General features: G+C 36.0%; 1 non-coding gene and 2 pseudogenes across 1 annotated transcript; 1 reads left to right on the top strand and 2 right to left on the bottom strand.

Annotated features, from left to right (window-relative positions):
• The first annotated feature begins 17,992 nt into the window (after positions 1–17,992).
• On the top strand, positions 17,993–18,108 carry LOC120596954 (uncharacterized; annotated as a pseudogene).
• Positions 18,109–52,260: 34,152 nt separating this feature from the next.
• LOC120590155 (5S ribosomal RNA) lies at positions 52,261–52,379 on the bottom strand. Its single transcript, XR_005649650.1, has one exon. It is a non-coding gene; the product is annotated as a 5S ribosomal RNA (ribosomal RNA).
• Positions 52,380–63,811: 11,432 nt separating this feature from the next.
• On the bottom strand, positions 63,812–63,930 carry LOC120597160 (uncharacterized; annotated as a pseudogene).
• Between the last annotated feature and the right edge of the window lie 8,159 nt (positions 63,931–72,089).

Here is a 72,089-nt window from a genome sequence, read left to right as displayed (position 1 = left end):
AGAGAACTTCAAGACAAGGCAATTGACGGAGGTGGGGTAGTATGTCGACAGTGGCTGGGATGCTACTGAATAAATAAATTGGGGATGGGAAGTAGAGATGGAAACCAGCTGAGTGAGTTTAGAGAGATGAGCAAATCAGTCAGCTTAGATAGAGATGGGAGCAAAATAAATACATGAAGCAGATGTCTTAGAACCCCAGGGAGCTGCCAACAGAAGTGAGCAGAGGAAATAAGAAAAATGAACACCTACATACAGCCGGCGTTGATTAGCTTCCAACATCAGGAATACAAAGGAAAACCCACTTTTAAACCACTTTAGAAAAACAAAGAGAAAATAAGAAAACTCTTCCAGACTGCCTTCTTCATATATCTTTCTTACTTCTAACTCTGATCTCTCTCATGCTGCTTCTCCCTCTGGTCTTATTATCCCCTCTGTTATCACTCCGATCTTTCTTTTTGCCCTCCAGAGATCTCCAGAAATTCCAATTCCTGATAATCGCTTTCTCAGTTAAATGAAAAGAGGTCATAATGAATGAGTTCTTCTTCCAGCAGAATGTCAGCATGACCAGTGCTGTCACCATAAGCTCTTGGCTTACTGGAGAGAGAGAGAGAGAGACAGAGAGAGAGAGAGAGAGAGAGAGAGAGAGAGACAGAGAGAGAGAGAGAGAGACAGAGACAGAGAGACAGAGAGACAGAGAGACAGAGAGACAGAGAGAGACACAGAGAGAGACAGAGAGAGAGACAGAGAGAGAGACAGAGAGAGACAGAGAGAGACCTAACCCCTAATGAAACTGTATCTTGAGAGAGAGAGAGACAGACAGAGAGAGAGAGAGACAGAGAGACAGACCTAACCCCTGATGAAACTGTATCTGGAGAGAGGATCTTTAGGAGGTAATTAAGGTTAAATGAGATCATAAGGTAGAGCCTTAATCTGATAGGACTGTGGCCTTACAAGAAGAGGGAGATACTCTATCCTTTCCCAATGAACTCCCCACTTCCTGCTACCACATGAGGACACAGCACAAGGGTGGCTAGCTACAAGCCAGGAAAAGAGCTCTCCCTAGACACTGAGCCCTGCTGACACTTTGATCTTGGACTTTTCAATCTCTAGGTCTGTGGGAAAACAAATTCTGTTGTTTAAGCCACCCGGTCTGTGATATTTTGTTATGGTAGCCAGAGCAGTTCATGATGATGTGTGTGGGTGGGGGTGGCAGCAGTTGTGAAAAGTGTTGGTTAAATTTATGTCATCCCTGTTAGAATAAAACTCCCACAAGGCAAGGATTGCCCATTTAGCTGTATTTATAATAAAGAGCACACTGTTTATTTAAAGCAAGTGCTTTACATAATAAATACCAGTAAATTCTGCTGTTTCTTTTAATATTAATAAATGTCTTCTGCCTATTTGGCTTTATGCATCTAGTTGACTCCCTGCTTTACTTTCCTCTGCCTCCACTAAACTTCCATTTACCAGGCTCAGATATAGCAATTCTGCAAGTTCTGGATTACACAGGACAAAGTTGGAGTAAAGTTAGCTAACACCCTGGAAACTTGCAAGGCTATGCCAGTTGGGTGCAGCGATGTCACACTCTTTAGCATTTCAATTACACTAAAGCTGTAGCCAGCTGTGTGCTTTTTCAGGTGTAGAACTCAACTCAGATAAATGTTTCAAGTAAGGACACCTAGAGTTATCAAGAAGTAGGTATCATACGATAGTATAGACAAAAAAGCACTTTTCCAACGATCTTAATTATTGTGTTAAAAAACAGTCTAGCAGAAGCCTGGAAGTAATTAGATGCCATTAAGAAAGAGTAGAAGGGCAGTTCTTCATTCTCCTCCCTGGGCTAGCACACACACAGTGTAATTTACATCAAGGAATTCTTCCCTCCCACTCAGAAAGAGGGTGGTCCTTGTGGAGCTTCTCCTCCTGTGGAAAGTACCTGCCCCCACAGACTTACCCTCTTCAACCATTAGATACTACTTCAGTCTGGCAACATGGACCTCAGAAAAGAATATTTGCAAGATTGGCAAAAAGCGAGTGTTTGCCCTCTATCAGGCTTCAGAGCCAGCTTGGAAAATAAAATGGCAGTGGCCATTTAGCAGAAAGATTACTTCTGGGTCTGTCCATTATGAGGGCCGAAGCAGGAGGGTGGGGCCCATGTTGAAATCTTCAATTTTCTTACAACCTTTTTTATTTTTCTATATTATATATTAATACCCCAAACACTTTCTTATATTGTATTTTGTATTGCATGTATCAGTGAGCAAGGCTGATTGCTAATTTTTGTGGAGTACTAGACAGTTAAAGGGAGGGGAGGGGAACCCATGCTCAACATCTATCCCTCCCACCTCCATCCGTATCCTTACCCCTCAACCCCCATGAAAACCAAAAGGGGCCCTGAGGTCAGGAAGCAGGACCAGGAGCCGTTTCCTCCCCAAGGGGCACAGATCCTCCTAACCCACATCCCTATGCCTCTCCTACCCACAGCGTCGCAGCCTGGGTGGGATTAAGATCTTTTAGGTCCTAAACCCTAAAACCATCATGTAACCATATGTAAGTCAAAAATGCAACAAAGCCTAAACAGAATGGATATGTAATTTATCATCCAAACTTGGACGTTTGTGAGAGTAAAAGGAGGAGCAAGTGAGAAATGCTAGGACAACAGGCTTAAACCAGGAATGTCCTGAGCAAATGGGGATTACGATTGATTTCCCTAATCAAAAACCAGGTGTAAGAAAGTTCTTTTCCGTGATACTTAATTTGATTTAGAAATATTGGGTTCTTTAAAACGTCATCTAACATAATTATATGCATATTTTTTTCTTTTCTGAAGGGGTTGATACTCGGTCTGCCTACTGGTAAATTCACTGCTTCTCAAGTGTAATCTCTGAACTAACAGCATCAGAATCATCTGAGAACAGAGAAAAAATACAAATTCTCAGGTCTACCACACGACTGCTAGGAGTGAGTCCCAGCAGCTTTAACATGCCCTCTAGGTGATTCTGATACATGCTAAAGTTTGAGAATCATTGGGCTGATGAGTTCAGCCCTGAAGGCAGCTTGTTAGGAGAATCACCAGAAATTTGTTTAGAGTGGCTTCCTAGCCAGTGGAAAGGAAGATGCCTGGATGAACCTAACCAGCGTGTGCAGATAACTGAAACCCCGCTTCAATCACTTCCGCCTAAGCTTAGCTGTCTATCAAAGCCTTCACTTGTTGGTTAGTTGTCTGATTCTGAAGGTGGTAGCATCTGCACAAGGCACATGTAGGCTTTAATAAACTGCTTTAGTTTCTTGGGAGTAGATCTCAATTTAAAGCATGCAAATATATTGTTTGACTTTCAGACCATTGGGTTTGCAACACACTGTCAGAAATTCATTATATGTGATAGTACAGGAAGGTCTAGACTTCCTCTCTATGACATTCAGCAAATAATCTCTCCAATTTCCGCGTATCAGTCAGAGTATAGCTTAGGAGATGCAGTGCTCTCAAATAACCCCAAAATCTCAGTGCCTTAGGACAACAAGGCTTATTTCTTGCCCGTGCTTTATGTTTATCATAGTTTGGCGGGGTGGGAGGGTAGGTGGTTCCTGCTATTGGAGTAACTCAAGAACCAATGAATGTCGCCATCCACAAACACTGCTGATCTCCATACAAAATTCAAGAGTTGTAGATTGTCTCACATTAACACTTACGTGCTCTCACCCAGACGTGACACAGTTCATGTCTCACAACTTAAGAACTAGTTACATGACACAATTCATGAGACATCACACGTTGAACAAAAGTCATGAGAATGAATTACATAGTATGTAAGAAAGCGATGAGTGCAATGGGGAAAGAAAACAGAGCAGATACATAAGATTGAGTGTGCTGGGGGGACAAGAAAGGGGACAGGGTGGTCCGGATAGAGCTCAGGGAGAAGGCGACTTTTAAGCAAAGACTTAAAGAAAGTGAAGGAGTTAGCCATGAAATTAAGAAGGGCAAGAACATTCTAGGTAAATAAACAGAGGGAACAGCTAATGCAAGTTCACGTGTGACCTGAAAAGAGACGGCTGGATAACAGTGAAGTGAGTGATAGTGGAATCGTAGGAGGTGAGGCAGGAATAAGGGGCAAGACCTCAGTCTTTATAAGGACTGTGGCTTTTACTCTGACTATAGTGGTGGTGACCTATTACAGGCATTTGGGATGAGGACTGCCATGATCTGACTTGCATTTTAAATCGATTGCTCTGGCTGCCTTGTTGAGGATTGCCTTTAGGAGGGCAAGGATAGAAGGAGGGAAAACTTATAGGAAGCTACTGTCATAACCTGGGAACAAGATGGTAATTTGGGCCAGGGAGGTAGCAGTCAGGTAGGGATCAGAGATCAAATTCTAGGTATGTTTAGAAGGTAGAGACAAGTGGGATTCCTGACAAACTGTGTATAAGGTATGAGAGAGAGAATCAGGGACCCACTTCAGGGTATTTGGCCCAAGGAATTGGAAATATAAAGTGACCATCTACTGAGATAGGAAAGGCCTAGAGAAGAGCAGACTTATGAGGGGGAAGATCAAGAGTTTATATTTAGGGCGAGATGTGAGAGAACGCTTCTTATAAAAGGCAGCCCAAACTAAAGTTTGATAATCTTCAAACATCAAAAGAGAAGTGAAACCCATACTTTAGCACAGGCTAGCTTCCCTAATTTCACTAATCCAGTTAGATATAAAAGAGACGTGGGACAGTTCTTTAGGCAAAATGCTGTGATTTTACTCGTTATTACATGTTTCATAGAAATTTCTCAAAATATAGTAGGCTGGCTGAGTTAAAATTAGAAAGCTAACTGTCATTATACAGTAGTCTCCTTATCCGCAGTTTCACTTTTTGAGATTACAGTTACCTGCAGTCAACCACAATCCAAAAATATTACATGGAAAATTCCAGAAGCAAACCGTTCTTAAATTTTAAATTGTGCACTGTTATGAGTAGGGTGATGAAATCTCTAGAGTTCCTGCCCTGTCCCACCCCAGACATCCATGAACCATCCTTTTGTCCAGTGTCTTCATGCTTTATATGCTCCCCACCAGTCAGGCACTTAGTAGCCATCTTGCTTATCAGATCGACTATGGCGGTATCACAGTGCTTGTGTTCTAGTGACCTTTATTTTACTCAATAATGTCTCATTCACCTGAGTTTATCTCATCACATTGGCATTTTATCATCTTACCACAGAAGAAAGATGAATACAGTATAATAAGATATTTTAAGAGACAGACCACATTCACAGAACTTTTATTACAGTATATTGTTATAATTGTTCTATTTTATTATCAATTATTGTTAATCTCTTCCTGTACCTAATTTGTAAATTAAACTTTATTATAGGTATGTATGTATGTATAGGAACATCACGGTATATATAGGCTTTGGTACCCCCTTGGAAAAAGGAGAACTACTGTATTCATCTTTATATTCATCGTGAGTAGATATTTGATAAATTAACAAATGAAATTACACACACAGACACACACACATCTCCCGAAGACTGTAGGTATTAGTGAACAATGAAATGGCATGTGGAGAGACATAACAGGAGATAAAGAGAACCATTGGAAGACGTGGGCTTGAAATGACAAATCATTTGGCCCAAAGGGAACTTTGTATACTGACCTACCAGTGCACAATCTAGCCTTTGAAGTCATTGTATTAGTAGTTGGAAGTTCTTTTCTGATTGAGAAAAGATGATTCATCTCTAGGTATTTGCCAGGAGGATAACACTAAATCCTCTGATTTTTTTTCCTTCTCTTAGGGAGGGAAAATCTCATTTTATCTTGTATTTCTCTGGCATTTGTGGAAAAGGTATGAATGTGGCATTTTGGAACAATTGTATTAATTTCTCTGGGATATGGGTGGCATCCAAACCTCAATGTTTTGTGTTGAAGACTCTGGCAGGGCCCCTGGTGAGCCTGTAACCATGTGACAAACTTCTTCATATACAACAGAACCATCTGCCACCAAAGTATATGTGTTTCCATTTCATGTCATTTATGTTTTATGAAGTTGTTTAAATTATGCTGATGGCAAATTAACACTAAGCTAAATGATTTACCCCATGATGGGTACTATAGTATTTCCTTACTGAGGCAGTGTTTCGGGAATTTATGTTGTAAACAAGGCACCGGAAATAACTTGAATGTTGATGCCTCTGAAGCACTAAAAGCATCTCTGTTGTAGATGCACTAAATTAATAGGATTGTTTCTAGAAAAAGAGAAAGAACACAAGTTTTAGAAAGAGAGAAATCTATAAAAGGGTTTTCTGAGCAATGTCATCTTACTGGAAAGGAGTAAAATACACTATACTGAAAAATAGTGGAGTAGGCATGGGCTGAACTGCATTTGCTTTGGTCACTAACATTAATATCTAAGCAGACAGTAGCCCCGAAAAGCCCCCAAGACATTTTTCATTTCACATATGCCCATTAGTCAAAGCTGTACTATAGATAAAAGTTGCTGACACATATACCTTTTCCTCCAATACACAGGTAGAACTTGTTTTAGATTATTTGTATTTACATATATTTCTTAAGTGTTTTTTGCCTTTTGTATTTAAAGTAATGCTGCGCCTTTTTCTTCTTCCTAAAAAAATGCCTGGATTTTAAAAAGAATCACATTACGGTAATTCACAAATGAGAGAATTACAACTCACAGGGATTATCAGAGACTTGCCCACTGTCCATCAGTGGCAGTGGCTAGAGTCCTTCATTATCAGGCAAGGAATTGTTATTAATAACTGTTATTTATAAAACTTGATACATCTATAGTGGCACATTATCTCTTTTAATCTTTGCAATAATCCAGTGAGGTAGAGACTATCATTTTGCACATTTTTTACAGAAGAGGAAATTGAAGCATAGTGAAGTTACCCAAAGCTACATAGCTACTTAAGGTGAGGAACTAGGAATTAAATGCAGGCAGTCTGGTTCTCCGATCCCATGCCTTTAACCACTGCACAGACTGCCTTTTTGAAGACATAAAGGTTTTTAAAGAAATGAGCTTCTTTAGAAGATGTTCTCACATTATAGAATACATAAGAATCTCTAGGAACCTTCTCATTCAGTAGGTCTGGGCTGAGACCCAGAAATCATTCACATTTAGATGCCTGTAGATAAGCCACACTTTGATAACATCTCTTCTGTCTAGATAAGTGGTATCTGAGATGGGATAGGGTGCTTTTGAATCTCTTGACTTCGGAGTGTACATTCTGCCTAGCGGCCTGGCATTATGAGATCTTTCACCTGCCTGTGAATGCTGGTGAATCTAGTTAGGAAATCACTAGCTGTATGACCACATGGGCAGGAGAAGTTGCACTTCCCTATTTTGTTTCCTTTCACAATGGACAATCCTTTCACGATCTGAGATTTTGCCTCATGGAATGATGCTTAATTCACCTGGCTCCTTCATGCTGAGTTGTTCTTCACCAGGAATGTGAGCATATCTGTGTTCTCTGTTCTCTAATTGTCCAGGGCATCTCACCATCGATAGTCTTTTCTACACTGGAGGAGACTAATTCTCACTAAATAATTATACTGAAAGTGTGTGCTGGGTACAGTGAAATGAGATTCCTCCTGGATTCTGTCTCAGGCTGGGAATGGAGATCAAGCTTAGGGGAGATGAATGAAAGAAAGGGGAAAGTAAAAATATATATTTTAGGCACTATGCTCGATTACTTGGGTAAATTATCTTCAAGGAACCTGTTATCTATTTTTACAGATAAGGATCCTGGGCTCAGAGAAGTTTGGTAAAATACTCAGGGTTGTACAGCTAAGAGACGACAGACTTGGAATTCAGCTCTGGCCTCTCTGATTCTAAAGAGTATGTTCCTTCCCTGATATCATGCTGGCAGCTGAGAGGAATGCTGGCCAAGACAGGGCAGGTGGTTAGCTGGAATAAGCTCCTAGGTGAACCTAACCCTACAGAATGCAACATCTTCGACCTCTGACTATTCTGCCTTTTAGTAAGTACTGAGCTAATAGAGGTCTCTCTGAGAGATTCCCCAGGCTTTAGAGCTTAACATGATGTTTATCCACTGCTCTAATTAGTGAAACTTCTTTAGAAATCAATGTTAGATAAATGTACATATAAACACCTATTTTTTACTGATATGAATAAAATACAGTTTGGCTTAAGGCCCTGGATAGTATTATGTAAGCATTCCAAGAGGCGCATGAAGATGATCATAACATTGTAGATGCTCAGGTTTTTCCACTAGGTATTTCCTGGGTGTGGCTGCGATGCATTTTCCTTTAAAGAATCCTAAATTCAACTCACTTTTTACTCTTAAAGACACATTTTTTGTTTGTTTTGTTTTGTTTTGTTTTTATGGTGACATTGGTTAATGAAATCCAATAAATTTCATCTGTACACTTTAACAATAAGGCATAAATATATTCACACTGTGTGTTCACCTCCCATAGTTAGATTTCTTCCTGTCATCACATATTTGACCCCTTTTACCCCATCTACCTCCCCCCTCCCCCATCCTCTGGTAACCACTAGTCTATAGTCCATGTCTATGAGTCTCTGTTTATTTGTCCTGTTCATTTGTTGCTTTTAGGTTTATATCTCACATATAAGTGATACCATGTGATTTTAAACTTTTTCTGTCTGCCTTATTTCATCTTGAAGACACATTTTTGAAATAAGATAAGAGGATACTGTAAAATGGCTTCACTCAGAACTCCTTTGCTGAAATTATCTTTAGCTTCCTAAAGAAACTGTTGGTCTTTCATTCTTATGGAACTGCAATCAATTTTTAATTTTTGTCTTTATGTACATTTCTTAACCTTTCTTGAATTTCACATTTCTTCTCTGTTAAAAAAATAAACAAACAAATCTTTTTCATTTATATCTAGAGACTGTTTGTCAGTCAAGAAAGTAATGCATGTGAAAATGCTTTGGTAGAGTTATCATGCCGTACAAAGAGAAAGAATTTGCTTTCAAACCATGATGACTAAATTACTTTTCAGGATTAACCTGCTGGCTTCTTTGGTTAGTAGACATTTAGTAGCATTTGTAAGTATCATTTTTTGTTATTTATGTAGTGCATATGTATACTTCACTTACTATGTGTCAGGCATTTTGCAAATAGTAACTCATTTAATGTATTGAGAATATTGTCCTTTTAGGCATCAAACCGCTTTATACAATTCTCTGTTAGTGAGGAATTTTATGTCTTTGAAACTGATCAGTTTTATGCCGTACAATTTATAGAACTTTATTTTAAAAATTGTATTCGGGGACATCTCTGTTACAATTAGTAGTCCTTTACCAATGATTCGTGTCTGAATTGTTTTCTTTCTTTCCAATGGGAGATCTCATCTAGTGGTGTGCGGTAAATGTTTAATAACCAGAGGGATGGCATTTAATAACCAGGTCACGGGAAGGGATAAAGACCCTATTTTGTATTATTCACCAATTCCAATGGTATAAATACTTTCACCATGGCTGAGTTAACGCTAACAATGTGATATCACAATGTGAAATTGGGAAGAGGTGTTAATAATCAGCTCCCGTGAATGTAGTCTTTATTTTTTATCTTAAAGATGCTATAAATTTGAATTTAATGAGAATGGCCTAAATACCTATATAAGCTCAGAAAATTAAGTGTCTCATGAAGTGGAGGATATTAGTTGCCTGACAGTTTCCACTTTGCCATGTGGGTATATTTGATAAGGTTCGAAATCTCATATAAACACAAACCAATAGGAGGACTTCATAAGAATAAGTACACTTCCATGAGTCACCTTTACTAGAAATTAAATGCATTCACAAGTGAATGAGACCTCCTTGTATTTGGAGTAACTCAGCTAAAGTAAGCCGCATAAGCAGGGCCTCGTCGGTATAAGAGAACTAAGAAAAAGAGGTCTCTGCTAATATTAACCACCCACAACCAGCACCGATGTGATAAATCCAGTCCTTTAAGTTAAGAAATGATTGTACCTAGTAAGATGTATAGATGATTAGGCTGTTATTCAGCAGACTCAAATTCTGGGGTTGCTTTTTATGTCAAAGTAATAAAATTATTGAAAGCATAAATGCCAAGGTGCTTTAAAACCCAAAGGTATTTTACAATTATCATATATGAATAATGAAGAAGTGGGAGTATGGTTATATCTTATGTAGGGGATTAGATTCCAAAGTCAGGACATGAGAAACAGAAATCATGTGTAACCTCAGTTCATGCTTCTAATACTTCAGGTATCGTGGCTTCCACAGAAAATATTGTTTTGTCACACCGGGCACTAATTAGAGAACCTTCTAATTCTAAGCTGAGCAATGCTTACTGGAAGAATCCTTACAAGTAAACCAGATACCATCTAGGGGCTCTGCCCCTTGAGATGTAGAAAAAAAACATGCACTGACACAAAGTCAAAGCCCTCTTCAAGAACCTAGAAAAAATTCCTAGAGCACCGATGTCTCTCTCTGTTTTAAAAATAACAGCTTTGTTGAGATATAATTTACATACCATAAAGTTCACCTTTTAAAAGTATACAATTTAGTGGATTTTTGTAAATTCGCAGAGTTGTGCATTTATTACTACTAATTTCAGAACATTTTCATTATCTTAAAAAGAAGCCCTGTACCAGTTAGCAGCCCGTCCCCATTTGCTGGCAAACCATAGTGTTATTTTCTTTCTGTATACGTTTACATATTTCATATAAATGGAATCATACTTTATGTGGCCTTTTATGTCTGGGTTCTTTCACTTTATCATAATGTTTTCTAGATTTATCCACGTTGTAGCATGTTTTACAACTTATTCCTTTTTATGGCTAAAATTCCATTGTATGGTACACCAGATCTATTGATGGGCATTTAGATTAAGTTTTTATATGATCATACATTTTCAATTCTTCTGGGCATATACTTAAGAAAGGAATTGTTAGGCCATATAGTAACTCTGTTTAACATTTTTGAGGAACTGCCTCCAAAGCAGCTGCACTATTTTACATTCTTGCCAACAACATATGAGGATTCCAGTTTCTCCTCATCTTTGCCATCAATTATATTGTCTGCCTTTTCATTATAACCATTCTACTGTGTGTGAAGTGGTATCTCATTGTGGTTTTGATTTGTATTTCTCTAATGACTAATGATATTAAGCATATTTTCATGTGTTTATTGGCCCCTTATATATCTCCTTTGGAGAATTGTCTATTCTAATATTTTTCTCATTTTTTAAATGGGTAACCTTTTATTATTGAGTTGTAAGACTTCTTTACATATTATAAATACAAGTTCTTTATCAGATATCTGATTTATAAATATTTTCTCTCATTCTGTGGGTGTCTTTTCATTGTCTCAATCAAGTTCTTTGGTGCACAAAAGTTTTTAACTTTGATGAACTCTAGTTTATCTAGTTTTTCTTTTGTCAACTTTGCTTCAGTTATGATATCTGAGAAACCATTGCTTAATTCAAGGTCACAAAGATTGACCTTTGTATTTCCTTCTTAGAGTTTTATAGTGTTAGCTCTTATGTTTAGATCTTTGATCCATTTTGAGTTTATTTTTATATATGCTGTGGCATTCATGCTTTTATGATACCTCTGCCTTTAGGCTTCTCTCATATAGCGTCTTGTTCTCACATGGACACACAAGAAAACCAGGCCCTTCCTTGATTTCTACACATGCACAGATATACACACATACACCCAAACTCCTCTTCCATAAAACATTCACGAGATAGTAGACTTCACAAAAATTTTACATCACGTATCACACGAACAACTTTTTAGACCTTCAAAGATCTTTTGGCCAAGAGCTATTTCACTGTTCATGGCCACCCCATACACACACAATCCACTTCCTAAATGGTTTCTTTCCTCTACTCACTCTTTGTCTCTCTCCCCTGCTCTTCTCTCCAGAGAACTAAAATGCAAATTTCTCTCATTTTCTCATGTAACGCAGCTTAATTTCCTCATTTCCTTACTTCAGTTATTCATAGTTTCTTACTTTCTTCCCCACAAGAATGTAGTTTCCCCTAAAGAGACCATTCCCTCCCTAAAGGAATTCTGCTACCACTTTTTCATACCATTATTCTAAGAAAGTTTTAATAAGGTAATGGAGAGTGGTCCTAGAAGTGAGTAGAGAGCCCAGATGCCTGAATAGCAAAAACTAAGAACTACCAAATGAATTAAAGGCACAAAAAGGGGAGACAAAAAACACCTGTGATGACGATCTCTAACAATTTCAATGTGCTGCCAATGGTTAAGGTAGCAGGAAGGGCCTTATAGGTTAGCTTAATATGATAGAGGATGGAGTTAGTGGAGAGATTAGTGGAAAGGAGAAAGACACTTACCCTAAATAAATAAAGCTATGGTGTTTTCAATGTAAAGATCCACAGTTCTTTGGAGCTAGGTGCATTTTGTAATTCAGCATTTTTTAGATTTTAGAGAAGTAATACTTTAGATAATCTATATATGTATTATATAATACTCTGGTAGGATCTGAGGTAGCATCCAATAATCAAACACAACATCAAATGTATATAACAGTAAGGGGCATGAAAACGCTAAATAGCTTTATATCAGTTTAGGTCTGATTTTGTTGCCAAATGAGTTAGGAAAAAAACTTACTAATTTCATTTTTTTTAATTCTGTATTTAATATATCTTTGACATTGTGAACCTATTTCTTTGAAGTATCAGATCTATAGGTGATAAGTCATCTTTCAAATGTTCCCTTTTGCTGAGATATTTCAGCAAGGCTAGAGATGATGAGGATGAAGATGAGGATGTTTCCCAAATGCCAATCTTCTTTCTAGCTCTCATCTCATTTGCCAATGATTTGCCTTGCAGATCAACTTTGCTGCTTAGAAGCATGCACTTTAGCCTTATATCCTCCCAGCTTTCTTTTTAGCTCTTTTATAGTTTACTGTAGTAGATATAGTCAGACGCTATCGAAGATGATGGGCATATGATGTTTAGGACAATAATGGGAACTCGAAATCACTTCAGGGAGGAGAGTAGGAGGGAAGAAGAGAGTAGACCCAAACAGTGTTAGGAAATCACTACCTAGCACCAAAAAAGGCCCATCACTTGTATCAACTCTCTGTCTGGAACATCTTGATGATAGCAAATGAGCACAGGGATCTATAAGGATGACTGGCAGCAGTTAAAGACTTAACTGAGACTTAAAGGCAAATAATCTTAATTTGCCTTTTATTTAAAGGAATTCTGATGCAGCTTTGACACAGTGGAAAATGAGTAAGATTTTGATTCAGGATCCTGGGTCTTATCTAGCCTTCTTCTGGATATGACCCTAGCAAGTATTTTTTATTTCATTACCATTTTGTAAGAGTCACTGTGATAGGAACATTTTGGATACATTAGCTCTAATATTCATAACAGCCTTATAATACAGGTCCTAATATCTCCATAAAATCGATGAGGAAACTGAGGTTTGGAGAGGTTAGCTAGCTTACCTAAGATGTATAGTATTGGTGTGTTCCACTGGGATTAGACACAGCTCTGATGCTAAAGTTCATGTTTTTTCTATTGCTCAGGATACAACTTTGATACCCTGGTTTGATCATTGTCCACATAGATATTGATTTTACTGTCCAGTATAGAGATTGATAGACCTGGTTTCAAATCTAAGCTTTACCGTCTGCTAGGTATATTACCTTGGAATAGTAATAATAGTAGTAGTGGTAATAGTTACCTTTAACTATGTATCAAGCACTATTCTATGAAATTATATATGTAATATATAATATATAATATATAATATATAATATATAATATATAATATATAATATATAATATATAATATATAATATATAATATATAATATATAATATATAATAATATATAATATATATAGATCTGGGATAAATAGGGATAATGGTATCAGCTTGGTTTCCATGGAGTTCACATGACATAATGTAAATCAGTATTTTTCACAGTGTATTGTAGAAACTATTAGACCCTTGGTTTATCCCAAGAAAGAAGTTTTATGCTAAAATTTAAAAACCACTAAATATATTTCCCCTTTAGAGATTCTCAATGCACATTTGCATCATAATGATGCTGAGAAGTATTTGAGGCTAAAAAGAAATGATTGAACCTGTTTAACTCTGGAGTTTCCCAAATACTTTGACCACAGAACTTCTTTGTTCAGAATTTTTCTGTTGACATCTGAAAGTCCTTTGTATACTTGCAGAAAGTGGTATGATCACTCACATTATTTTGTATGACTATGGTTTAAGTTGTAAGTTGACAAAGTAAACATAGAATTTCTTTGGTTCAAAAATGTGTCTAACTTTAACTTCTTATTCTACCTAAGGGCTTTGCCTATTTGGATTTTTTTTTTTTAAATAAAAAGCATTTTTAGAGTTATGTCTCAACATCCAAATTCAGTTCACTCAAAGCCTGGTCAAAGTTTCTCTTTCACAAAATCTTCTTCATCCTCTGTCCCCTCTTGCCCACAGGGATCCTTCTGTTCTCTGACCTGTCTCTGCACTGACTGTCCCCAAAGAACTGGGACTTTAGAGTCGTTTCTAAGAAACAGGAATTATGCAGAATTAAAATGTCCTAGATTTGATGGAGTTGAATAGGATTAGATTAAAATTTGTGAGAAAACTACAGTTTTAAAAGAAAAGGCAGCATTTCTTCATTAAAGTTCCAGAAGAAACTGCTTCATTTTCCCCCCATTATTTTACTTCTTTTGTCTTTTTTTTTGCCTTTGTGATCCAATCCTAAGTTCACAATGACAAAAATTGTATTTACCCAAAATATATTAAGTTTGAGTCTGTAAACTTGAACATGGACTTATATTTAAATTATATATATATATATATTTAAGTTATATATATATAATTTATATATAAATATTTGTATATTTATATATATATCTTTTAAAAAATACAACTGCAAAAAAAAAAATAATAATAATCTCTTTCCTCCCTGTATGAGTCCTTGATAGTTTTTAGCTTTTAACACTTTACAGTATATGGAAATCTGTGAGTTTCTATTGAAAATCACTTTCTCAAAAAAAAGTTTTGAAATTCAACATTTGTAAATGAAATTTAGCACATTATTTGTTAGTGGGGACCCCTTATCGAAGTTGTAAAATCAAAGTACAATGTTTACTCAACTTAAAATGTAATAAATATGCTCAGGGCTTCTCTTGCAAGTGAGACACCCGTTGGCCTTCTGGCTAATGCACCAATGGGAAAGTTATATGTTCTAGAAGAAAATGCCCATGAGCCACTTATACTGTGAATTTCAAAAATAAAGGATAGCTTGAGGGTGTGACTGAAGCTATCCTTGGAGAAGCTGGAGTTACACAGTAAAGGATAAGTGAGTTAGAGAACCAGACTAGCAAGATCAGCAACAATGGGGTATGGGTACAAAGTGATTGTGTCAGCTACTAGTTTTTAACTTAAAAACAACCACAAGCTAAATGTGATGCTCATTATACTATAGACAAAGAATTAAAATTAGACAGAAATATATAGGTTGATGCAAATTTCTATTGCTCCGAATAATAGGAAAGTATCAGCATTGGTTTGATTTTGAAAATTCTCATGATTCTCCTAAATAGAACTAGACACTTAAGCAGAATCTTTGAAACATGAAAGATTACCCTGTAGTTAATTACACTATCAATACTCAAATCCAAATTGTGATTTATGAAAAGTAGTCAAGGATAGGAATTATACCTGTGGCTCTGACTCAACTAATGGTTATTTTTATTCAGTTCAGAATATAGTGGGAAATTTGTCCATGAGCTCTTCAACCAGATTATTCCACCCCATACACAGAGCTGGGAATTTAGTAACTGCCCAGTAAATGCTTTTTATCCACACTAGTCATGTGGGTAAATAGAACAGAATGAGAAACCACAAGGAAAAAATGTAAATGATAGTGAAATTGTCGCCTTCACTTTAGTAATGCGCTTCTGTCATTTACTAAAATCGCTCATAGTTTTTAAACTTGTGTTATTGTTTACTCTCTGTTAACTCATTCATTAATTTAAGCATTCATTCACTCAGACCTCTTCTTTAAGCCTATTTTCTTTTCTGGGCACTAGATGTATACTCTGCCCTCTTTGGATTTATGGTCTAGTCGAAGAGACAGACAAAAAGAAAGAAATATATATATATATATATATATATATATATATATATATATATATACACACACACACACACACACACACACACACACACACACACACTCATAATTGGGATAAATAATAAGAATAAAAATAATGATGGCAAATACTCAAGAAGGACATACTACTTCAGAATGATAACTCTAGATAAACAGAAATTTTACTTTTTTATGAACACAGAACTCACTGCATTAAATTGATTTGTTTTCACTGATTTGCCAATAAAACACTATGACATTTAAAACAGGTTAGAAACCTCTCTAATCCCAAAAAGACACTACCAGAAAAAAACACATTCTGCAAAGGCAATAGGATTGTTAATGTCATAATTGTCCTTCATTAGCTGAAATGCAATAAAAAAAAGAATCTTGCTTTAAAAACATTTATTTCTGACCCCAGAAAAGAAGTTTTCTAAACCAACACATGGTCTACTATCAATGTAGAAGATATTTTTTATTCACCCCTTTTAAATACAGCAGAACCTGAGAAAGACTATAGATTTGGGGGACCAATCTGAGAAACAAGGGTGTGAATTGCTACTCTTCCACACATTTCCACGCGAACTTGGATAGCTTATTTAACCCTTGAGAGCCTCATTTTTGTAAGCATTTTAGTTGACTTGTAAAAACTACTCGAGATGCCAATAGATAGCCCAATGAATTATCACCAAAAGAAATCTGTGTAGCCACCACCCAAATCAAGACACAGACCATTGCCAGCCCACCAGAATCTCGTCCTGGGCCCACTCCGATCACTTCCCCTCTGTTCTCTCCAGAGTAACTACTCTTGACTTTAACACTATGATTTAGTGTTATGCCCTCTTTTAAACAGCTTTATGGAAACAAATTCTATGTATTCTTTGGTGTCTGGCTTCTTTCATTGAGGCACATTTTCATGTCTGTAAAGTGGGGGAAATGATGCTGTACTGTGGTTATGGTAATGATGTTGGAGCTGTGTAACATGTAAGGTGCATGGGTTCCAACCAATTGCCAGAAAAGGTGAGTGTTTTATTCCACCTAGTTCTGTGTTCATAAGCAGTGCGTACATATCTAGAAATGCTAGTAACAGGATGGGATGGATTTGGAAACATTTGAAAGACCTGACCTTGCCTTGAGGCCTAAGGTTAAAAAATGCACACCAATCCTGGCATTTAATTCTTCTCTGTGCTATTTTCTCCTACGGAGCAGCAAGCAGTTCCTCCTTTATTCATTTCCAAGCAGGCCCAATTGGTGCGTGTCTCAAAAGATTATAGAAGTGACCCAAGCAGGTTTTTAGAGATAACAATAATTACGTATGATCTTTCATGCAGATTCATTATGGCAGGCAATCTACTTATCACTTCACATACATTACCTCACTTAATCCTCACCACAGCTGAATGAGGACATCATATTATCCCCATTGTAGAGATGAGGGACTGAGGCCAGAAAGACTTAAAAGTTTACTCAACCTCTAAGAGATGGAGTTAGGATTTTAACCTAGGCCATTCATCTCCAGAATGTGGGTTCTTAACTGCTGGTGTGCAGGCCCCTGATACAAGCAGATTCTGTCATTTTTTACTATAATTCTTTAGTGAAGGTTATTACCTATAAATTTCAAGTTATCATTGGAGAGGTTCTTGGTTTAGACAATAATGGGAAAGTCTACAACATTCTTCCTTCTAACTCTATTGGGAAATGTCTTCGATCTGGCGTTCAGTCGATCTTGGAGGACACTGGCCACATAAATGTCTCATTCAAAACCCTGAAATTTAGGATGTGGTTCCATTGCGTAGCAGTTAGCACTTCTGCTTTACATGCAGAAGGTCCTAGGTTCGTGCACTAGTGGAGCCACTGTCCATGGTCTACAGCCATACCACCCTGATCAAGCCCAATGTCTGATCCCGGAAGCTAAGCAGGGTTGGGACTGGTTAGTACTTGGATGGGAGACCACTTAGGAAAACCAGGTGCTGTAGGCATAAATAATAATAATATAAAATAACTTTTAAAAAGCCCTGAAATTTAAAGCCTAAATCTATTTTTATTGTGTTACACCTGCATTAGAACACGTTATGTTATCTGGGAAAGTGCTTTGGGGGACTTTGGTGCCCTCTCTAGTTCTACTATCATCTCTTACTTTTTTATCTTTATATTATTTTGACCTATTTCTTTATCGTCTATTGCTGACTTATAATCACAGCCCTGTTGAGTCATTCTATGATGCTGCTTTGGAAATCTAGAGAGCCTCTGTGAAAACCCACTGCTAGGCTTAATCCTATGAAGTTTCTGGTAAGAAGGGCTATTTGGATTATTACAGATAAATCCTCTTACAGCATTATTTAATATGTTTCAGTTTACAAAAAAACAAACTACCAAATATCTATTTAGTGCTTTCTTTATGTATGATATCATGTTAAAGACTATGAGAAAAAACAGAAATATGACATAAGCCCCATCGTCAGAGTACTTAGAATTGGTTGGGGAGGAAGACAAAAATCTAACCATAGAAAGTTACATATTAGTTCAAAGTAGTAGTAGAAATGCCATAATATTGCCTTATGAGTCAGAGGACATTTAAAGTCGTCTCAGAATAATTACTAGAGAGGTTCAAAGAAAGTAGGAATCACTTGGTTGGAAAAAAGATGGGATTGAAGATACTCCTGGAGGGTGAATAGGGTTTGCAGACTCAAACTGTAAAACATCTTGGCTGAAAATCACAGCTTTAACCAAGAATTCAGGAAGATGAGGAGAGATAGGTTAGAGGTGAATGTTTTCTATTTATTACTGCTATAAAAACAACCACAAACTTAGTGGCTTAAGACAATACAAGTTTATTATCTAATAGTTCTGTAAGGCAGAAGTCCAGAATGGACTGCATTTCTTTCAGAGGCTCTAGGGGAGAATCTTTCCCAGGCGTTTCCAGCTTTTAGAGGCAACCTGCATTTCTTGGTCCATGGCCCTACCTTCATCTTCAGGGCACATTACTCCAATCTTTGCATATGTCATCGCGTCTCCTTCTCTGACTCTGAACCTCCTGTCTTCCTCTTATCAGGGTCCTGTGATTACATTAGACCCACTAGAATAATCCAAGGTTATCTTCTCATCTCTAACTCAATATCTGCAAGGTCTTTTTTGCCAGGTGAGGTAACATATTTACAGGTTCTGGGGAATAGGACCTAGACATCTGTAGGGTGGCCCTACTACAGTCAGCACCATATTGAGAACTTTTTTATGTATAGTCTTTGAAGTTTATCCTGCACAACATGAACCATTGAACACTGCAGTCTGAGGAGTGATATAAGCAAAGCACAAAGTAAAAGGCAGAGCAGTGGTCAGAAAAACATAGAGACAAGGAGACTCATGCAGAGAGTGTTGAATCTATCACTGGGCAGGATGTGGGGCGTGTGTTTTGTTTCCTTGTCTCTGTGTGTGCTATGTGTACATGTGAGAGACCAACCACATGACCACATACATTTGTACTTGTGAGCACAGCCTCAGCTTGTTGCAAGTGGTTGTTTGCCTAGCTATGGGAAAGCAGCCACCTGAAAAGACCTGCAACTCTTCTCCCCTCAATATTCTTGCTGGAGCAGAGGTTACGTGCAGGTGTTGGTTTCCTAGGAATCAACATCATACTTTAAAATATGGGATATTCAGAGATCTGGGAACTATGTATCCAGACAATCTTCCAGGTGTCCCAAAGGGATTTCCAATCTTAACGAAATATAAAGAAAGTTGTTTGTGATGGGCTATTAATTATATAAGCTGCCGTGACTCCTGGATAGATTGTTTCTGTGGATTGTAGGGACTATCACGTGGTGGCAGCCGAGAGAAGTTATTTGGTTAACAAGAAGCCTGAATGTTGTTCAGAGCAGAGCTGGGATGCTAATCATTAACTCTCCTCTCTGTTCTTTGCCCTTTCTATATTGTTCAGAATTTGAAATAAGTTGTCTCACACGGTGAGTTTCTGATTCAGACATTACTTTTTTTAGAGTTAGCTGTAGCTGTGGCTCCACATGGGTATGAAATTAGAAAGATGAAACACACACACATACACACACACAAACAAGAATCAAGTGAATTAGCAGACTTGAAATGTACTAAGAGATTTTTAGGGGAATTCTAATATACAAGCAAGGGCTGGAGTTGCCTCTCTGGCAAAACAAATTCAGATAGTTGAGGAGCGAGCAAGTCCAAACGATTTATTAACTCATTTAAGGGTTCCATCGTCCATAGAGTTGCTTATGTAGGATAAAGCAATTAAGATGGATCACATAGCTATACCCAACTGCCTAGTAAGGCTTGCTAACATGGAATTTTCAGAACAAAAGTGTGTGTCAGCGATGGGAGTGAAAATTATAGTGTTGGTATTCAGACTTTGAGAGATTACGACAATCTGAAAGGGATGGACTTTATGAAATGAAAATATTCCTCTCTTTCCAAGGCAGAATGGTGCAGCAGCTATTTTGGTGATGTTTAACTATTATGATGTTCAGCAGCAAAGAAAGATCTTCAGAAATAAGCCCAGAAGTCTCTGAGGGAAAACATAAATATTCAGCTGCACTTTTTAAAGACTTGCTATTTTCTTTCTTAATTGTGTTTACCTTTTAAACAACAACAAACAGAAGCCAAAACTTGGCAGAGGGCTGCTTTTTAAGGAGAATGTATTCCTTGGCTGCCAAGTGAACATGCCTCTCTTTTTTACTTGGTTCTTTTTCCTTTTTTTCCCTTTAAAAAGTGATACTTCTCATTCCCTTCATTCAAGAACATCTTGCCCTTCAGCCATCAAGAGTACTCAGACTTCAGAATGTAGGGGTCCCAAAGAGGACAAATCAAGGGCTGTGCTTAGTATTATCATCATCAATATTGTTATATTATTGCATTAAATTATAATAAGCATCCATGAGACTCAGGTTGTGGGGCATGAGAGATACACTATATTGAGAGAAACATATGCATAAACAAATAATGACTACACAATATAATAAGGCATTTGTATTTAAAAATTACTATGAGAGTATTATTATCAAGAGAGACAACCTCTAGTGAATTCATGATCGTATTTTCAACCTTTAAAGGGTCCCTCGCCCAAACAGAAAACCAGACTACAAAGCAGTAGCAGCCAACACTTTTGAACTGTTTCCTACGCTTGGGGTGTAGGACAGAAGGGACTCTGCCCTGGGGTCACTGATTTTAGGTAGTGACCACAGTGGTAATCAGGGAGAGATCCCAAGAGAAAGGTGACCTCAAGTCAGTTATCTCTGCCACTGATGTCTCCTTCTGTACTTTATGTAGAAGTTGTAAGTTACCATGTCTAGTTAGGTATCTCACGCATACTATTCCTAACTTTCTGATCATTAAACCCTCTTCCCTGTGCAACCAGAGACTACCTCTAGGGAAGTGGGTTCTGAAAGCAAAATACAGTCTTTTTTTACATAATGTTCCTTTACATAGGCTAAAGCTTGAGGGAAGAGCATTAAAGAACTAGAGGAGGACTTTTATATTACAATAAAGTCTGTTTCCAAAATGTAAAAAGTTCTTCTTCTTACTGATTATATTTATGTAAACACCACAGACAAGATGAAGTTTGGAGAAGTTGGAGGAAAGGGGAGCAGGGCAGCTGCTAGGTTTGAAGACACTGGGCAGAGTACTTGAATTATTGTGAAATTTAGGGAAAATGAGAGCAATGAGTATTTATTAACCAACTGTGAGTCACGCACTCACTCTGCTTAATAATTTAAATACCTATTCCATTTAGTGTACCTTTCAAAATCTAATGTGAGGTTCACAGCTGTGAAAACTAAGGATTTGCAAGATATTACCCCAAAACATTGTTGTTCCACAACCACCGAGTAGCAAAGCTGGAGTTTGAATTCAGTCCTTTCGACCCAGAGCACTTTCCACCTCAATAATAATAACACCCGGGCAATGGGTAACGCATACTAGATGCTTCATAAGTGTGTTTTGGGTCTAAACTTAATAGGTAATGTGCCCTGCCCTTAAGATGACTTTGTCATTCTATTTATATACAAGTCTAGTTAAAAAGCATTTGCATTAAAAATAAAACTTCAAAGTTTAGAAGACTTTTTAATGTAATAAGTAAACCATTGAAGTGTTCATTTATTTAGGTATGGCATCAACATGTACACATGCATCCATACCTTCCTTTTAGTCAACACTAAGTTCCTACAGATTTTCAACTTCTTTATCTTTGCTTTAAGAGCTTACCACAGCTATTCTATCTGCTTTGCAGTTTATATATCTTCCTTATTTTTCTATTTAAAATTTACTATATTTAGGTGGAAATGTTGAATTAACAGAATTAATTAATTCTATTGAATTGTTGAATTAACCTCAGTGCTTTCTGAGGTTAAAAATATGTATTTCTCTTAGTAGAGTCTTAGATATATTTATTTCCATGATTAAAAAAAGATTAATTCTAAGAGCTATCTAAATCCCCCATTTACTTATATATTAAGTATAGCCTGTGGTCTGTTACTCTCAACATTGCCCAGTTCCTTTATCTTTATTCTGAAAAGCTAATCTTTGAGAAAGCAAACATTTATGCTTCTCTGATTCTTAGTCGGGTGCCCTTCAAGCAACACTGCCAAATAGTTCAATTAGCATCTTGGGAGTTCCACCGATATGAAAACTCATTCAGTAGATATTATTATACTGCTGACTAATTGGTATTGGCCACAGATAGGTTGTCAGACATAATGATATATTGTCATTCTCATTATTATTTTCTAAATATATTAGATGCCAAATAACAATCATAGAGCTGCCTCCACATCATCTTACAGTTACCCTTCTCATATTAATTTGAAGAATGGGATTCAAAGCATTGACAGAGACTTGGATTCTATTCACAAAAAAATAAATGTGATAACTCAGAGTTCATGGGGCTTGTCCTATAGAAAATTTTCCCAGATCAGGACACTTCCCTACAGAGAATTGCCATCTTACTTGATGAGATGGTAGAATATGATCAGAGACCCTGGAATAGCAATGGTCAAAAATCTTGGATTCTAATCCTAGTACATTTCCTGATTTTCTATGTGACCTTGCATAAGTCACTTAACCTCTTAGGGTCTCAAATTTCCCACCTATAAAATATAATTCCATGACATTCAAATTATAAAATTACTGTGGTGGGAATGTAAATAGCCACTGTGGAAAATGGTATGGAGGTTCCTCAGAAAAATTCAGAATAGAATTACCGTATGACCCAGCAATTTCTCTTCTGTGAAGATCAAGTGAGATAATATAAAATATTAATTTAAAAGTATTAAGAACTAGAGATATGTTAACTGCTACTGTACTTATTGTTATGCAACCATGTGGGATAGTGAAAACATCTAAAGACAGGAGCGTGAAGTGTACATAAAAATAAAAATAATTGGATGAGACAAGGGAACTAAATAAGGCTAAAGAATAGTCCTCAGTCTTCCTGTAATCTCTTCCATAACACAGAAACAGCTTCCCAAAAGACTGATACTGTTTCTGTGTTAATTGGGTCAGTAGAGAAAACATTTTTCCAGCACTTGACATAGATGCAGAAAAAATGTTTTGAATGCTTTATCATTTCTCTGATGAGTTTAATTCCATATTGTCACTTCCCTGCTTTCCTTTATTTTCCCTTATTTTCCTTAAGTCCAAAATTTTTCACCTGGCTCCGCTAGGCCTTTGAGCTATGATCTATCACAGGCTTCTTCACTACAGCATCAGTGAACTATTATCATTTCCTCCAACACTCATGCTCACTTGCTTACCCTTCTGTCTAGCTTCATATCTTTCCTCTTTTTCTCACTCCCTTATTCAGTCTCTCAGATGAATTTCTACTAAATCTTAAACAGACTAGACTTTAAGCTGCTCCCAAAATTGGCCATGTCTATTCATCTCTAAATTCCTAAGTGCCTATCAGAAAGCTGATATGTCAGAGGAGCTCAAATATACCATTTGCCTGAAATGAGCTTTGTGATTGTACATTTTCAATATTATCTTTATCCTAGTGTTGAGTCTTCTGCTTATGCAATATGAACAATCATTAGAAATTGCTTATTTGATTTCTGTGACATCTCACTTGCAAGAGGCTTTTTGCCATTACCCAAATCTATATTAACTGCTGTATTATGAATTCTACATATAAAAACGTGTCATAACATACCATTTAAGAATTCACCATAATTGCAGTTGTAGGAAGATCACTCCCCGTCTAAATAAATTTTTTTCTGCCAAAAAATAATATGTTTTCATTATTGCTACAAGTTCACCAAATATTAGAGTTTTAGTTGAAAGAACAGTGAGCAAATCTTTTAAGGAAAACATTTATGCTCATCGATGATTAGGAGACTGCTGCTTTTCTATTCAGGGCATTGCATTTGTTTTCTGGAGGTATAATCAAGCCTTCTTGGATCATGGATTCCAAGGAATCTTGAGCATTTTTGTCTGCCCCAGAGCAGCAGTTTTTAGCACAGAGTCAGCCTTGGGGTTTAGGGTAAAGCTTTGTTCAACCGATCATAAATTCTAGAAGGCCGAAATGCAGTGAAACAAATTATGGCTTCTTTGACTATTTATCTGTTAGTTTGTTGGTTGATTGGTTCAGATAGAATTCCATCCTTATTACCTAAAGTCTTGTCATGTTGAATGGCAATAGGAAACAGGAAAGAACAAGAAGGACTTCCAGAAGACACTCCTTTAGCTCTTCAAAATCCATATTTCCCTGAAAGTTACTGCAGAGACGCAAGAACAGACTGTAACAGAAATATCAATGAGCCTCACTGCCCCTAAGTTATGTAGACATCAATACTTATGTTCTTTCCTGTTTCTGAAATTCTAATAAGATCATGGTACAATATGCCTGATTTGTAGTGTGTTTAGTGAGGAAGAGCTAGAAATGTAATAGAATAAAATTGAATTGAAAATGTTGTTATATTTTGAAAGATTTAGTTTCCTTCTTAATGTTATAACTGTATTATCTTTGATCTTTTATATGCATAGTATATATTTTGACATTTATAACAAAACTCCCTAATTCATAATTTGATTATAGTATAACAGAATTCTGTCACTGTATTCCTTTTTTTAATTATCTTGGTCATATGGTTTACAGATTTAGAGTTACTTATATTGAAATGATAATTACTCAAGAAGTTTATTATCACTATTCGTTGACATTCAATCTATCCACCATTCAAACATAATTATTAAACATCTACTAAGGCTGAATCCTGAAATGCAAAATCTATCAATTGTTTCCCACGAGTTAAATTGAATGAATGATAATATTTTTCTATATATTGAAGGAAACCTTGGAGACCTAATAATTGAAGAACAAATTAAATAAAACCGCAAGGTATATGTGCTATAAGAAAAGACTTAAATTCAGGCTTGAGAGGTTGGATAAGATTTAATAGGCTTTTTCAGATTCTTAACTTCAGTGAATTCATAGGTCATGATATCAGCTTTCTTCTCTTCAGTTTGGTTAATTCCATTTGCCTGATAACCTGTCTGTCCATTAAGCTCCAATTCTCAGTGCCTCAACTCCAAGAAAGGGAAGCTTTTTCCAAAGGATTCCTATGCGATCCATGCTAGATGGTCTTAGTTATAGTTGTTCTTAACAACCTTACTTTTTCTCCTTTCAAGAGCACGCAATTAATATGTCACCCAAATCCATGAAAATATTGTGAAGGTTTGCCCATCTATTTTTGATGGATCAAGTAAAAAATGTATTACAGCCACTTGAAAAATAACACCGTGAGCTTGTGACAGCTTTTATTAAGAGCAAATAAATTCTTTTGTGAAAGGTTTCTTGAGGCCACAAATCATGTTCTGCTGTGAGTTTAAATATATCTGTACTGTGGCATTACTTAAAAAGAAAGCTGATTTGCTATTTAAATATTTCCTAAATTGCTTAAATAAGGCAGCTTTAGAAGGTTTTGCTGGAAATTGCAATACTATATAGACTTTGCCATCTCAATTTAAGAGAAAGATCATGACTGCACAAGGAGCCTTTCAAATCTTTTTTCTTCAAATCTTAGTAAACAAAATATGAACATCTCATCAGTCATGCCAAAGTGGATTGCTTTAGCATTCTTCTAAATTGCATTGCCAGATTAGCATTTGGGGATCTTCTGAGTTTCACGTGTACTCTATAAAAGGAATCAGTTTGACCTATGGCTCAGGCACAGGAAGGAAAAGCAGACCCAGTTTGGCTCCCATGTCTCAGATGAGGGAGAAGATTCCTACCACTAGAAATGAAAGAATATTTGATTTCTTCCAGAAACCCATATCATTCTTTTTAATAATTCATGTGAACATACGTCTCATCATTATTACATATTTCCTTAAAATCTTTCATTGGCTCCTCATTTATTGTCTTTAGAATCAAATTCAGACCTGACATGCTGGAGAAGTCCTTCCAGGATCTCACCCTTTCCAACCGCTACCATCTCACTTCTTCCCTCTACCTGAAGCTGCAGCCATATGGAAGTCCTTGTGGTTCTCCACACTCACCATGCTGTCTCTGCACAGCAACATCTACTTAGAACACTATGCCACTGTACCTAAACCATTCCATTTGTCCCTACCTATTTTTCATGACTCACCTGATGAGTCACCTCTTCCTGAAGACTTTGAGACACTTTGGACCACTTTTGGCACCAATAGGACTTGATGCACCTATTACTTATTGTTTATCTCAACAAGATTGTAAGAGAAGAATGCCATCATATTTATCACTGTATCCCCAGTGCCCGGAATAGTGCTCAGCACACAAGAAAGCACTTTTTAATGTTAAAGGAAGAGTAGAGGGGACTAACCATAAAAAGAGATGACTTTATGCTATTGCCACTACATTCATAGATATCTATAACAATATACTTTGAGATAACTTTGCCAAAAGATTTTAGAAATAGAAATAGAAAAGTGTATTTTTATAAAAGGAAACTTGCTTTATTAGTTTATCTTATTATAACAGTAATGCAGATTAATCGTAGAAATGTAAAACAAGCAATACAGAAAAAAAATATTGAAATCATCATCCAGATAGAACCACCATTAATATCCTCTACTATATTCTGTCCTCATTATGTAAGAGTTATTTTTAAAAGACTATGTTAGACATACTATTTGTATAGTTGTGTAACCTACATTTTAGACTTAACAATGGCCAGCTTTCTCTGTCAACAAATATAGATGATAATGACAATAGTAGTTAATATGCAGACACTTTTTTATGTTCTTTACGTATATTAACTCATGTAAATCTCAAAACAACTCTCTCTTAAACTCATATTACCTTCATTTTATAGATAAGATAACTAAAGCATGGAGATGTTATATAATTTGTCCAAGGTCAAACAGCTACTAAGTGGCCAAACCTCAGTTTGAGCCTGGGCATTTTTTCTCCAGAATCTATGTTCAGAACCACTAGATAGAACTACTATACATCTTCAATCTTATTTTTAACAAAGTCGTAATTTTAAATTGTAAGCATGACCTTAATTTATTTAACAATTTCCTTATTGTTAGACATGTAGACTATTTTTCGTGGCTTTTCAGTATGATAAATAATGCTGTGATAGATAGCTCTGTGCAATCATCTTTGTACAATTGCCTAATTGTCATGTTATGATAAATCCCCATTTTCAACTCGTTCTCTTTTCTTTGGATGCTGTGCCTCTGCCATATGTGCTTCTCATTTCTATGGAGTCAGATGCCCTTTTCTGACCACTGTAACTAGATCCCCACCTTTCTTATTCATTATCGTTGTATGCAGTTGATTTCCTTTAAAGCACTAAAGTTCTAATAAATTATCATCTGATAGTCTACCTATTTATTGCTACCTCCTTTGCCTCTGGCCTATGGACTCCATGAATCCATAGATCATGTCTATTTTATAGAATATGATTTGCCTAGGCCTCATTCTGTAGTAGTTATTTAACTACTAATAAATTCAGTTGTTTCTATGTCTTGGCCATTGTGAATAATGCTGCTATAAACATCGGGGTTCATATATCTTTATGGACAAATGTTTACAAGTTTGGGGAGGTAAATACACAGAAGAGAAATTGCTGGGTCATATGGTAATTATACTCTGAATTTTTCTGAGGAAGCTCCATACCATTTTCCACAGTGGCTATTTACATTCGCACCAACAGTGTATGAGGGCTCCTTTTTCCCCACAACCTTTCCAACCCTTGTTATTACTTGTCTTGTTGATGATAGCCATTCTAACTGGTGTGAGTTGGTATCTCATTGTGGTTTTGTTTGCATTTCCCTAATAACTAGTGAAGTTGAGCATCTTTTCATATGTCTGTTGGCCGTTTGTATGTCTTCTTGGGACTAGTGTTTGTTAAGGTCCTCTGAGATTTTTTAATTGGATTTTTTTTATTGTTGAGTTGTATGAGTTCTTTGTATATTTTTGATATTAGCCCCTCATTGGAGGGATTGCTTGAAAATATCTTTTCCCATTCATATGGTTGCCTCTTTGTCTTGTTAATGGTTTCTTTTGCTGTGTAGATGCTTTTTAATTTGATATATTCTCATTCATTTAAAAAATAAATTATTTTAAGTAATTTATATTTGAGAAGGATTCTTGAGAAATAAGTTCCTTTCAAATCCAGGAGAAAAAAAACTATGTATTTTGAACATGAATAGAAAAGATATATTCATTACCTGGAATTCTTTTATGAGAAGGAAAAGCAGTTTAATGTTCTATCAGAAAGGCAGGAAAAGACGTGGCTTTTGAGGGTGAGAATAAAAATTTGTATCGCGGATGATACAAATGCTGTTGTTCATAAAATCAAGTTATGTTAAGGGACCAGATTACGATATTCCTGTGTACTCTTGCAAATGTGAAGAAAAACAGGAACAACTTAAGTGTTTTATAAGTAGTATATAAGAGTAACTTTTCCAACATAGTTTCACTGCAAAAAGCTTTGGAGAAAGTGTAGAAACTTAGGTACTTCTGTATGTGTTAACAGACAAAGGAGAACTTAAAACCTAAAACTACAGTTATGCATTCCCCTACAAATAATCACAGACTTTCTATATTGTCATTATTCTCACACATATACCCAATTTCTTCCCCCCACACACACTTGGCTCAGTTTCAGATATAAATGCCGTGAAAGCACCTTGCAGTCACTAAAAATGGTGTCACAAAGCCTCCAGAAGAAGGTCAGCTCCATTTATTGTCTTCTTCTTCCCCCTCCTCTGAGCTGGCCTGCAGAGCCAAGATAAATTTTTAATCTGACTTTGAATGGCAACAAAAGGAAAAGTAAAAATTTTCTTTATGGAAGACTACCCCCATTTCTCTCTTCCATTACCAAAAGATGTCTCTAAATTAGAAAAGAAAAAAAGTTAATGCAAAATAAAAATAGTGAATATCCTTGGTTCCTAAATTAGGACTTACAATTCTCTGAAAAGCTTTAGAGGAAAGCAGTTAATTTGTTAAAATGGGGATGTAGAGAAAGAGTACATGCTTTTGACTAAGAAAAGCCCAAGTTTAAACCTTGGTGTTCCTTTACAGAAGAATATATCCAAATTTCCAATAAACGGATGTTCAATTTCATTAGTCATTAAGAAAATGCAAAGTAAAATTATAGTGAGATACCACTCTATACCCTTCAAAATAGATATAATGAAAAAGACAAAAAAGTGAAATTTCCATTCTCTACTGATGAGATTATTGTACAGCTGTTTTCTTTTTAATGCTATATTCTAAAGCTGACTTTATTCATACCTTATGAGCCAGAAATTCCACTCGTAGGGATATACCAAATAAAAACGTGTACACATGCTCACCAAAAAGCATTAGTAGAACGTAAATAGCAGTACTATTATTAAAAGCTTAAATCTAGGAAATACTCAAATACCTATCAACAGTAGATTGGAGAGTGTGTGTGTGTGTGTGTGTGTGTGTGTGTGTGTGTGTGTGAATTATGGTAAATTTACAAATGGAATACCATATAGCAGTGAGAATAAAGGATTTCTATCGACACAGCAACATAAATGGATCTCATAAATATAATGTTGAGTGGAAGAAGACAGATGCCAAAGGTTATAGATTGTGTGATTTCTTTTATATAAATTACAAAAACAGGAAAGACTGTTCTATGGTTAGAAGTCAGATTATTAGGGGGTGGGGATATGATTAGAAGGGAGTATGAGGGGAGCTTTAGATACTGGTAAAATTCTGTTTCATGGTCAGAATGCTGGTTACATGAGTATGCCCAATATATGAAAAACCTATCAAAATATATATAAATTTTAATAGCTTTAAAATTTTCTGGTGCTCCTAGTCACTGGCTGTGTATCTTTAGTATCTAGTCTATTCCAGTATTCTGAGTGCTTAATAAATATTAACATATTTAATCATCATAACAATATGAGAAGATAGTTATGATTATTGTCATCCCTGTGTTACAAAGAAGGAAAATGATGCATGGAGATGTAAGTAATTTGTCTAAGGTCCCATGCTAGTGCATGTTGGAACTGGGTTTCTAACTCAGCCTCCCTCTCTGTGTATTCAGCACCTTTACCACCATACAGGCTGCTTCCCTAGGAACTTAACATCTGTGATCGATCATTTTCCCTTTTATAAAATCAAGATAATAATACGTCAAGAGTTGCCCTAAGGATTAAGTGATACAATGTGTGGCAGTTATCTAGCTCACAAGGTACTTAACTAATGTTGATGAAAAGCGCTTCTCATTTTGAGCAGAGCTGCAGAGCTGACCCAAACTCTTCCTAGTCCTGTGTCAACAAAGTTTGTCAGTCACCTACTTCTTTCTTCCTTCTCTGATATCATTCAGTATCCTCACCACCCTGCCCCATTTCTACCCTCTGCTGTACCGCTCCCTCTAGCCAGTTTTTCCTACTAACTGGGGCTGCCCTGCATGAATAATACAGAACATCCTCAATTTTAAATTTAATTGAAAATTAGTTTGTTTTGTATTTTAGGGTTGCTAGTGGTTGCTAAGTGACAAAAACTCATCTAATATTATTCCACCAAGGTAAGCGATTTACATTTTAACAATAGTCAGCTGAAAGCCAAATAAGGGAATATAATGTTGGAAATTTCAAATCAGGAGATATTTGGGAAAACATTTGGGGTTAAATAATGTTTTATAGTAATATGAATAACATTTGTTGGCATTTTACATTATCCACATTAGTGTACATGGGCATGATTTTCTTGAATCATCATAGCAATCCAGAAGGGTAGGTACTGGTAGTATTTTGTTCATTGTAAGATGAGAAGCTGATATTTAATGGATTTGAATTTATTTATTTGACAAATATAGAGCAACTATCCTGTACCAAATATTGTTCAGGGTTTACTGGAGCTTATGTTCCTAGAGAGGAAAGTGACTGTACACAAATAACATACAAGTATATAAAATAATTTCAATAATAACTAATGTTATGAAAAAAGTAATAAAACATAATAATTGGATAGAAAGGGACTGCCAGGGATTGGGCAAGGGCTCAATTTTGTCCTGAGAAATTTAAGGCAGACTCTCCTAAGCTTTTTCACTTCCTGTAAACAATGTTTCTCCATTTTGGCTGCACATTAGAATCACCTGGGAGCTTTAAAAAAAAATACCTATGCTCATGCTCCACCCTCAAAGATACTTTTAGGCATGATACCTCTAAAAGCAAAAAAACAATTTAATGTGGCCCAAAGAATGACAATACTTGCTTCTGCCGATGCCTAAAATTTAATGCAAAACAGACACACCTACATTGATTTCTGATCACTAATGTAGCTTTACAGAGGCTTTTATGTGGGGTTTTTTCCTGTGAACAGAGTAATCTATGCAATGGAAGAAGATAAAACCTTCAAAACATAGATGAGCATAAACATTTCCTTACAAACCACAAACGATCATCATTAAAGGTGTTTTTAATGAATATAGTTTATTTGGTGCACATTTGGGTATACAGCAACAAATATTAAACAACTTTTTTTTTTTAACTTTTTTTGTGTGCAGGGCAGAAAACTTTTTTTGTGTGCCTGTATGTGCTATGCCCACTTTTGGAACACAGATTTTAACAATTGTTAATGCACAAAATCTTACATATCATGCAACTCTATGCCAAGATTCCAACTTTATTCCATGTAACAGATATGAAAATCTAAATGGAAACTTAGCTAAGTGTTAAAAACTTTTCCAGAAACAAGTATATGTTGTTTAGGGGTAACCAGTCTTAGTATTTCCTTGTACACAATATTTATGTGCCAAATACAATGACAAGAGGACTCATACATGTACAGATAAGACCTTTCTTATTTTAACAACACAAAAGACAACATCACAGTTCCACAGTAATTCAAGGGATTAACATTGTCCTTCTGGCCATTTTAATCAAGAAATCTTTGGAAAGATTGAAGAGAAATCTGAAGTTGTGTTACGTATTTTTCTAGTGTCTCTTAATCAAGTTTCTTTCACTGGTGTAAGGTGTCTGTGTGAAGGAACTTGAATTGTTGTCAAATGACATTATCATCCACCTAACGCATTAAGGTAGGAGGGGTGTTTGTGGAGAAGGAAAGGGGAAGTATTTACAGTGAGAACCTAGAATAACTCTTCACTGCTGAGCTCTTTCTCTGGAGAAAAAAAAAGAGAGAGAGAGAGAGAGATCAGAGAAAAAGAGGAGGAGAGAAAGGAAAGGAATGAGAAAAGGGAATTTGGGCGTGTGGAAATGAAGCAAAAGGATGTGGTTTGAAGCAGCTGAGCCCACTCTGAGGTCAGAGAACAAAAGAAAGGAATACCAGAGAAATGCATGCCTTACTCCAAAACTGTTTCTCACTTAGGCTTGTGGCTTCATTTTTGCTAATTGGAGGTGAGATTATTCAAGCAGTGTGGTCACTAATGTTACTGCTGCATGTTTTCTCTTCTCTGGCTTCATTCATTCACCTTCAACCTTCCAGCTCCTTCCTTCTTAATACTGCCAGCTAGAGCAAAAGCCAGATGTCAGATTGAGCTTGCTTTACTACTTGCATGACCCTACGAAGTCATCTTTTTTTTTTATGAAAAATTACTTTAAATCCATCATCATCGTTGTCATCATTAATACACTAAAAAGTTATTATTCAGGATCAGATATATTGGAAACTTTAAAGTCTATACAAAATCATTATACCAAATAGTAAGATTTGTTTTGTTTTGTTTTGAGTTTAATAAAGTGAAAGAATGGTTTATCTTAGAACCATGGTTCAGTAACTGTGACCCATGTTTGCAGTTAGGACTTTGGTCATAAATTAAGAGGAGTTATACATAGTCAATAAGAATAATTTCTAACCCAGTAAAATGAAGTATTTCCTCAGCCTTTTAGAGAAAATCAACTCAGGTTATTGAATTGATGTAAGAAACCAACAAGGATTTTTGAGGGCATATAGGAACTATGTGTTATATAATCAAAGTGTTTTGCATCAAAAGTTGTATTGAAAGTCATAGGCAAATGCAATGGCAGTTATATGTTCAATTCCTACAATTAAGAAATATGAAATCAGAAAGTCTTCAGAGATTTCATGAAGTCAACTCCACATGTGTTATGTCTAGAAGGTTCTAAATAAGTAAATAAATTCAAATGTAGGAAGAGACTCTACTTCAGCCAACATCTATCAACCACATCTTGTGAGCCACCCCATCTCATTAAACCCATGACCCCTCGATGTGGGCATTATTATCTCTACCTAACAAATGAGCACATCGTGGGTCTCACAAGTTAAGTGACTTAGCCAAATTCTCACAATTAATAGGCAGTAGAACCCACATAGGATTCAGGTCTCTGACAACATAGACAAAACTGCTTTCCACTTTACCACATAATCTAGTTAGGAAATATTATCAAAAGCCAGGTGCTTGTTACATCTGCTTATCTTTAATTGCCAAAATCTGATGAGTATCAGAATCATCAGGTAAACTTGATGAAAGTACAAATGCCCAGGCCCTGTCTTCCTTTAATGAGCTTGCTCTTTGTTTTTTTGTTTGTTTGTTTGTTTTGGTTTTTTTTTAAATTACTTATGCCTACAGCACTGGTCTTCCAAGGTGGTCTCTTATCCAAGTACTAACCAGGCCCAACCTTGCTTAGCTTCCAAGATTAGACATCAGGCTTGTTCAGGGTGGCATGGCCGTAGACCATGGACCGTGGCTCCACTGGGGCACAAACCCAGGACCTTCTGCATGTAAAGCAGACGTGCTAACCGCTACACTATGGAACCACATTCTCTGCATGTTTTTTATTAGCTCTCCATTATTGGTCAGAACCATTGGTCAGAACGATTGGTCGATTTCATCCATATTACACTTGATCTGCAGAGGTTAGGAGTTTGCCCAAAGGCAATGGTAGAGCCATTGGTGGAGCTCCAAATGGTGGAGCCAGGACTCAACCTAAGTCTTTGTTTCTGAATTGGAGTGCAATGCCAGTGGAGATAGAAGGCACGGAAAGCACATAGTACATAGTACCAGATTTCATTACAGAAGAAGATAGAAATGACAATATGACTACTAATAAAGAAGAAAATAGCCCTGCCTGGTGAAATTTCCCAACAAGGTTTTAATCTCCAAGAGCCAGAGTTGCTTTGTAAATAAGTTATGCAATATGTCAATATAGTCGCTGATAGTTGAGATGCTCATCTCTTCTTTCTGAATCTTGCCATCCTTTTCTTTTGCTTCTCCTCTTGGATATGTTTTTGACCTAAATGTGTTTGTCAGTCTCTCCTTTGCCTGAAACTCCCTACTGCAGCTGAATGGTTCATTTAACTCTGTGTGTGTGTGTGTTGTTTGTGTGTACATACATACATACATCCATAACAGCCTGTTTGAGATTCCAAAGGCTAGCTCTATAAATAGTACCAGAGGAAATTGTCCTGGACTAGACTTTTCAGAGGAAAGGTTGTTTCTACTTTTTCAAAGCTCTCTTTCTGGAAAATAAATCAGTTCAAGGGTGGACAGTTGCTCCTGCTAGTGCTTGCTAACCAGTCTGCGTGATGCATTTGTTTCGCAGATAAAAAGCAAATGACATCTAAGAGGAAGTTGAAAAGAGTAGGTGGTAAGATTTTAGAGGAAAAAAATCTATGGGTTTAGAGTGAAATATAAGATTTTCAAGGGCCTCTGCTGATTCTTTTTAGAACTGATAGACACAGTTTAATTTTATTTTATTTTTTCAAGTAACAGATTTAGGCATGGAAACTACTTTCTGAATTGAGAAGCTGGCAAATACTCATTGTATCTATTTTACAAAGTGTCCAGTGAATTCTCAGAATGTGCATGAGATTCAGGGGAACAAAATCTGATCCAGATGCTCATTTGGTACAAGCTGACCCCTCTGTAGCCTTTTGCAGTGTGAATAGGAAGCTGATAGTTTGTCATGCCCCTTACCCTTCTCTATCAGCCTGTGCATCGACAGAATCTATAGGTCATGGGAGCACCCCTCAGCCCATGGCAGGTACCACATTGATACCCTCTTCAAATTTCCCTCGACAATACACAATGATTTTCAAATTCCATTCTTGCATTCTTTAAATACAAACTATTAGACATAAAATGTTCATCATTTCAAAGAAAACTCTTAAGTCAATACTTCAGTTGTGATGATATCTAAAAAGAGAGTCACTTCATCTGTCTCTAAGCCATTCTTCATTATTCAAATATAAACTAGCCCCTTCTCTCCTCAAGTCTTGCACATGTACTCTCTCAGTATGAAATACTCTTCTTCCCTCCACTCTCCATCCCCATCCCCAAACTTCTCACTGCTAACTCATCCTTCAATTTTAGTTCCACTGCTACCTCCTCAGAGAAGCCTTTCCTGAGCACCTCATGGAAACAGGTCTGTGCTTTGGTGTTCTATTTGCTTCATGATTATTTTTTTCTACACCATTTATATTGTACAGCATAATATACTTATATATCTTTTCCTTTGTTTCTTATATTTTTCTTTGTTTCCCCACCATACTGTAAGGTCAAGACACACCCCATCACCTAGCATCACACTTAGCATACGGTAGATGTTTAAGAAATTTTTAATAGATAGACCATCAAGACCAAAAGATCAAGACTAAGCCACTTTCTTGTCTCTATTCCCTAACCATTACCCTCCAATCATGCTGTCTTTATATCCTAATGGAATCTAACTAATTTTCAAGAAAATTTAAAGAGATAATATAGCTTGATGGAGAAAAACATAAGCTCAAACCCAGCTCTGCCAGTTTAGAGGTTGGTGAACTTAGGCAAAATGTTTTATCTTTCTGTGTCTAAATTTACTCATCTATAATTTGGAGCTAATAATTGTATATAATTTAAAGGTTATAAAGAGTCTCATATATATTAACATAGGTTATATACTTTCTTTAAACAGTGGCTGGCACATAAATTCTGGCTATTATTACTTAGGAAATAGTTTCAAATCTTTATACAGGGGCTCTAGCACTTGCAGGAATCCTAAGTTCACTACAAGAAGGTTGAACCCACCCACCCAAATGAAAACCAGGGTCGTTCGTTTTAAATTCTGAGCCATCACCGAGATTTCTTTCTTCAGCTTCTTAACTTTAGCTGCAAAGTAGCTTACTGCAATTATATTGGAGAATCTCCCTCATCAAGCCGAATTCCAAAGGACTTCAAGCACCATATTTCCATGCTACTTTCATGCTTCAAGGAACAACATCTTATGTCATTAGCACGATTAATTAATTTTACCTCAATAGATAGATACATCGAGGAGAAGAGACTCCCCGGGGCCAGAGAAAGATTGAATAAAGATGCTAGGAAAAGGCTGTAGCAACTCTATTTCATAATTCAGCACTCAATTCAAAAGACTGAGTTGCCTCTCCTTTAGATTTCCTGTTCTATCTTTCAATATAAAATTTAATTGGATTTATCTTAGGAAATTCTTTTTCAATCTTTCACTGGCAAAGTTAACTCTCATGGGTAGGTCTGATCACTGTAATCCAATTAGGGATTTGTTGATTTATCTCAAGAAAGTATTCCTTAAATTATTAGGGTGAATCTCTATTGCTATTCAGATCCTGTATTGCTCTAAGCAATTGGACTGACTAATATTTGCTCTACTGCTGAAATCAGAGTAAGTCACTAATCTTACTGAATAATTTTACATATATGAGAAAAACTGAGGAAGTACTATAGACATCTGAGAAAAAGGTTCAGGGACTGTTGGATAATTAGCAGCAATACTAGGTAGAACTTCTTGCTTACTTTGCAAAGTTCTATCATCAATAAAGAGAAAAACTTTGGAGAGACTTTTGGTAAAGAGCAGTAACCTTAAGCAAAACTGTAAAAGAAACAAAGCTCATTTTAGGTGTTCCCTGCCATTCTTTCGGTCTTCTCCTTGCTTAGTTGCTTTGAATCAGAGAGTGCTTAGTTGCTTTGAATTAGAGAGTCATTAGTTCCCACCTTTTACAGAGGAGAATGGCTCTGAATAGCAGGTGTACTTTAACACATTGATAGTTTAGTAAGGTATCCCTCACATAGTCCGTTATATTATACAAGGAGACTATAAAGAAATGAATGTCTAATGGTGGAATTTTAGGCACTACAACACTTTGATAGAGGGAGAATGGACTATTACTGATAATTGGCAACATTTGATGATGTGAAGGGAATTAAAATGGGCATCACTGTTTAAAGAATGTTCAGAGAACAGGAAATCTGCAAAGAAGACTGAGAAAGAATCAGCAGAGAAGTAGAAGGAAAACCGGGATTAAATAGAAACATTTACCCAATGTAGAGAGAGCATCAAGGAAGAAGGTGCTATTGTGCAAGGGATTCATAAAAGATAACACCCATAAAGTATGTAGTGGAGTTAGCAACAAGAGTCATTGGTAACCTTAAGCGAGCAGGCTCAGGACTCAGTAAACTGAAAAGAAAATATAACCTGAGGAAGCAAAGATGAATAACATGGCTACTTCATGCCTGAATTGGTTCTTGGAAATTTATCCGAGTCTCTGTAGTTTTTAAAGCAGCCTCACCCAACAACTCAAAACTCAGGACAAAAAGCATTGCATGCTCTGGCTCACTCACACCCTTAGTGCCCCAGGCCTAAGTACCCAGCACTCCTTTACACCATTATGGTGATACAGGCCTACGTCTTATTTCCCATCCCCACAGATTTAAAAGTCCTAAGAAGGGCCTCCAATTTCTGTTTACTTACTCGACAGAATATAGAGAAGTGGCAAATTAGAGAACAAAGTCTCAGAAACTAATAGTTCAAAATTCAGAACTTTATTAAATTATAATTGTTCTTTAGAATCAAACCCCTCCCAAAACATTACTAGCTTTTTACTCCGAGAATCTAGTTAGGGTCTCGGCTGTTTTCTGAGGGACCTATGAGAGTCACATGGTATCACAAATGCAATTTCTTTAGCTCTCCTACCCCAGGAACTCTGAAGGAGGATTTCACAGACTAGCTAGTAAACATTAAAATCTCTGTTAAGTGATGGCCACATTTTCATTCAGCCATATTTTGAGCTGCTTTTCTAATGAGATTTCCATACAAAAGAGTCAGCGAAATGCGCTACTTTAACTCAAAAATGACAATTAAAAAATTGTGATTTTTTTTTTTTGGTCTTGTCTCAGTACCTTTGGATACTTCTATCTGTAATATGCTGCAAAGTTATTTCAGTAAAAATGAAATTAAAAATTCTAAAACGTTCCCCCGTTTACTGTTTCCAGTGTAGCATCTTACAATTTAGACCCTCAAAGGATAGATTTTAGAATGATAAATAAATCTTCTCATTTAGGAGTGGGTACACTGAGGAAAAGGTAGCTAAGACATTTGCTCAGATACTAATTTGTAGCCAATCTGAGAAGGGAAACTAGAGAACAGAACCTAAATCTAATTCCAATCTCAGTGCCTGTTTCTATGGCTATCTATCTACTTTTAACTAACCACTTTTAAACTTTTATTTCATTTTGAAATGTACAATTATGAAAAAAAAATTATCTCATCAATCCTTGCCATGTGAAGAAGTTGCATCAATATGTATAGCAAAATAAATTCATTTCTTTAAAACTATTTTTAGCAAATAATAGCACATTTCCTTATCGTGTTAATAATGAACAAAAGGATAAGATAATTGATGCCTCAGGCTGATTTGCTTCCAAAGGTTTTTTGCAAAGGCAGAGATTGGAAAATGGTGGTAAGCCATATATCTTTTGTATGGTCTAAGGATCTGAGAGTCCGGAAGACCTAGACAGATATGCGTTAGAGCAGAGAAATTATATTTTAATTTCCTCTCTGATGCCAAAGCCTGGAGTCAGCTAAGCTGAGTCAGAATGAGCTTGGTCCTAGTTCACTTCACCTGCAGGGACAGCTCTCCTCCTGAGCAGAGAGAGTGTATCCCAATGAGACGTAACAAAAATCTATTCACTGAGTCAAGAGAACTCTTAAGCATAGGAGGCTTATGTGAAACAGAAGCCTCTGAGCACCTGACGGGTAAAACTGTAGCTTTTGATTCATCTGAATCATTACCCAAAATGTTCAAGAGCCTGGTAGAGATCATACCATGATTAGTTCTGATTTTCACTCCACTACTAACCCGTCATGATCTCAATTGAATAAATCAATTTCTTTCCAGCTGAGGTTTCCTATTTCCACCAATTCAGCCTGGATTTCTTTATTTGATTCCAAAGAGTGAATAATGAAATGTTCTGTCAAGGGCTATAGAGCACAGAACCCCATTCTTAACCAGAGTTTTTTAGAAGATGGAAATAATTCTCTCCCTTTACAGAAAATTCTATGGCTGCCAGGTCTTCATATAGAATTTAATTAATAGAGTTGAGTGAAGTTTTGTTTTGTTTTGTTTTAGATACCCCTGAAAATTGAATCAAAGCAAAGCAATAGTATCGTTCACATCTACAGACTGGTATACTTAGTCATTTATTTACTTGTTCATTTTCTACATTTATGTCATATAATCAACTTTAAAAATCTTAGAGGCTGAAGACTGCAAATTATAAATTTACTTTCATGGAACAATTGCCCCAAGAAAGCTCTTTCTTCTATGTTTTGCTGCCAAAGTTAATCTTATATCTACGGCAATGCCAGGTGTCTTTGGTATTATCGGAAAGCATTTGAAGGGAAAAAAAAATGCATAAATGCACAAGTATTCACAGACCTGTTTGTTCTGTCAGTAACTGGATGACTAATCCTCTTTTTCCTATGCGTTGCAGCTTTGAAGCACACTACAGCAAGTTTAGAAGTGATTTGAGTGAATAGCATACCAAGGAATATTAAGATACAGAACATTTATCATGTTTGGGAATCCATTTCCTCTTTTTTAATTAGTTCACAATTATAAGCATTATGTTTAAGTCTTATCCTGAAAACATATTTAAGTGTCTACCTATTTTTGGAATCAGACCAATTATTAGAAATATAACTGGTTTGTAGGGGTTACTGGTGCCTAGTGACCCAGATAAATATACAGAGCACACATCGGTGAGGGAAGAAAGCAAAGTCGATGCTAAAAGGTAACAGATAGTATCATGCATTTATGTATAGGCCAGAGTTTAGGTAATTTGCAAGTAACCTGTAAAGTGTGAACGACTGTCTTTTTAGATGGTATTATTTTCTAATGGAAATACATGTAGATAATTGTGCCTTGTTGTTTAAAATATCTCCAGATATTTGGTGAACACCATGGTACTCTAGCATCATAGTAGGCACTGACGTGATTCCAAAAATGAATTAGGTCCTTTGCCCCTGAGGTGCTCAAAGTCTGGTGGGGAAGGAAAACCCAATAACAAACTAAATACAACCTGACAAGTATGCTCAAAACTTTCAGAGTGCTATAAACCTAGAGAAAAGGTAAAAACCGACTACCTGGAGAATTAAGAAGTCCAGAGAAAAAACTTTTTCAGTGGATGAGTGGGGATTAACGAGGTAGATAAGAGAAGCAGTGGGTATAGAAAGGGACAGAAAGAGATGGGATGGAGATCATGGTATAGTCGCAAAGCGGAGCATAGGGAAGTGATGGAAGATACAGCTATAAAGTAGATTGGGGTCTGACTTTGAAGGGCTTTGTAGGAATTTGCACTTCATTTTCTGAGAAGTTGACATCATGGAAAAGTCCTCCTAGACTGCAAATGTCTCACCTCCAGAATTTGTATCAGCACGTGAATACTCAACTCTTTTTTTCTCTTGCCATTCTATAGCACGATTAATGTTTTAGTTAACTGTGCCTTAACTTTGAACTCATTGATAAAAGAAACAAAGATATTCAACTTCCATTCTGAGTGAAAAGGAAATTTTATTGTAGTAGGCATTTGATATACAATATTCTGTTTAATTATTTCAGCAAGTCCGTGGTGGTAGATATTATTAATTCCTCATTTTTAGGATAAGGAAGTTGAGAAAACTGATACTTAGAATAATTAACTAGCCCAAATTCACCATCATAATTTTAAAAGTTGCACTTAATGTATTCTGGGTACTATGCATATAATATGTAGGCTTTATGTATTGCTCGTTTTAATCTTCACTACTCTAAGAGATCATATTTTACTCCCACTTAATAATGAGAAACTGAAGCTAAAAAGAAAACAAAATAACTTGCTCATAGCAGAACTGGAATTTGAATGCAAATCTCACTGATTCCCAAACCTGGTTTTTTTCATCATAACTGTCACATAAAGTAAACCTGAAACGCTCTCAGTTTTTCTCAGACCTAATCTTAGAATCATCAAATATTATGTTCTCTCTCATCAAATCCTCACATTGTCCTTTTATACTGTATACTTGTCATCTGTGCCCTTCTTTGTTATTCCCTAGTTCACCTGGGACTCAATAGACATTGATGCTATCCTGTGCATTCCAAAGATTTTGGTATACTTATAAAAAGATTTTGACAAATACATCTTTTGGACAGATAAGAGAAATTTCTTTGGCATCCAGCTGTTGTTAAAACAATAGACGCCAAGGAATACAGTTATGTGTCTTCGTTAACTTCAGAGACTGAGTTTAGTAAGAGTTTTTCCACTGAGTAAAACATTCAAGTCTATGCTCATTAGTCTAGAAACAGCTTAATATATGTGATAGGCAAACTTCCAGATTTACCCCAAAGCTTTGATTTCAAAGTTTTGCATGAATACAAAAAGCATTGGTGAAAATACTAAAAAGCTTGTCATTGGGGAAAATAACATCTTTCTCCATAGAGTTCATTTTTCCATTTCTTTCTGATCATTCTTCTGTGCTGCAAAAAAATTATAGCATGGAAAAAAAAAAGAGTGAAAGGGTGATCAATCTTGCCTTTTACTTCTTTAAATTAAATGTTTTCTTCAAACTTCATTTTATTGTTTTTATTTGGAAGCTAGTGGGAATACATCTTTGGATATAGTTCTGTCTTCTGGGTTCTGACTCTAATTGGTGTTAGCCAGCAAGAGCTCACATTTATGAAGTCATTCTTATGGACATATTTTCTTTATGCATTTTGAACACACTGTCTTAAAATTAGGTAAGCTTTACATGTTTATTTTTTGTTTCTTAAATGCTCTCAGAAAATGAGTTTTTTTTAAATTTACCCTTATATTTTTTCCAAATGTAAATTACACTTTTAAAATTATTCTTAACACTTGTAACTTATACATATATATGTGCTTTTACTATAATGATAATTATCATTATGCCAGAAACCCTGCTGAACATAAGTTTCTGCAGAAACTGAATATTGTCTACTCAAGTTGCATCAGTATCCTTATATAACTCATAAAAGTTAAGAAACAATTCTGTTACATTCAAAATCTAAAATCACTTTTTAGAAAATGTAAGTATTGGGCTCCTTTATCCACCTCAGAGCATGGAGGATATGATTATCAGAGCCCCAATGTTCAAAGTTATCTACATTATCTCAGTTTTGATCATTGTGTTTGATACATGTGTATATGTATATTGTATTTTTTCCTCAGCTGTTTTCCTTTATTCTGTTTTTTTTCTGATCTCTGAGGCCCCACATCTCAATTGATCACACTGGCAAGATTTTGTCTTATTTTCAATGAAAATTGAACAGTATTCTTTTGCCAAAGTGTTTATGGAAACCACTTTTTATATGTTGAGTTTAAATTATATTTTGTTACATGAAAAGAGCCATGCAATAATGTTCTAGGACATCATCGCTCGTTGATAACCTGCATTTCATTTTGTAGCACCTAACATAGCATTAATAATAATTTGTAGTGCTCCGCTCTATCTTTAATTTTTAATTTTTTTGTGGGCTCAAACATTAAAATACAGTGGCTTAAATATTAATATTTAAATAAACAAAATAGGTTAATAATATACATGTTACATTCCTAATAATCAAAAAACTATGATAAGAAAAAGATAATGAAAGATAATAAATGAATGTATAAAACTTCACCCAGAGAAACAGTTTTCATGGCACTGCTGAATCCTCACATAGGACCTTATGTAATCTGCACTAAATGACGAAATGGACAATTTCTTGAACTACAAGATAATAAATAGTCAGTATTTACTGCATGCTCTCAGTGTAAGATGTTATATGAGGCATTTTAGAAATGTGACTATATTTCTATTCATCTGTTTTTTCCCACCCCAGCTCCACTGTCTCCTATATAACTCTTCATTTCTCCCACCACTCACAAACAAATGGGTATAGAAAGTAAAACTGTGGGAAGCCTAAGATATCTAAATGGGTTCCCTTAGGATTAGGTTCCCACATTGATCTAGCACTGTGGCCAGAGGGTTAAGTCTAACCTGTATTAAGTCTAACTCCCTAGGATCAACCTTGCAGCAGAAATTGAATAGAGAGGCAATTTTTTAAAAGGGGTGAAGGAACATGGTCTGTTCAAACAAATTCAGATATCTCTAATAGAGCTTTAGCCAGCAATCCTGCAGATAGTATCACCTGTAGGCCACAAATGAGGAAACCAAGGCTCCAAGACATTAAAACTTTTCCCCAATGTCAACTACCTAGTAAGTTATAGAAATGGCATTTGACCCCAGATCTATCTGTCTGACCCCAAAGCTCACTCTCCTTATTTTGCCTTATTAGCTAAATACCCACCCAGATGGCCTGCAGAGATGGAGACAATGAGTTCGAAGTTCTAAGAGCTCAGAAAGGATCAAGGTCTCCAAAATAGCTTCTATACTTTTAAGCAGCGTATTCATTATCTTGGAAATAAGAGATGTCTCGGGAAAGCTCTTAATAAAAACTAAACAGTACTTATAAATACTATTAGAAACTATTAATTAGTGGGAAGTGAGAAAGCTGCTCCAGAACTGAGAATAGACAGGAAGCAGCCTAAATTAGGAAGTGAATGGACAATTCCCAAAGGAAAGGAGAGACTCAGGGTGATTCTGGCTGCCTCATAGTCTTGCCTTAAATCACTCCTGCTGGCAGGGCCCATCGGGTGCTGTGACTTTGCCAAATCTCCCTTTTATATACAAAATGGGGCACCTCAGACTCTGTGCCCAAGCCTAAGAGAAACATTGGAACAGAAGAACACAGGAGAAAACTTCAGAAAGTTCTTGCAAATATCAAAGATCATTAAACCAACCACTGGAAACTGGCAAGCCAAGAAAGTGTATAATAAAACACTTTTTTTCTCTCTCAATGAGAAAACCTTAATGTACTTTTTTAATTTACCAGATTAAATTGGGAGATTTAGATGATTTTAAGTCTTTGCTAGTTGCACTGGAATTTCTTCATCCTTTCTCGTGCTGTGAATTTTGCTGAAATTTTGTCTGTTGGTCTATATAGCTGTCTGATAGTCTCTTTGTGTATGGCATTTGCCAATATCATTCAGTGAACAGTCAATAGTGTCTCATCTACAGCTTAATGTATTTTTACCTCCTATGTACAGAATATGAAAGTATAAAAGTCTATTTGAATTTTCATAAAAATATCAGGAGACACTCTCTCACAAGCTTCATATTAGAGAACTTTCCTCTAGCTCCCTCAGCTTCCCATGAAAGAGAACTAGAGCACAATAAATTCAGATACAAAGTAATGATAGACAGAAAAACATTTCAATATATTAGTAATAAAGTATAGTATCAAACCTCAATAAGTAAGACTGAGCCCTTGCAGTCATGGAGAATTCTAGAATAAATTTTCATGTTACTTCAAGTGGAATTTCCTTAGATATAGTGCATTTTCAGGTTAGCACTCAATGTTCAAGCTTGAAATCTTCCAGTTAAATCCAATGCCTGCCATGATGAGAGCTGTCAACACAGGTCTCCTCTAATTGGAAGATTTAGTTGACATGTTCTGCAGGGTAGGTTATTTGTGACCTCAAATCTGCAAGGTTGCTGACACCTTTGAAAATTTAGTCTTTAAAACACCTTCCCTAAGCACACTGGGACCACCAGTTACAGTGAGTACAGGAGTAACACAGCCCAGTTTATCAAATGGATGTATAGAAGACTAAGTAAATTACAACAAATTTTAAAAGCTGTTTTAAAACAATGGGTTGCAGAGAAATAGTTTTGTTTGTTAACTCCTAGTATTGAAGCTCCAGACTGGGATGTGAGTTGAGCTTTTTTTTTTTTTTTTTTTTTTTTTTAAAGTAGTACTATGTTTCTTTGAAGCAATACTACATAAAGAAAAAGTTGTGGCTTTTTTCCAGGATGTTTCAAGATCTAAAAAAGGATTTCTGCCTTTGTTATCTATCTGCCTGCCTCTTTTCCAAATGCCCAACATCTCCTTTTAGAAGAGCCTACTTTTCATTTTTGTGTGTGTGAATATTTCTATGGAATAATATGTACTTGTGTGATTTTGCAAAAGAAAAGGGTTCATACAATAGTACCTCTGAATTTTTGTTTATGCAACAAAAATCTTTACAAATAAATATAGATAACTTCATAAACAATTACATTAGTTTGGGCTAAACCTGAAATATGTACAAATATGGCTTGTATCACTTTGAAAATTACACAAGATCTCGAACCTAGATTTGCCATTTATTTCCATTTCTTGTCAAATTACGAATTTGAGAAGGAAACCATTATAGGTCATCTGTTTGTCAATATTGTTGATCATAAATCTCTTTACCAACAGCCTATGTATTGTTTTGGGACTTCTCAAAACATGGATGACTTTTCTGTGTGGACTAATAACAGTCGCTTGAGATATGCAGATTATAGATTGATTTTAAAGGGTTTTTTTGTTTAGGTGTTTTGTTTTTCAAGCACACTTTTTCTTTCTTCATTGTGATTGGATCATAAGATTTCTTTTTGAAACTGAACCCTCATCTAAACTGACACTGTGTCCAGAGAAATTTGACTTCGTTTCTACATTGTGAGCAATTTCTGAACCAAGGAAAGGTGCTCTTCTTCTCCAAGTCCTTATTGTGTTTAAGAGAACTTCTAACCTGCACTGACAATAAGAAATTTATCACCATTGAGCTGGCCGAAAAAGAGATATTGTGTTTTTTCATCTTAACATTAATTTTGGAAAACCAGTCACTAATGATACCCTGGCCAACTAGTTTATATTATACTAACATTTTTTTCTTTGCTATCTACCATAGAAAAAAATAAAGAATCTGTATAATGACTCACAATCTTTATATAATTACCGTTTTTAAAACCTACCTGTGACTCTTAGAGCCTCCCCAAAACATTTACCTCAGCATCTCTAGGGAAAAGATCTGGTTTAATACATTATTGCTGTTGGGTAGTGTCTCATCATTTATTACCCTCAGTACTTTGGAAAACACTTTGTTCCCATTAGTATTGTGCAAAAACTGGTTTTGTGTCTGAAGTATGCTGTCTCATTTTCAGGTTCAATTTTGGGCCAGTAGGCAATTTCAATAATACCAATGTGCAAAGTAGACTTTATTGAACATTTTTAAGTGAAAATTAATCAAAAGTTATCATTTTCTGTGTAGCAGATTTAAATGTTGGAAAAACAGCACCATCTGCTGGAAAGGGGCAGGTAGGGAAAACGTTAGCCAAGTATTGGAGAATATGTAGGCCAAAATCCTTATCCATGTTCAAATAATTCACATTATGAAATGGCAATTGCATTATTTCAATAATAATGAGGCACTATGGTTCAATGACAAGAGAACAGAATAAAGGTAGGTTTCTGGTCTTGCTTTAGCCTTCTTCATTTTTTAAATATATTTTTTAATTTGTGTGAACTTGAAGAAATCACTTCTTTCAAATAAGAGTTCCTTACATGAGTTTTTGGGGTAGAGTGAGTAATAATACCTGAACTTTCTACCTCACATTAGTCAGCTGAGAGAATGGTTATTCACAATGATGTGATCATTTATTGAAAAAATGTTTAGTACCCTATAAATCACATTAGAGCTATGAGATATAACTGCTAGGGTTAGTATGTCCAATTTTAACTCAACAAGATGTGGTAGAGACAGCACAGCCTGATGAGTACTCTAATGTATTGCTGGAGAGACAGTTAATTGAGAAAATATTTTGGCAACAAGAGGAAGAGCTTTAAAAACATTCATTTAGTTTGCCTCAGTAATTGCACTTCTAGGAAATCATTAGAGGATGGGAAATAGATTTCTGGTCAAGAATGTTCATACCAACATTAATTACAATATGGAACTACTGGAAATATAACTGATAATCATCAGTAAGGAATAAATCACATGATAAAGTATTGTGCAGCATTAAATGTCATGTTTTGAAGAATCATGAGGAATATTCATGATATAATTATAGATAGAAATACAGATATGACAGTGGATGAGCAACGTGAATATAATTTTGGAAGGAACAAGGAAAGAGAGAATTAAGAAAGATAAAAGATACCGATGGACATGCAACAAAATGTCAGCAGTGGTCATCTCCTTTAACACTGTCAGTACTGTTAATGTTTTGGGCCATGTAATTCTTCGTTGTGTATGTGGGAGACTGTCCTGTGCATTGGAGGATGTTTAGTAGCATCCCTGACCTTATACACTGAATGCCACAGCACCGTTTTCCCCAGATGTGACAACCAAAAATGTCTCCAGACATTTACAAATGTCTCTGGAAGCCAAAATCACCCTCAATTGAGAACCACTGGTTTAAAAGAAAGTAGTAAAAAGCTAAAATTATTTCTGAGCTTGTACATCACTGAGTCCAGCTTAATCAATAGGCTGTTTATAAGAATTGAGTGGAGAAATTTGAAAATAACTCACTGGCTCTCTATGATCTTGCCTAAAGGAAGTTCTTGAAAAATGCATTTGACATCTGGCAAGAAGACCTTATATACATATACATGTGCTAACTGAAAAAGATTTTCTGATATATGACCCTTAGAAACTTAGGCATCCTTTCCTTTTGTACTACCTACACTACTTTGTAGCCATTTTTTGGCAAAAGTGACTCAATTCTCATCACTGACAGATGATGGTGAGTTACTTATTATTTTCTTCTCTTTACTTTCTATATTTTTTTATATTTTTCTGTAATTAACATGAATTAATTTGCTATCAGAAAAAAAAGTAAAGGTTTTTAAGAAAACCCAGAAGCCGGCTAGGAAGCAAATGCTCTAATCCTGGCTAGTATTGTCCTGATGTAATCCTGATGAATTTCATTTATCTTTGTATCCCTTTCATCATCTTAAAATAGGACAAAATTTGCAAAATTGCCATAGTAAATATGAACGTGTATTGAAAAGTATAAAATGCCATGAAAATGAAAACACAGTTATCTTAAGTAACATTTACCTTCAGGTTTTCTAGGCTCTTATTTCATTAACTAGTTTGCCCAAATTGTTAAAGAAATTAAACACCATGCAATTTATAGGCTCTAGTTAATTGTCCCTGGACAGGCACCACAGTTTATAGTAGGCCCAAGAGGTCACTCCTTTTAGAAATCCAAAGTCAGGAAGACCAATCACTTTCACTGTTGGTGGGCATCATTTTTGATAAGTGGATCCATTAACTGTTGCAGGGGAGCTTTTGTGGAATATGTTTACAGAGTCTCTTTTCACTTTCCTCAGGCCCCCAAATTACATTCTATATAACACGCTGGTTACCTGCAAAATCTCCTTTTGGAAAAATCACCTCTTTGGAAATCCAAGCTTAATACATGGAAAGAAAACAAGCCTGAGACCACTTAGCCGCACAACAATAACTGAAATCAAATAAAAATGAGCAAGCCGTTTCCCTTTCCAATTTTTCAAAATGAAATTTTCCCACCAGTGGAGTATCAGTGTGTGAGGGTTTAGCCAAAAGCTAAGTTAAAGGAATTGTAATAAATTCTGAATGCAGTGATTTAGTAGAAATTTTTTTTTAAAAGCACAGTAATCAAAGAAGTGTTTTATGTATCTTCAAATAGCAGCAGAGAGTACCTGCAGAAGACCTGTGGAAATACAAAAATGTAAAGACTGACTTCCTGCTATTTAAATTCCTTTTTTTTAACAGCTTTATTGAAGTATAATTTACACAAAATAAAATTAATTCATTTTAAGTGTGCTATTCTATAATTTTTCAGTAATTTACAGAACCTTGCAATCAGCACACCAATTGAACTTCTTTTTGAGGCTTAATATATTTGATTGCCCAGGTCAAACCTTAATAACATAATCTATAGAGACGTGTGTGTATGGTTGAAGACAGGATACTGAAGAAGTGGTATCTATTTAGAATTAAATCTCTTTTGCCGAGAATTGACCATGAAAGACTGTACTTACTGCAAAGGGAAAGGTGCCTAGGTTTTTAAGCATTAACCAAGGGTCATTCTGCACTCCATCTCAGGGGACATTTGGCAATGTCTGGAAACATTCTTGGTTATCACAACTGAGGATATGCTGCTAATGACATCTGGTGGATAGAGGACAGGGATACCGCTAAATGTCCCATAATGCACAGGCTATCCTCCCCCACCCATACGCATAACAAAGAATTCTTCTGCCCCAAATGTCAACAGTTTTGAGGTTGAGACACCCTTTCGTAAACTCACTTCATGTATCTGCTAGTCCCCCGCCCCCGGACAAAGTGTCAGGCAGTATCCATATCTTCACCAATCATTTCATAGTCCTGTGATCACTTTCAAGCACTTAAGGATCCACTCTAAGCAAATAAGAAATAATTCCAGTCTTGTCTGGTCAAATACGAAAAGTACAAGCTCATTCTGAGAAAACATTTTTCCCACGTAGCTCAGGCCTACTAGAAACCGGTAGGAAAGTGGCATGGCTGACTGATTCTTTCTTCTTAGATTGCCTTACTCTCTGGTCCCTGAGCTGCTACTTCTATCCCCTTTAATGTCCAGCCCAGAAGACTACGGTGTTACATGATGATATAGTCGCAATTTAGCAACTCTGGTATAATGCTTGGTCAATACAAACTTTTGTTCATGGACACTTATGCTATTTCCTTAGAAATTCTACACACTCTCCACCCCAGCTCCCCGAGATCTCCAATTCACTTGATTCATGCAATGTCTTTCCTCTCCTGGCTGCCTACTTAAGATCCCCCTTTGTTATCTTGTCCTACTGGTCGTCCCTCTCCTGGGGAGCTTTCACTCGCCACTCCAGGAATTCCTCTGCTAAGAGATCCCTTTAAGACATCCTCAGGCTAACTCCCATTCATGGGGTTCAGATTTGGTTCCCAGGTGTATTAGTTATCTCTGACTACATAACAAATTATCCCAAACTTAGAACAACATGTATTATCTCATGCTTTCTGTGGTTCAGGAACTTAGCTAGATCCTTTGGTTCAGAGTCTCTCATAAGACTGCAATTAAAGTATTGGCTGGAGCTACTGTCTCATCTTATAGCTCTATTGGGAAAGGATCCTCTTCCAAGCTGTTTCATGTGGTTGTTGGCAACATTCAGTTCCATGCTGACTATTGCACAAAGGCCGCTCTTAGTTCCCCGCCATGTGGACCTCTCCATATGGCAGCTCGCAACACGGCAGCTTGCTTCATCAAAGAAAGCAAGATAGAAGAACCTGAGAACAAAAGAGAAACATGGAGACCTTTGCCCCACTAGTGCTAGAAATACGGTCACACTCTGTGCAGCCTTCCCTCCAAGAGACACTTATCATACTCTTAGTGGGTTGCTTATTGACCCACTTGGATCAAACATTTGGCTAAGGGAAAAGCAAACTTCTTTTCCCAGTGGGAAATTCTCATAGCACCTCAACACCTTCTCCCAAAATATCCTGCCTCTTGGACTCTTTGACCTCCTATATAGATTGTGAGAATAGGAGGCCTGGCTAATTGCTGACAGTACTAATTTGGAGCTCGCTTCCTTGCAAACTGCACATGGATGAGCTAGCATTTTTCTCTATAGTGTGAAAGGAGTTAGCAATTATTTATAATTCAACATTTAGACCTCAGTAAAACTGAGGCAGAAAACATTCCATTTTAAATCTCGTTACCTTTTCATCTAAAGACAGTAGAGAATAAAGAAGCAGATTATAAAATTTACTGTGGAAAACAATTTTAAATGAGAACTGTGATAAAACTAGGAGAGATGAGAACAGCTTGTGTAGACAAGTAGAATCATTTGTTCAGTGAAGAATAGAATAAATAGGCAAAGAATGAAGAGGACACAGGCATGAGAGAAATGAATCTACTTATTAACGAAAAATGACTATGGGATGCAATCACACATTTTAGAAGGACTAAGAAAAGGTAATTTAGAGTAAAAGAGAAACATAGACATTGAAGGAAAATGACCTATGCTTGCTTGGCAATAATTCTCTGGCCATACTAAGTAGAAATATTGAATTACAAGTGTACAACCGTATTTGAAGAGTCTGCTAAAAATGAATCCCTAATATTGTTTTATAGCACAATTTTCATCAATTCAGGATGTAACGAGAAATACAGATATTATAGTAAACATTTCATATTTATTCAAGTTGAAGTATGTGTATCTTTTTCTGACATTATATCTTCCAAATTTGGGAATGTTAATATTTTCTCTTATTTATGAAATAACGTGGGTAGATGTCTGATTATTCAGAGTTGGGATTTCATGTTTTTTCATCTTAATCTTGAGGAATTTTTTCCCTTTTTATGGTATAATTCATCACTTTTTAAAAATAATCATGAGTATGTAGTTTTAGGAAAATACAGAGCAGCCAAAATCAGCTGTTTTAGCTCCATGTTAGAGTTCTGGCTAGAAATGTGATAGAGAAGACTTTATTTATTTATTTTTTATTTTTCATTTTTTATACCTACAGCACCTGGTCTTCCGAGGTGGTCTCCCATCCAAGTACTAATCAGGCCCAACCCTGCTTAGCTTCCAAGATCAGATGGGATCGGGCGTGTTCAGGGTGGCATGGCTGTAGACGAGAAGACTTTAAAATGTCGAAATTACTGACATTTTAAAATGATCTGTCATTTCCCTTCATTTCTTGTTTCTAATCTATTACCACATTTCATTATTTTCATTATTTCTATTTTATTATTACAGCAGAAAACTAACAGACTTCAAAACACTAACCTCACTAAATGATGAAAAGATTTTATTAAGCACCTACTATGTGCAAAGCACACAAACTTTGTGATATAAACGACACAATTGTTGCCTTCAAAAAGATTATAGACATGGAGAAGAAAGGCTTTTATCCCACAAATGGTTTATTGAATTCTTATTAACAAGAATCGAATTCTCTCATAACAAGTACTAGAGATGAAATGCAAAAAAGACATGTGGTCCTTATACCGTTTTTGAGTAATCACCAAATGCCGACCATGGAATAATTTATCACTTACAATACATATCTTTTCCTGTTATGTCAGTTTTCTTTACCTAAGCTCCCTATTGGGCTTGATGGGCCAGATTAGAGAAAACTAACAATATTGTCAAAGGACAGTTTAGTCAAACCTGAGGAGAGCCTTTTCTTTTGAGCCCATTAATACAAAAATATCTCTTGGTTGATGGGCAAATGAACACCAAGTTAGGCCTTCATTCACTGAAATCATTGATTGTAATCATTGGTTATTTTTGTTTTTTCTGGCTATAGAAATTCATGAGAACTTTAGCAGAGGCTATTTTTTCTCTCTTACTTTGAACTTGAACTTTGTAAACAGATGTATGTGAACCTGACCTTTTTGTCTATTTACTATCTCCCTCTAAATCATGCTCAGTAGTGGAGGTAATGTGAAAAGTGTGAAACCTAGGGGAACAATGATCTTCAGCACTGCAGTGAAGAAGAGGTCACTATCCTCTACACTGATTAGAGCACTGACTTTTGACCCCTAGAGACTTGGAGAGTATAGTAAACCATTTCTGAGTGAACCAATAAGACCAGTGGGATACTTCTGTGTACAGGTGAAATTCAGAGTTTATATCTCTGAATCATGTCAAAAGCACAGAGCTCTGGAAAACAAAATCAAATATTATGAAAGACGACTTATCACAAATTTTTAAAAAATTGCTGTTTCTACCATTTTATTTTGGATTTGGCAATTTTACCACTAGAGAAGGTGAACATAAGTCTACACTACATTTATAGGTTGCCTAGTTAGATTTTAATTTCCAGGAACCCATTTCATAGATCGGATACCTATATATCAAAGTGGTTGCCTGGAAGGGGATGAATTATGCAAGGAAAGAGGGAAACTTTTGTGGATGGTGTAAATGTATGTTATTGTAATTATGGCTATGATTTCATGCTTGTATATACATGTTAGAACTCATACAATCTTATATTTCAAATATGTTCATTTATGAATATAAATTGTATCTCAATAACTGTAAAAATGAAAAAGAGACATACTGAGAGACGGCAGAAGGGAGAGGGAGAGAGAAATAGACAAAGAGAGACAGGGGCAAATCTAAGGCACTTTGCACAATGGTGACTGCTGCAGAGATGGAGCATAATACATTTTAGTTTTCTTCTTCCCATTATTGTTTTTTCTAGGCATTCTTTTTCAAGTCTGCTCTCTCAAACACTTATTAGGGGCAATGTCCACATTCGCTTTGGCTTCCTAGCCACTGCTCCTTTCACTTCGCAGTGCTTTCTAAATACTTTCATTGATTTTCAGATATGCGTCCTGAACCCGTTTTCAAATTTACGGTGCCACCACTCTCTCTCCTCTCTCCTTAACCTGCTGTCTATACTCTCTGAGAAACAAGATGAAGAAATTCTAATTTGTTCTCACTGTTTAAGGTTACTTCACTTAATCAAGACTGTAAGACAGCTATTTAAGGACCCATTAAAATTCCTCTTTTTAATGTTTATCAAGTATCACAGTGATTTTTTCCAACATAATATTTTATCCATGAAAGCGTGCTTTATTCTGGAATTTTAACCTTGAGAAACTGTTTAAACTCTAGAACATATATTCTTAACTTTTCCTACTTACACTGGCCACAGAGATCAGCTACTCACATCAGCTACTGATTAAGACAATCATGGAGGAATCCACTATGATTATTCTGGTTCCACTCTTATTCTTCTCTTTGGTTATTCATTATTCTGTTGCCTAAGTCAAAACCATCTTCTTTATTACTATACCTCACTCCCCATCTGTGATTGCTCAACCAGTGATAATTTAAGCTAGCCATAGCTAGAAGGTAGAGAAGGGACAGTGAGGGGTATGCAGGATCAGTTAATTCTAGGGAGGCAAATAAGAAGGGATGATGGGATATGATGAAGTTTGTTAGGAGGATATTGCTGTAATGCTGCAAGAAGAGATGAAAGCATGAACTAAGACAATTGTATGAACTAAGATGAAGAGAAAACAGGTTCAAAATATATTTATAAATTAGAATCCATAGGAGTAGGTGACTGTTAGATAATGAGTGGGAAAGTAAATAACAGAGGTGAGACTGTTGGCATCCAAGTGTCTGTTTTAATCACAGGTGGACTCAATAGAGAATATAGATGAGGTTGTAGTAGAACCCCACGAATTTATGTTTAAACCTATCAAATTAGAGATGCCTTTGAAGCATCTAACTGGAAACAAAAACTTTTCAATTAAATAGCTGAATCTACAGATAAGGGATTTGGAACAGAGATCTAGGTTCAAGGTAAGGATTTTGGTGTCATCAAATTTTAGATGATAATTGAGATATGATTTTATATGACATTACATAAGAAGGGAGTATAGAACGAGATAAGGGAGAGCTAAAAAAGAAAGAATAACTTAAAAAGTTGAAGAAAAACAAGAGTAAATGATCTAATAAAATGGTTCTCAAAGCATGTTCTGTAGGACATTATAGATGGTTCCGTACTTATAATGGTTTAACTTACAATTTTTTAATTTTATGATGGTGCAAAAGCAATACCCTATTCAGTAGAAATCACACTTTAAATTTTGAATTTTGTTCTCTCCTGGGCTAGTGATATGTGATACGATAATGCTGGTCAGCAGCAGTGAGGTATAGTTCTCTGCATTTTATTTATTGTGTTAGACAATTTTGCCCAACTGTAGGCTAATGTAAGTATTCCAAGCAGATTTAAGGTAGGCTAGGCTAAGCTATGCTATGTTATTTGGTAGGTTAGGTGTAATTAAATGCAGTTTTGACTTAGGATATTTTCAGTTTATAATGGGTTTATTGGGACGTAGCCCCATCATAAGTCCAGAAGCATCTGTACTCTTCTGGTTTGTTATAATATGGTGGGATTTTTCTCAAATAAGTTCGAGAAATGCTGCATAATTTATTTCTTCCTTGAAAAGTCCCCATCTCATCAGTCCTTTGGAATGGAAAATTGTTCAAGTTATATAATCCAGAAATTTCTCAAAATGTGGATCACAGACCAATTCTCAGACATAGTATACCTCATTAACATTCAACAAGACTACTATTATTCCTAATACACACTTTAGAGAAGAACTAATGTAATAGAAGTCAAGATATGAGCACTTTAAGGAAGGGAGTGCCATCTGTTTCCATTGCTACAGCAAAGTGATGGACATATTTGCACTGAAAGCCATCTATTACATTTGGCAGTGATCCATAGTGATTAAGAGCTCAGATAATACTAGTAACTACCTCTTAGGACTTGTATGACAGAAGTAGTGACTGTATGCAAACTGCTTACCTGGCCTTTAGTAAGTACTCTTATGTATTATTCATACCTTAGCAATTTCAGTTATATGTTATAGCAGAATCTTGATTTCTAGAGGCTAAAGAGTGAGTAGAAAGTAATAAGGCAATAACCAAGATTCAGTTTCTATGACATATTTTTCTATTTATATTATAATTTTATCAAGTTTTTTTATTTTTTAAAATATTTAAGTTAAAGTACAATAAATAGAAAAGCACACAAACCAAAATTATATTGCTCAATACATTGACACAAAGTGAACACACCCCTGTAACTACCAACCAGGTCCAGACAGCACCCTAAAAGCCTACTCTTGCCCCTTTCCAATCACTATCCATACCCTCCTTCCCGAAGAAAACCATATCCTGACTTCCAAATCCACGTTTACTTTTACTTATTTTTAAAACTTTACATAAATGCTATCATGTATTCTTTTCATATGACTTATTTTGCTTAACATTATTTTGGTGAGAATCACCCATGTTGTTGCCTGTAGTAGTAGTTGTTTGCTCTTTTTTATTGCTGTATAGTGTTCCATAATGTGAGCCACAGTTGATTTATCTATTCTACGATTAATAAAAATTTGGGTTGTTTCCAGTTTGGGGCTATTATGAATAATGATACTATCCACATCCATCTATATGTCTTTTGATGAACATATGCATTTCTATGTATGCATATATATTCAACATTAGTAGAAAAGTCCAAGTTATTATATCAATTTATGCTCAAAATTGTTGCAGTTTACTTTCCACCCAGCATTTAGGAGCTTCATTCTCACATCATCATCAACACTTCATATTGTTAGTCTTTTTTCCATTTAGCAGTTAGGGTGGGAATGTACCAGTATTCCATTGTGGTTTTAATTTTCATTTTCCCGATGATGAAGGAGGTTGAATACATTCAATATGTTTATTGGCTATTTAGATATCTTCAAAGAACATTATCAAGTCCTTTCCCAACTCTTCCATTTGACTGTGTATTAGGACCAATCGATATGCCCCCTGCAGTTAATTCACTCCTTTTACCCACTAGCTTTTGGGCCCTGAGCTACTTGCTCAATTTACAACCCAACCTGCCAATGCTGTTGTCTCCTTTCCTAACACCACAGGATGCCTAGGGATCGCCAGAATAAGCACGGCCTTCTCCATGAATACTGTCTGGAGCTACTACAGTTCTGGTACCAAAGTACAACCCTACCAGACTATAGAAGGTCTGGTTTTCCCATCACCTTTCTAGAGTTTCCTTAGGGGCTACCTGGAAAGGTCAGATATCTTAACGGGGAAATGTAAACAAGTTAATGCCCTATTATAACAATGAGAGACGGGAGCTAGATGGAAATCAGCATACAAATTCTACTCTTTCCCTCCTCTCCATATACTTTTCTGAGCTAGATATCTCTCTATGTCCTATCTGGAAACTGAGCAATCAGCTATGTTTTCTTATAAAGCTATGAGTATCTAGGTATTTGTATTTCCTTCTTTCCTACCTTTCTTTCCTATTTCCCTCAGTTTTGCTGCCCGGGAATTTTTGCCCTTCATTACCCCACTGGCTTTCCCTTGAGGTCTATGGAACCTGGGTTATTGATTTTAAGGGGTTTGTATATATCATGAGTACAAATTCTTAATTAGTTATGTGTATTACAAATACCTTCTTCCATTATGTGACTTGCCTTTTAATTCTTATAATAGAGTTTTTTGATTAACAGAAGTTCACATTTTAAAGTACTACAATGAATTAATCCTTTTTGCTTGTGGTTCATACATTTGTGTCCTAAGAAATGCCTACCCCAAAGATACGAAGATACTTTACTCCCTTCTAGAGGCTTTATTTCACATACGCAGCTATAATCTAACTGGGATTGTTATTTGATTATGTGAGATAGGGATAGTTTTTTTTTTTCTATATGAGTTTTCAATTAACACAGCACCATTTATCCTTTATCTACTGTTCCAAAGTGTTCCTTTGTCCATATATTGTGTTAATACATGTACAGGTCGGTTTCTGGACTCTGTATTCTGTTTCATTGGTCTATTTATCTACCCTTGAGTCAATATCACATGTCTTAATTACTGTAGCTTTATAAGAATTATTCATTCATGCTTGTGTAAATACTCTAAATTGACTCTTCTTCTTCAACCTTGATTATTTGAAGCCCTGACATATTAATTGCAATTATATTGAATACAGACCAATTTGGAGAGACCTGACATTTCCACAAAATTGGATCTTCCAATACATGAATCTATATATTTAGGTCTTCTTTAGTTTCTTTTAGTATTGCTATGCTCACTTCTATGGGCTTCCTTTTTTTTCCTGGATCTTGGCCCCACAAGGCCTTGTAGCCTTATAGCTTTCTAATATCTTTAAAAATTTTATGTATATTTTGTTCAATTACTATAGTTGTTCTTGGTGGGAGTATTAGTCTGAAACCAGCTAGTTTGCAATCCTCTGAAGTAATACTCTCTCTACCCCTCTATTTAAATATTAATTACTTAATTAAATAATTGATTCTTGTCATTTGCAATAATTCTGTTCTATAAAGTCACCACAAACACTAAATTAGCAAATATAGGATTATTGCTCCTAAGGGAAATACAGGGTTGGGTTCCTATAACCTTTTGCTCATAAAATTTTCACTAACTGATCAACACATAAACTTGTTTTATGTGCATTTGTGTTTAAAGACATTTAATATACATTGCTGATTCATTAACATTGAACTCACATACAAAAGTAGTATAACTTATGCCTGAATGAACCTTATCTAACATATGTATTTCTTCATAAGGCACATCACAGCCTTTTTGTACTCAGGACCACTAGGCAGCACTTTTATGTATAATGTTTGGGGTTCATTTTGAACAAAGAAATCATCAGAAAAACAAAACTATGAGAAACATGGCACTAAATAGACCTTGAAAATTTGCAGTGTGAGAGCTGAAACAAGAAGGCAAAGCATCACCTTATTTGACCTCAGCTGGGAACATGCAAATCAGACAACTCAAATCTTTTGCCACTCCACACATGTCCATGAATGTGTATTGATTTTGGTGTTACAAATAAATTATTGTGGGTAGGTAAATTCAAAAATGTGGAATCAATGACTAACAAAGATTGATTGTATTAAGTAAAATTACACTTTCTTTAATAAACTATACTATAAAGTAATGTAAATTTCAAGATAAATTTGTACAGTTCTCATACACTTGGGTATGTCCTACTCCAATTCAAATCTTTATTTATCTCAGAATTTCCCTACCTTTCCTGTTCTGTTTCTGAGCTTTTAAAAAGCATCATTATTATCCACCGTTGACGAAATTTAAAATTCCCATCTCGGTGTTAGCCTGGAGGCTTCTTCCCTAAACTTCCAGAAACTCCCAAAACTCTTCTGCATTTACTTCCCTGAAACTTAACAAAGGGATGGCACTAATTTAAACTATCAGAGGTCACCTGCCCTTCTTACTTTTGATTTTAGCACTCCACCTCAGAGCCTAGGACAAGGGAAAGATCATTCAGGTGGCCTCTCTCACAGGCTTATAGCAGAAAAGGAAATCCATGTCCCATCCCCATGTTAAGATTTTCTTTTTTTTATACCTCCTCATTTTCTTTTGTGATAAATGCAAACTCTAAAATCCTTGGCTATTACCTGGGATCCTTTGTGTACAATAGAAAATAGCTGCTGATTCACAAGACCTCTTCTCGTAAGTGTTATTATAGAAATAAACATTCAGCAAAAAAAAGAGGGGTGTGATTATTTGTTATGAAGGAAGAATAAAGTCATAATTTTACTCTGTCTCCCTGTGAGCTGTTATTGTTTGTTTGTGACTAGAGAAATCAGAGCATTCTCAAACAAGAAATGAATTCCTAATCACAACCCAGGTCATAGACATGTAGGAAGAATGCAATGTCTGTGTATTGATCATCAGTTGGACATATCATTAGTCATAGAGATGATAAATGGTTATTCATTGCATTCCTAATTTCCAGATATTTACAGAGTGGTTTTGCTTCTATTTATAGCTATAAATCTTATTGTTCTATTTGCACAGTGGTATGTTACTCTTCAGAGTAATTAAATATACTTTATTGAGAGAAAATGGTGTAATTACAACTAAATGGAGGCCATTCCCCTCAGTTGGTTTTAATGACTAAAAATTCTAATATAGGCACTTTGGTATCATCTGCAAAATGTTAATAGTTGCTACTGATCTCTAAACAAAGTAGAGAGAAACTTTTAATTAGTTTTGGAAATGTTGCTTTAAACAAAGCTAAACACCTTTCTTTGCTGCAGCACTTACCCTTTTTAATATGTTAGTGTGTATTGTGTATCTCCAGAGATTACAGTGTGCTGCAATCTCAAACATACTTAAATTTAGAACTCTTTCAAGCAATATCTTGTAGGAATTAATGCTATAAATGGTATAGATTTGGAAATAATACTCAAGAGTATGACCTACATTATATTTGTAGGCTTAGAAATTCTGGTGTAGGAAAATGGATAATTAATGATTGACAGAAGCTATATCTGTTATTGATGCTCTCAAGTTGGCTTTTCAGGATTACTGGCATCTCCCCAGGGTATCTTGAAACCTGCCAAAACAGTTGAGTTTTTACTTACCTACTTTATTGAACCACACCATGAATAAAGCAGATGTTATGAGATTCAGGGATTATTACAAGGAAAGCTTCCCCAGTCATAAGAAAAATTTAAATTCTGGGATATAAACAAAACATTTAGAAAAGCTCCTTTCAGGTTTTGTTAATGTCAAACGGAGCCAATTGTCAATGAAAGGACTATCTTGTAATTCCTCTTTTAAAAGTCTTTAAATGAGCAAAACTTTATTTCAATACCTTTAAAGAGAAAATATTCCAAATGATTATCCTATCTTCTCAAACTGAGTCTACAAAACCCAATTTTAGCCTTTCCTTGAGGGCTGTGTCATTTTCTGACATGTTGCACTGAAAGTCAGTGCTGCTTCAGGCCCATTAATATATGTTGGTCATTTACCTCATCCCTAGGCAGAACCAGGTTGCTCTGCTTTCTGAGGTTAATTTATACTTCTTATCTGCCTCTGAGTTCCTTCTTATTCTTCTTCCTCCTTCACACTCTTCCATGGGCTGTTTCAATCTGCTGGGCTCTTGGAAACCACATTATTTCTCACACTTGTTGATAAAGGTGGTGAATTAGAGAAAGTGGGTCCTAAATGAGCACCTAAGTTGTACTTCTTTGATTAGAAAGCAGTAACTTCTCAGAAAACTTTTTTAGTTTTTCTTATCAGGCAAGTATTCAGTCAACAAATACTAAGGCTTGGGGTAGTATTTTTGATAGTCTGGTTTACCAGAAAAGTGATAACATTAATTTTTTTTTAATTAATTACAGAAATAAGCAAAAAATAGAAACTATGGAAAATTAGATCCTTACCCTTATTGTATAATAGTTCTAGCTAATAAAGTTAAACAATATTCTATGGGTAAAATTTACCTTAAATCACTCCTTAGTCATATATTCAGTGATATATATATTTAATGATATATATTTAGTGATATATATTTAGTGATATGTATATTATAACGATATATAAATATATTTATATTCGACATTTTTCTTTTTTACTTTATGGTAAACTCAACAAAAAGCAAATTTTTTTTATCTTTCATTTTCCTTGTTAAGGAAAAAAAAGTATGTTGATGCCTAATTGGGATCCTTTTCTTTTTTTCCAATTATTTTTATTTTTTTAGTAGTACCCCAAGTACACTTTTAACAGAGTACACTGAGGGAAATTATCTCTTTAGAGAGTCAGGTGGAAGCCACCGTTCACACTTTAAGAGATCCAGAATGTTAGTATAGGAATGCCAACGTGGCATTTCCATACAACAGAGCTAATCCCCACAACCAAACTTGTCAGTCATTTTGCTGCGTATTAATGCCTCAAGTCCCATTCAAACAGCCAGAAAAGTTCAGATCTTTGTTTTAAGTGTAAAGCCCTGCTGATGGGCCAACTTTGTCCAGGCCTCCAGCACATTGTCTGTGCTTCATGACCTGGAAAAAAGATCCATTATATCTGAAAATGCTAACATTTCAACACAGGAAAGGACAGTGAGGTACTAACCAACACAGTCATCTTTCTTTTGTAGTGGATTTGGTTTCTGAATTCCTTCCTGGGAAAGAGTTCCGGCTGTAATTTTCCCCTAGCCAGCTATGGGGATAACATCTTCACATCTCCCATTCATTCTGCCCCCTCTTTCACATTTACAGCAGAACACATTATGCCTTGTATTATGGAATCTTACGTGCTTGGGGCAACCTCTGCACCAGACTGCACACAGGACACAGGAGCAAGGTTATGTCGCTCTGCTGTTTATGACACAAACAGTGAGCTCTTTCAATAGGTTCTGTGACCTGTATCCTAATAAGATTCAAGCCAACAACTTTCTCTTCCCCTGAAACATTACTATGCACAAGTCACAGGTCATTCATTCATTCATTTATTCACTCACTCATTCAGGATACACTAGGAATCAGGCACTGTGAGTTATTCAACAGGGAGCCCCAGCACCTACTGCAGTGCCTGGAGATGAATATGTCCCCGAAAACTGAATCAATGAGTAAACTGCCTGTGTTTTGCTCACAGTTGGCATGATTCTTATTCAAATAATAGGTGAAATATTGGAATGAAAACTGAACTGACTCTAATTTGTCTTACACAGATGTAATAAATTTTTGTCTCTTATGCAAAATCTGAAATTTCAATTCTCCTATATCCTCCTTCAGATTAAAATAAGTGGTCTTTAGAGTAACAAAAAAAAATCTGAACAAGTTCCCATTCAGTTGTCGGCATTTATTGAATATGTACAGTGTCAGGTACTAAGGAAAGGAGTCATCCCAGATCTCTAGTGTGAGGAGGTCAAGTGTAACCACAGCTTTGCTGAGTATGTGGTGTGAATAAATGAATGGGCACGCCTGAACTGGGGCAGAAGCCATGACCAACCTTGCAAGATTATGCTCATTTGCTCCTTGGACTTCTCTGATCCTCCCTTTGCTATGTGTCATTTTCTGGCAAGGTGATAAACTTGGTTCCTTATCAGCTAGACATGTTGGGGAGAAGCAGACTTGGGAAAAAAGAACTAAGTAACCATTTCTGTGTGTTGCTAACTAAATATTCAGTGTTTACCCCTACATTTTATGTAACCCTACCCCCAAATACCAAAGAACAGGAATGTCAATGTATAATGCTTGCCTTGCATGGCTGCAGGTGTCATAGCCCAATTGTACAATAAGCACAATACGTAACGTTGAGTCAAAGCATGACAATGATGAGCATCATCAGCTGGTATAAAGTTTATGAAGGACTTTCACATATGTGCTCTCATGCAATCATATATCATAAATTGTCCTCTAGGATCATTAGTCAATTATTAATAACTAAGAAATTAACAACTTGAAAACAAATAAAATTTACCTTCTCTCTATTTTCTTGTGCCGTTAGGTAATATCAAAAATTTAATGCTTCAAAAGCTTTAAATTGTCAAAATCTAACAATCATCCACAGGTCTACATATTGCTGCCCTTCTTGTATTATAAACAACTAATTTTTTCATTTTAAATGCTTAAACTTTATTTGCAGGTTTTTTTTTTTAGGTGAGGCAACCCTCGGTTGACCTCACAGATTGCAAGGACCTTGTCAGCTTACAATCCCTTATTTATTTTATTTATTTTTAATCACTACAGCACCCAGTCTTCCTAGGTGGTCTCCCATCCAAGTACTAACCAGGCCCGGCCCTGCTTAGCTTCTGAGATCAGACAGAATCGGGCTTGTTCAGGGTAGCGCAGCTGTAGACTTTATTTGCAATTTATTCGGAAATCTATTTAAATGTATTTCTGAATATAAAATAAAATTTCTGAGTATTCTCTCCATGGTATATTTCAAATTCCATAAAATGTTTTACCACCATGAACACGTCTATCATGTTGCTTACCAAAGTCATATTCAATCTACCTTGTTAAGAAAAAAAAAGTTGAATGTTACACCTTGATAATTTCGCTCACACAAAATAAGCCATCATATTAGAAATATGCCTTCAGATTGTCCTGCCCTTCTTTTTTTTTTTTTTGTTCAATTTTTAATTAAGTTTATTGGGTAACACTGGTTAATACAATTATATAATTTTCAGGTGTACATTATCATTTGACATCTGTATATTCTACTGTGTGTTTATCACCCAAAGTCTAGTTTCCTTCAGCTACCATATATTTGATCCCCTTTACCCACTTCACCCTCCCCCTAAAATCTATATTTGACCCCCTTTACCCCGTCTACCTCACCCCTCCTCCACCACCCCACTAGCAACCACTAGCCTATAGTCTATGTCCATGAGTCTCTCTGTTTGTTTGTCCTGCTCTTATGTTGCTTTTAGGTTTATATTCCACGTATAAGTGATATCATGTGATTTTCAACTTTTTCTGTCTGGCTTATTTCGCTTAGCATGATTATCTCGGGGTCCATACATGTTGTCACAAACGGCAGTATTTCGTCTCTTCTTATGGCTGAGTAATATTCCATCGTATATATGGATCACAGCTTCTTTAGCCAGTCATCTATCATAGGACATTTCAGTTGCTTCCATGTCTTGGCCACTATAAATAATGCTGCTATGAACATCGGTGTGTAAATATCTTTTTGGATATGAGTTTTCAAGTCTTTGGGGTAAATACCCAGTAGAGGAATTTCTAGATCATATGGTAGATCAATTCTTAGATTTTTGAGGAATTCCTTACTGTTTTCCATAGTGGCTGCACCAATTTGCAGTCCCACCAGCAGCGTATGAGGGTTCCTTTATCTCCGTATACTCTCCAAAATTTGTTATTACTTGTCCTGTTGATTATAGTTCTAACAGGTGTGAAATGGTATCTCATTGTGGTTTTAATTTGCATTTCCCTAATAGCTAGTGATGTTGAGCATCTTTTCATATATTTGTTGGCCATCTGTGTGTCCCTAAGGAGAAGTGCCTTTTCAAGTCCTCTGCCCATTTTTTGGTTGGATCATTAGTTTTTTTGTTATTATTGAGTTGTATGAGATCTTTGTATATTTGGGACATTAGGCCCTTATCGGAGGTGTTGCTTGCAAATATATTTTCCCATTCGGATGGTTCTCTCTTTACCTTGCTGATGATTTCCTTTGCTGAGCAGAAGCTTTTTAGTTTGATGTAGGCCGATTCGTTTATTTTAGCTTTTACTTCCCCTGGTTTTGAGGTCAAAGTCATAAAATCCTCTCTAAGTCCAAGGTCCTTGAGTTTAGTTCGTGTGTTTTCTTCTATGCATTTTATTGTTTCAGGTCTTATATTTAGGTTCTTAATCCATTTTGAGTTAATTTTGGTGTGTGGTGACAGAAAACAGTCTAGTTTCATTCTTCTGCAGGTGCCTTTCCAATTTTCCCAGCACCATTTATTGAAGAGGCTTTCCTCTCTCCACTGTATGTTTTGGGCTCCTTTATCGAAAATTATTTGCCATATAAATATGGGTTTACATCTGGAATTGATTCTGTTCCACTGATCCGTGTGTTTGTTTTGCTGCCAATACCATGCTGTTTTGATTACTGTTGCTTTGCAGTGTAATGTGAAGTCAGGCAGCGTGATGCCTCCAGCCTCATTCTTTCTTCTCAGGATGACTTTGACAATTCGGGGTCTTTTGTGCTTCCATACAAATCTGATGATTTTTTGTTCCATTTCTTTTAAAAATGCCAATGAAATTTCAATAGGGATTGCATTAAATCTGTATAATACTTTAGGTAATGTGGCTATTTAAACTATGTTGATTCTTCCATTCCAAGAACAAAGAATATCTTTCCATTTCTTTGTATCTTCTTCGATTTTTTTTAATAAGGTCTTATAGTTTTCATTACATAGGTGTTTCACTTGTTTTGTTAAATTTATTCCTACGTGTTTTATTCTTTTTATTGCAATTGCAAAAGGAATTATTTTTTCCACTTCTTTTTCTGACACTTCATTATTAAAGTATAGGAAAGCTATGGATTTTTGAACATTGATTTTGTATCCAGAGACTACTGTATTTGCTTACTGTTTCCAGTAGTGTTCTTGTGGAGTCTTTAGAGTTTTCTATATAGAGAATCATGTCATCTGCAAATAGTGACATTTTGACTTCTTCGTTTCCTATTTTGATGCCTTTTATATCTTTCTCTTGTCTGATTGCACTCACTAGGACCTCAAATGTTATATTGAATAATAGTGGTGATAGTGGAAAGTCTTGCCTTATTCCTAATCTTAGAGGGAAGGTTTTTAGTTTTTCAACATTAAGCATAATGTTGGCTGAGGGTTTGTCATAGATGGCCTTTATTATGTTTAGGTACTTTCCTTCTATACTAATTTTGTTAAGTGTTTTGATCATAAATGGATGTTGTATCTTGTCAAAGGCTTTTTCTGCATCTATTGATATGATCATATGATTCTTATTTTTTAATTTGTTTATGTGGTGTATCACATTAATTGATTTGCATATGTTGAACCATCCCTGTATCTTTGGGATGAAGCCCACTTGATTGTGATGTATACTTTTTAATATGTTGCTGTATTCAGTTCACTAATATCTTATTTAGTATTTTTGCATCTGTGTTCATGAGAGAAATTGTTCTGTAGTTTTTTTGTGTGTGTGTGTTACCTTTATCATGTTTTGGTATCAGGGTAATATTGGCCTCGTAAAATGAGTTGGGAAGTATTGCTTCCTCTTAGATTTTTTGGAAGAGTTTGAGGAGAATAGGTATTAAATCTTCTTTGAATGTTTGATAGAATTCGTTGGTGAAGTCATCTGGTCCTGGACTTCTACTTTTTGGTAGGTTTTTGATGATTGTTTCAATTTCCCTACTGCTATTTAAATTTTCCAGTTCTTGATTCAGTTTAGAAAGGTTGTATTTTTCTAAGTACTGGTCCATATCTTCTAGGTTATTAAATTTGGTGTTATATACTTTTTCATAGTATTCTTGTATGATCTTTTCTATCTCTGCGATGTCAGTCATAATTTCCTCTCTTCCCTGATTTTGTTTATTTGTGTCCTTTCTCTTTTTTCTTTTAGTGAGTCTAGCCAGAGGTTTGTCAATTTTATTAACCTTCTCAAAGAACTAGCTCTTCGTTGCATTTATTTTTTCTATTGTTTTTGTTTGTTTGTTTGTTTTCAATTACATTTATTTCTGCTCTAATTTTGATGATTTCTTTCCTTCTGCTGACTTTACGCTTCATTTGTTCTTCCTTTTCTAGTTTTTTAAGATGAAGTGTTAGGTTGTTTATTTGGGCTCGTTCTTGTTTTTGGAGATAGGCCTGTAATGATACAAACTTTCCTCTTATGACTGCTTTTGCAGTGTCCCAAAAGTTTCCATATGTTGTACTATCATTATCATTTGTTTCTATGTCTCTCTTGACCCAATTATTCTTCGGTAGTATGTTGTTTAAATCCATGTATTTGTGGTTCTTCCTGATTTCTTTCTGCAGTTGATCTCTAGTTTCAAAGCATTGTGATCAGAGAATATGGTTGTTATTATTTCAACCCTCTTATATTTGTTGAAGCTATCTGTGTCCCAGTATGTGGTCGATTCTTGAGAATGTTCCATGTGCACTAGAGAAGAATGTGTATAAGCAGCTGTTTTGGGATGGAAGGCTCTGTAAATATCAATTATGTCCAGTTGGTCTACTGTGTCGTTTAAGGTTGTTATTTCCTTACTGATTTTCTGTTTGGATAATCTGTTCCTATCCAACAGTGGGGTATTTAGGTCCCCTACTATGATAATGTTTTGGTCTATTTCTCCCTTTAGTTCTGTTAGTAATTGCTTTACATATTTCGGGGCTCCATGATTGGGAGCATAGATATTAATAAGTGTTATATCTTCTTGGTGCATGATTCCCTTTATCATTATGAAATGTCCCTCAGTATCTTTTTTTACCTTTTTTATTTTGAAGTCTATTTCATCTGATATTAGTACCGCTACTTTCGCTTTTCTCTGAATGCCATTTGCTTGAAATATCATTTTCCACCCTTTCACTTTGAATCTATATTTGTCTTTGGAGCTGAGACATGTCTCCTGAAGGCAGCATATGGTTGGATTTTGTTTTTTAATCCATTCTGCAACTCTGTGACTTTTTATTGGTGAGTTCAATCCATTTATATTTAGGGTGATTATTGAAATATGAAGTCTTCTTATAGCCATTTTATCTTTTGCTTTCTGGTAGCTCGGTGTTGCCATTTCTTCCTTGTCCTTGTGCTTCTGTTTTCTTTATTTTGGTTGGCTTTTGTGGGTTTTCCCTCTGATCCTTCTTGTTTTATGTTACATACAATGGTTCTAAACCTTTTGCGTGTGGTTACCATTATGAATATGTAAAGGATAGTTATTTATATACAGTTGTCCATTTTCTTTTGTGCATGCCTTATCTCCATTCCCCTTTGCAAATGTGGATCTTTGAATCTCCCCCTTTTCAGTCATTGTTATCTCAGTTTGTCCCTATGTATGCTGAACGTTCATTACTATCTCTTCTTATTATTTAAGCTTATAATGCCCAGTTCTTAATAAGGGTTGCACTCCTTTGCTCCTATATGCCTGATAGTCACTGTACTCCGAATTATGTTTTTGTTTTTGTTTTTTTATCATTTTGTTTTAAGTGAACTGACCCCTTTCAGTATTTCCTATAGTGCAGGCCTCATAGTGGAGAATTCCCTCAATTTTTGTATGTCTGGAAAAGTCTTAATTTCTCCTTCATATCTAAAGGAGATCTAAAGGATACATTATTCTAAGCTGGTAGTTCCTTTCACTTAATAGTTTAAATATTTGATTCCATTCCTTTCTGGCTTGTAAGGTTTACGCTGAGAAGTTCAAGGATAATCTAATGGGTTTACCTTTATAAGTTACCATTTTTTCTCCCTGGCTGCCTTGAGAATTCTTTGTTGTTGATTTTTGATAATTTTAATACAATGTGTCTTGGTGAAGGGCTTTTTGGGTTGAGATAATTGGGTGTTCTGTTGTCTTCTTGAATTCCAAGCTCCAGTTCATTCCTTAGATTCGGGAAATTCTTGTCCACTATTTGTGTGAAAATGCTTTCTAGTCCCTGCTCCTTTTCCTCGCCTTCGATATTGCCCATTATTCTTATGTTTCCTCTCTTGATGGTATCAGCTAGTGTTGAATTTCTCTTTCATTATTTTTCATTCTTTGGTTTCTCTCTTCTTCCTTCTGATTTATTTCTAGATTTCTGTCTTTGATATCACTGATCCTTCCCTCCATTTAGTCAACTCTATTTCCCAAGCTTGCTGTTTCATTTTTCAACTCTTACAGTGTGTTCTTCATCTCCAGAAGTTCTATTTGGTCCTTTTTGAGGGTTTCAATCTCCTTGCTCTGCTCATCTAGTTTTTCAATTTCTGAAATTGTTAATTTGAGTTGTCTTGGATCTCACTGAGTTTTTTCTGAAGTACCATCCTCAATTCTCTGTCATTTAAGCTGCATATTTCCATGTCTGTAAGCTTATTTTCTGGAGATTTTTCTCTTTCTGAGATGCCTTGTCACTTTGGTTGTTCATGGTGTTTAATGGACTATTTCTCTGCCTGAGCATTAATGGAAGTGTATTCTGCTATTTTTCCAGAGAGATTTATTATATAAAGGTCTCTCTTTAGCCCGTTGCAAAGAAGGCACTTTTCTTTTGGTTTCCAATAGGTGGCGTCTAAGCCTCTTGGATCCCTGCTTTATATAAAGTCTTAATAACGCTTTTTAAATTTTCTTGTAGATATTTAATCATGCTTGCTACCCTCAGTTTCAGTCCCTGTCAATGTCAGCGACAGTCTTGGCAGCATTTGCTCAGATTCCCCTGGGGCTCCGCAGTGATCCATCTCAGAGGATATGGGGAGAGGGGCCCTCCAGATTGGGGATTTGGGGCTGCGGCTCAGTCTTGGTTTTGCAACCTCAGCTGGCAAAAGTCAGCTGTTGTTCCTCTGTGGTCCTGTCCAGCTTCTCTGCTTTCTGCCCTGATGACTGGGCCCTGCAGCTGCAGCTATCCCAAGCAGGAATGTTCAGGGAACTTGCCGCAGGAACTCGCTGCTCCTTCTCCCCTCCCCCTCCTCCTGCAGGAAGCTCCGGAGGCTTTGAGAGGCAGCTTCTTTATTACTCCCAGTCCACCACCTTACACCCAGGGTTCTGACCTGTGGTAGCTCTTATGCGCAGATCCCACGCAGTGCAGTTTGGATGTTTTTTGTTGAGTTTTAGATGTTCAGCTTATTGTTGTTTCAAGGGGAGAAATCTGGGGATGTCTCTCACTCAACCATGTTTCCAAAAGTCCTCTATCTTGCTCTTCTTATTACTTGTCAGTGTTTAGAGATTTCCAAGGGTTTTTCCACCTCCCCTCCCGCCCCCCACCAAAGACTGACTCCATATTACATGGAAATGCTTATGGGGCTATTAATCTACTCTGCCCTCTGAGCTCAATGATCAAGGGTGTATCCTTTGGTTTTAATTTTGTTGTCATAGCCATATCCATAACAATTTTGTAGGTTATTATGCATTTTCACCTAATCTTTGATTTTACATTTTACAACCCCACATTTATTTCTTTTTTTTTATGACACTTTTATTTTAGGCTACCCTGTTTCTTCTGGAACAAGGCAGCATATAAATAGCACTGAACCAAAGGACAGTGTTAAGGCAAACCAATTAGTGATTTCTGTTGAAAACAGATTGAGGAGAAAGGTTGCCCTTTTTGTCCCACTGAAAATATAGAAAATAGTTTTGAAAGCTCTTTAGAAACCTCAAAGATGTAAGCCGTTCATAGTGTCTCTGACTGGGAAGGAAAATATCACCTTTATGAAAGTGTTGTGACTGCCTGCCTGGGAGGCCAGACACAGATTCTTCCTCTAGGCTGACCTTTCTCATCTCATTGTTAGTGCTATCAGTCTGGACCATCACCATGATTTAGGGCAGAATCAGAAGTCTTGCCCTACAGCCAGGTTGTGCAGTAACTTTGGCTAGAAGAAAAATGAAGAGTGTATTTGGAAAGGTCGAACCATTTGTGGTGGGAAAAGACTAGAAATTCTTGTTAAAAGATATTTGTGGATACTTCCCAGTTTTGTTCTATATGTATAGAATATGCCATTCGAGGTAAAGTATTTAATTACTTGATTATCTTTTAATTTTAATAACTTATTTCTATAATGCTCTGGTCTATTTGTTTTCTTCCATTATCCCTTTTTTTTTCTCTTCAGCTCCAAATTTTATTACTTTTATTTTTATTTTCTTACTCTCTGCAAGAAGTCCTTAAACCATGACCCACATTTGTACCGTAGTCATTTGGTTTTCTAGAGATTTTTTTTTGACCTTTAATAAGTTTGCTTATATCTATGTTATTAAAGTTATAATTCCCACACTCAGAATGTGATTTTTCTTTTTTTGATAAGCTTATTATTAAGTGCCCTTCCAATTCTGAGATTCTCTGAAGTATTTTTTCTGTCCAGGCAAGAAAAGGATAATGAGAATTTATGCAGTTCTTATTCTTATATTCTTAATAGATATTTTTAAGCAATTATAATGCTACAGTAGCATCAATAAACCAGTCTCTTCAAATCTACATTTATCCAGTGGTTGCTTGATTCATTCATTCATTCATTCATTCATTCATTCTTCAAACATTGAGCGACTTCTCTATATAAGCACAATGCTAAGAATTATTTCTATGTTGATAAACCAGAGAGGATTCTTAACCAGAGGAGTTCACAGTCTAGTAGTGCTAAACACACAATTAAGCATGTGCCATAAAGTGGAATCATTAATATGGTTCAAGCATCTATGGGGTGCATTAGAATACAAAGGAGTGGCCACTTCTCCCTGAGGTGTAGGTAAAGAAAACCTTCATAGATGTCCTCCAAATGAAAAGATAATGATTCAGTTGAATTTTGTAAGACAGCAGACTTGTAAGGGGAAGGCAGGGGCGGGGTGGGGGGTGGGGCGGCGTGGAAAGGGCAGTTT

Source organism: Pteropus medius, unplaced genomic scaffold, assembly GCF_902729225.1.
Source record: "Pteropus medius unplaced genomic scaffold, Ma_sr-lr_union100, whole genome shotgun sequence".
NCBI lineage: Eukaryota > Metazoa > Chordata > Mammalia > Chiroptera > Pteropodidae > Pteropus > Pteropus medius.
This window is presented reverse-complemented; position numbering and strand designations above follow the sequence as displayed.